Source organism: Odocoileus virginianus, chromosome 5 (assembly GCF_023699985.2).
Source record: "Odocoileus virginianus isolate 20LAN1187 ecotype Illinois chromosome 5, Ovbor_1.2, whole genome shotgun sequence".
NCBI classification, from domain to species: Eukaryota; Metazoa; Chordata; class Mammalia; order Artiodactyla; family Cervidae; genus Odocoileus; species Odocoileus virginianus.
Genome location: NC_069678.1, coordinates 72860596 through 72930656, shown reverse-complemented (window position 1 = coordinate 72930656; position 70061 = coordinate 72860596). Strand labels below are relative to the sequence as shown.

General features: G+C 48.8%; 3 protein-coding genes and 1 pseudogene across 10 annotated transcripts in view; 1 reads left to right on the top strand and 3 right to left on the bottom strand.

Moving 5' to 3' along the window:
* CDCP2 (CUB domain containing protein 2) overlaps window positions 1–12697 on the bottom strand; it is a 20951-nt gene extending 8254 nt beyond the window's left edge. The window contains exons 1-3 of the mRNA XM_020871354.2: window positions 12575–12697; window positions 3329–3676; window positions 518–853 (exon numbers count right to left, since the gene is read on the bottom strand). Coding sequence (XP_020727013.2) covers window positions 518–853; window positions 3329–3676; window positions 12575–12653 — 763 coding nt within the window. The 5' untranslated portion in view covers window positions 12654–12697. The remainder of the gene's footprint in view (window positions 1–517; window positions 854–3328; window positions 3677–12574) is intronic.
* A 13663-nt stretch (window positions 12698–26360) lies between these two features.
* On the bottom strand, window positions 26361–52086 carry CYB5RL (cytochrome b5 reductase like). Of its 8 annotated transcripts, none has more exons than XM_070468123.1 (8): window positions 51998–52085; window positions 51578–51667; window positions 46472–46726; window positions 45404–45552; window positions 40906–40993; window positions 37396–37500; window positions 33043–33246; window positions 26361–28435 (listed from the first exon to the last, which is right to left on the bottom strand). In XM_070468123.1, exons 2-8 carry the CDS (start codon window positions 51620–51622, stop codon window positions 28232–28234), a joined length of 1050 nt encoding a protein of 349 aa, XP_070324224.1. In that variant the 5' UTR covers window positions 51623–51667; window positions 51998–52085; the 3' UTR covers window positions 26361–28231. The 8 variants fall into 8 exon arrangements, with proteins under 8 accessions (XP_070324224.1, XP_070324225.1, XP_070324226.1 ...); XM_070468124.1 differs by lacking the exon at window positions 51578–51667 and adding an exon at window positions 47286–47360 and having other exon boundaries at window positions 51998–52079; XM_070468125.1 differs by lacking the exon at window positions 51578–51667 and adding an exon at window positions 47286–47360 and having other exon boundaries at window positions 52002–52074.
* On the bottom strand, window positions 34526–34879 carry LOC110123487 (cytochrome c pseudogene; annotated as a pseudogene).
* A 92-nt stretch (window positions 52087–52178) lies between the features above and the next one.
* Window positions 52179–69548, top strand: MRPL37 (mitochondrial ribosomal protein L37). Its single transcript, XM_020871395.2, has 7 exons — window positions 52179–52599; window positions 55862–56045; window positions 56133–56248; window positions 61590–61775; window positions 63895–64052; window positions 67324–67527; window positions 69331–69548. The coding sequence occupies exons 1-7, from the start codon at window positions 52254–52256 to the stop codon at window positions 69406–69408; spliced, it is 1272 nt and encodes a 423-aa protein (XP_020727054.2). The 5' UTR covers window positions 52179–52253; the 3' UTR covers window positions 69409–69548.
* The last annotated feature ends 513 nt before the right edge of the window (window positions 69549–70061 follow it).

The window sequence follows — 70061 nt, the reverse complement described above, 5'->3', positions numbered from 1 at the left end:
GTTTAACTCCTTCAAAGCACTGCTCAATTCTCTCCTCCTCCAGGAAGCCATCCATCATTCTTACTATTAGGTATCACAGATCACAGTGAGTATTCACTGTTTTCTTCTCCATCTCCTCCACTAGAGTTTAATTCCCAAGGGTTCATCTATTCATTTATACAAACAATTGAATGTCTTCTATGTAGCAGGTATAGAGATAAATCCATAGGAACTCGCAGTCAGGCAGAGGAGATCAACATGCAAACCTCATACAGAAGTGATAATCGTTAGATCATTGCTATGAAATCACTTCTCTAAGGAGCTGAAGGAAGAAAATAATTCAGAGGGTATCAGGAAGTCTTCACAGAGGAGGTGACATGCTTGTGCCATGGCATCGGCCAGGCAGGAAAGAGTGTGCTAGAACATTTCAGTCAGAGAAAGAGCAGGAAGTGCCAAACCCAGAGGCAGAAAAGTACAACTCCTTCCGTGCCCCGCAGCATGCATAGAGCCCCCCTGGGTTTCGCTGCAGCCCTCCTACCTGAGAAGTAGTAGGCCTTGAAGCCCCGGCCTCCAATGTTGAAGTCAGACTTGAAGACCACCTGCAGCTCGTGGCCCAGTGACACAAGTGTGGGGGGCCTGGCACTGCCGCAGTAGTGGTGCCCCTGGGTGGGGCCGGGCCCCCCAAGAACAGCCACGTAGTCGTACATGCACTGCTCACTGCCTTCCACCTGGAAGTCCGCAAACACCAGCTTGACGGTGGCGGGGCCAGCGGCCCGGATCACCCAGTGGCACTCCACGTTGTTGGGGTAGTTGTTGGGGTACTCGGGGCTGACGAGGACCCCTGACAGGCCGGTCAGGACACCACCACACACATCTGCAAGGGAGCCCACTTGAACTGGCACCCTCCCCGGCACCCCCATCTCCTCCCTTGGGAAATGCCATTCCCACAAGTGTTCAACCAGACCCTTGTCACCACCCACCAAGCACTTGTTAAGTGGCAGGCACAAGTCATCTTTTTAGACCATCACCCTAAGTGTCGGACATGACAATGACTAAACGATGACAACAGCAAAAATAACCCCATGAGGAAAGCAGGGTGGTTTTCCCCATTTTACAGTTCGAAAACTGGAGGCAGAGAGAAGTTAAGTAACTTGCCTGTGTGAGTTTGCATTCACCCAGACAGAGCCCAAGATAACGACCCGAGCCCAAAGAGTGTATCTGGGAGAGACAGGGGGACCACAGGTGGGCACAGAGGGAGAGCGGGTGGGAGAGTGGGGGCATTCACCCACCAGCCCCTCAGAATCCAGGCTGAGGGCTGCTGGTGGTAGAGGTAGTCTGCCACAGCTTTGGTAAAAGCTCTCAGACAAAGAGATGTGGAGACCAGCAGGTGCCATTGACAAGGCCTAAGGGACAGAGCAGGGCCTTGACAGCAGGTCACCCCGCTGGTGTCAGGGAGGGTGCGATGAGACTAACTACTGAGTCTGTACACTTGACATTGTGAGTCTCACTATCCCTCCTACCAAGGACAGTGGTGCACAGAGGCTGAGACACCTCAGACCAGGAATATTATCAAACCTCCCTAACAGATGAGGAAACAGGCTTAGAGGGAGGATCTGAAGAAGTAGAGACAGACTTGAAGTCTGAAGACAACTGTGTTCTCAGCTCTGCCTTCTACTGCTGTGTGACCCTGGACAAGTAACTCAGCCTCTCTGAGCCCCATGAAAATGTTAGAACTCATAAGACTTGTTCAGTCTGACCCACCAGGCTCAGACTCATGCAGTTTGAGAAGTTTCTGGTGAAAGTCCTTTGGAACCTGGTGATGACGCATACTGTGACCAACTGGAGGCCACCAGAAGGAAGGGGCACACTAGGTTGTGTCTCCTGAGGCTGCAGAATCTCATCCCCTGGCAAGGCTGTATGAATGTAGCACTGTGCTGGGCAGCTGAGGACTCAACTTCTTGTCCCAGAGTTTGCCCTTCCCAGGTGTGTGATCATGGGAAGGCACATTCCCTCTCTGGTCTCAGATGCATTGTTTGTGAAAAGAAAGGACAGGTTTTGACAGTCTGTGAGATCCCTTCCAACCTCAATACCCTTAACTTTCAAACTGTTAGCAGGGGCTTTCAAACTTAGCAGGGACTTTCAAACTGTGTTCCAGGCCGTCACGGTGGCCCTGGGACATCAATCTGCAGACATCTGGTGTAAATGTCATTCTTACACTGTATTCAAACTTTTTTTAAACTCAGTGAAAGATAGAATCCACGGTCACATATCTCAATTGTAAAGATATAACTAATTAGAGACCATTAATATTTACTGATGTTTTCAATGATTGGCTTAAAATAAATACATGTTAAAAATAAGAACTTATAAACTAAATGCTTACAACAAAATGCTGCCTTTACCTTTTTTATGTATCAGGGATTAACATAAGGCTCCACCTGATGTAAGGGTACTCCTGCTTTTTTAAGATATTGGAAAACATTGCACACGGTACTATAACTTTGATATCTTCATCCTCCCTTCTTCCAAGGACAAAACCAAAGGCCTTCCTCAGGTCAGTTCAAGCAATGGGTGCCACAGAGGCTCCCGGTGCATAGCATCCCCCAATCAGGGCCAGGGTGTGGGCGGGGGCGTGTGTGTGTGTGTGTGTGCGCGCGTGTGCCCAAGCTGATAGGCTTCAGTCCCCACTGGCTTTGGAGGCATAGATTTGTAGAATGCTGAAACACGAGAACTGCAGACATACCTAATGGTAGTGGTGGAACTTTAGATCCCTAGATTTTTAGATTATTAAGATATCAAAGTTATAGTACCATGTGCAATGTTTTCCAATATTTTAAAAAAGCCTGAGGGCAGGTGCCAAGCCTGGCTGGGGGAGGAGGGGTTAGGGACCGTGATGTAAGGGGTGAGCTCAGGAAAGGCTTTGGGAGGGAGAGAATCAGCAGCTCCACACAGACCCTGTGCCCCTTCCACTGCTGAGGACGGGAGGGGTGGGGGGAACTCATGTGCCCGTGACATGATAAGATGCCACAGAGGGGTGAGGAGCAGAGGCAGCACTGTGTCCCCTCCGGTGTCCCAAGGCCACTCAGGGGTGAGAAAAGGACAAGGATAGGCGCGCACGAGAGGCCTCGTTCCTGAGCACAGTGAGACCCTCCCGGGGCCCCCAGGATGACGGAGGGAGAGGAGGGGAGTTGCCACACAGCCACCAGACTACCAACAGAGGCCGCCTTTGCCCCGTGAGCTCCGAGAGCTGGGGCAGCCAGGGTAACAGGGCGGCCTACATGCTAAGATGCCGAGACCCGGCCCGTCTCCCCTGCCCCCGCCGCCCTCCCCACCGCCGAGCCCCCCTTGCCTTTCTGGTAGCCTGCGGAGAAGCCGCGGCTGGCCACGTGCTTGTCTGAGTGGAAGACCACAGACATGACGTGCCAGGAGGAGGTGAAGGGTGGCGGGGGCACCCTGCCGCAGAACCTCCCCAGCAGGTTGCCCGGGTCCCCGGAGGCGCCGTTGTAGATCTCCAGGAAGTCGAAGCCGCACGTGTCGTGGTACTCCAGGTCAAAGGCGTGGAAGGTGAGCAGCACGGAGGAGCCCTCGGCCACCACGATCAGCCAGCTGCACTCCGTGTTGTAAGGGTAGAGCCTGGGGAAGTTGGGGCTGGAGAAGTTTCCGGAAGGTGCTGAGAGCACACCCCCACATTTGACACCTGTGGCAAGAGGGAAGAATGACTTAGAGTCAGTGCTGGGGTCTTGGATCATGGCCCAGCTTCAAAGCAGGGTCTTTGGGATGGAATGAGAGAGCAAGAGGCCATGGCCCTAAATCAATTCATTTATTCGTGTATTTGTTCATTCATTTACTTATTCTTCAAATACTACCAAACATTCTTTTATGCACTCAATAAATATTGTTTGAGTGTGGGGCATTGTTCTAGGTGCTGGGATTACAGTAGGAACAAATAGACAAAAATTCTGGTAGGGAAGATAGACAGTAAACATAATAAGGAAAACATGGAGCATATTAACTAGTGATTAAGTGCTCTGGAGAAAAATAAAGCAGGGGAAGGAGATAGGAAGTGTCAGGTAGGCCTGTAATTTTATAGGTAGCAGGATTGAAACTGTACCCCCTGCAGTGGAAGCGTGGAGTCTTAACCACTGGACTGCCAGGGAAGTCCCATGGACCTGTGATTTTAAATAAAATATACTAGGCACTAAAGATGTGCACTGGGGGAGGAATTCAAAAATTAAAAGTAATATTACCCACCCCCATCCTGAGTGAAAATGTGCAATCTATTACAAAGTTTAAAGTACATTCTTATTTGTTTATATTTTGAAAAAGAAAACAATGGAAGGAAACTAATAAAAATGGTTCTCTATCACAGGAAGAAGTAAGCAGAGGGGAGGAAACAGGTGTGACTGTTAGACATCTTTAAATGCAACTTATTTTATAATTTTGACTTTTTAATCATGAATGATTTTAATATAATTTTTAAAATATCAAAAAATTAAGTAACCCCAATGCCATAGAAAGTGAAAGAGGAGAGAAAAATTTGCCTTAAAACTCAACATATGATGTTTCAGGAGAACAGCATTGAAACATCTATATTATCTAGGGTGAAACGGATAACCAGCTCAGGTTGGGTACATGAGACAAGTGCTCGGGCCTGGTGCACTGGGAAGACCCAGAGGGATCGGGTGGAGAGGGAGGTGGGAGGGGGGACTGGGATGGGGAGTACATGTAAATCCATGGCTAATTCATATCAATGTATAACAAAAACTACTGTAATGATGTAAAGTAATTAGCCTCCAACTAATAAAAATTAAAAAAAAAAAAAAACTCAACATATGGAGCCTATTATACAGAGTGAAGTAAGTCAGAAAGAAAAACACCAATACAGTATATTAATGCATATATATGGAATTTAGAAAGATGGTAACAATGACCCTATATGTGAGAGAGCAAAAGAGACACAGATGCAAAGAACAGACTTTTGGACTCTGTGGGAGAAGGCAGGAGTGGGATGATTTGAGAGAGTAGCGTTGAAACATGCCTATTACCATATGTGAACTAGATCGCCAGTCCAGGTTCCGTGCGTGAGACAGGTGCTCAGGGCCGGGGCACTGGGATGATCCTGATGGAGGGGAAGGGGAGGGAGGTGCAGGGAGGCTCAGGATGGGGGCACATGTGCACCCGTGGCTGATTCATGTCAGCGTATGGCAAAACCACCACAATGTTGTAAAGTGATTAGCCTCCAATTAAAATAAATAAATTAATTTAAAAACAACAAAACTCAACATAAAGAAAACTTAGATCATCGCATCTGGTCCCATCACTTCATGGCAAATAGATTGAGAAACAGTGGGAACAGTGAGAAACTTTATTTTTGTGGACTCCCAAATCACTGCAGATGGTGACTACAGCCACGAAATTAAAAGACACTTGCTCCTTGGAAGAAAAGCTCTGACCAACCTAGAGAGCATATTAAAAAGCAGAGACATTACTTTGGTTTTTCTAGTAGTCACGTATGGATGTGAGAGTTGGACTATAAAGAAAGCTGAGTGCTGAAGAATTGATGCTTTTGAACTGTAGTGTTGGAGAAGTCTCTTGACTTGCAGTCAAGTCCAAGTCTCCTTGGACTGCAAGGAGATTCAACCAGTCAATCCTAAAAGAAATCAGTCCTGAATATTCATTGGAAGGACTGATGCTGAAGCTGAAGCTCCAATACTTTGGCCACCTGATGTGAAGAACAGACTCATTGGAAAAGACCCTGATCCTGGGAAAGATTGAAGTCAGGAGAAGGGGACGACAGAGGATGAGATAGTTGGATGGCACCGACACGATGGACATGAATTTGAGTAGGCTCCAGGAGTCGGTGATGAACAGGGAAGCCTGGCGTGCTGCAGTCCATGGGATCTCAAAGAGTCGGACACGACTGAGTGACTGAATTGAACTGATAATCGGAATAAAGGAAGTGTGCCAATGTCAACAGAAACTAAGACTTGCAGTATAAGAGGAGAGAGATACAAATTAAAACTAAAAAACTAAGTAGAACTCTTGAGGTCCTTCATTTGAATTGAGAACATCAGTGTGAACTTAAGATTTATTTTTATTTCTAAAAATATTAATTTATTACCTTTGTTCACTATAAAGCCTAAAGGCAATAATATTGCAGTAGTATTTTGTACCCCTTCGACTTAAATTAAGATTAGTATGTCCAACTAAATTTGGTTAAGATTGTTATGTCCAACTAAGATGAACCAGGACTCCTTAGAGAAATAGTCAGGGGCAGAAAACATACAATATACACTTGGGACGTCTTGTCAAGCTATAAAGTAAAGAAGCTATCAAAACTGCTGGGATTGTGTCAAAAGCCACAGAAACCCACTAAAAGGGGCTCCCACTGGCTAAAGGAGCTTCAAAAAAGATTTATTGCAGTGCATTGAAACCCATCAAATATATAAAAATTTATGAATTCATAATGAACTCTAAAAAAATTAAAAGAATTAAAATGGAACTTATTGATTTCTTTTAGAGATTTCTGGGGCATGAACTCATTTCCTTCTTGCTACATAGAGAAAGAATTAAGCATTTAATTTGCCTTTCCTGTTATAAACTATATGCATTTCAGGATAACTAAATAGTTGATGAAGAAAGTCTAATTTAAAGAAGACTTCAGAAAGAATAACAACTTTAGGGACTTCCTTGGTGGTCCAGGGGTAAAGACTCCACGCTCCTAGTGCAGTGGGCCTGGATTTGATCCCTGGTCAAGTAACTAGATCCCACATGCTGCAACTGGGTTCACACGCTGCAACTCAAGATCGCTCATGCTACAACAAAGATCAAAGATCCCACATGCCACAACTAAGATCCAGCATAGCCAAATAAATAAAATTTTTTAAAAAGAACAATAACATTAGAAAACCTAAGTTTGCAAACCTTAATGAAATAATCATCATCTATTCTAATCATGGAGTAAAAAGGTAAATGAGGAGAGGTAAAACCTAGTTAAGTAGGTAAATATTCTCTGTAAAATTATTTCAACTTTGCTAATGTTTGAAAATTTTTATAATTAAAAAATACCAGGCTTCTCTGGTGGCACAGTGGTAAAGAATCCACCTGCCAAAGCAGGAGATGCTGGTTCGATCCCTGGTCTGGGAAGATCCCACATGCTGCAGAGTGGCTAAACCTATGGGCCACAACTATTGAGCCTGTGCTCCAGACCTGGGGAACTGCAACTATTGAGCCCATGTGCCGCAGCTAATGAAGCCCACATGCATAGAGCCTGTGCTCTGCAACGAGAGAAGCCACTGCAATGAGAGGCCCTTCACTGCAACTAGAGAGGAGTCCGTGCTTGCTGCAACTTAGAGAAAAGCCCACATAACAACAAAGACCCAACACAGCCAAAAACAAATAAATTTTAAAAATTATTTTAAAAAATAATTTAAAAAATACCTGAAAAGTTACATGTATAAGAAATTTTATAGTGGATGGATGAGGCTAAGTGAACCCACTGGCCAATCTTAACATCAAAGTGGAACACTGGATAATAGGTGACCTGATGAAACACCTATAATATCTTCTTATAGAGAAAAAAAAAGGAACTTGAAGCTAATGAAATCTCTGGATCTGTCTACAATTTAGAGGAATGTGGAAGCTAAAGAAACAGTCTAAATGACCCCATGAGGACACATTCAGCCCAGTCCAGAATGTGGGAAATTCTAATGACCCAGGTGCTTCAAAGTAGATAAGGTGGCAGAGGGAGACACCACTAATATATTTTTTTAAAAGGCTCAACTAGAAGAAAATACAGAGGGTAAGTTCCTTGACTTTGGTTTCAGCAATAATTTTTTGGATTTGACAACAAAAGCAAAAATAAACAGGTGGGACTACATTGAACTAAAAGCTCCACACAACCGGTTACAATAGCCAGGACATGGAAGCAACCTAGATGTCGATCGGCAGATGAATGGATAAGAAAGGCGTGGTACATACACACAATGGAATATTACTTAGCTATTAAAAAGAATGCATTTGAATCAGTTCTAATGAGGTCGATGAAACTGGAGCCCATTATACAGAGTGAAGTAAGTCAGAAAGGAAAACACCAATACAGTGACCCTATATGAGAGACAGTAAAAGAGACACAAATGTAAAGAACAGGCTTTTGGACTTTGTGGTAGAAGGTGAGGGTGGGATGATTTGAGAGAATAGCATTGAAACATGTGTATTATCATATGTGAAATAGATCACCAGTCCAGGTTTGATACATGAAACTAGTGCTCAGGGCTGGTGCACAGAGATGACCCAGAGGGATGGGATGGGGAGGGAGGTGGGAGGGAAGGTCAGGATGGGGAACACATGTACATCCGTGGATGATTCATGTGAATATATGGCAAAAACCACCACAATATTGTAAAGTAATTAGCCTCCAATTAAAATAAGGTAAAAAAAACAAAAATAAAATAAAAATAAAAGCTCCATACAACAGAGGAAACTGTTAATAAAATGGAAAAAAACAGCCTATGGAATGAGAGAAAATATTTGCAAATCATACATCTGACTAGGGGTAAATATCCAAAATATATAAATAATTCATACAACTGAAGACCAAAAAGAAAACAAAGTGCTTTAAAATGAGTAGAGGAACTGCATAGGAATTTTCCCAAAGAAGTCATACAGATGACCAACAGGTGCATGAAAAGGTGCTCAACATCACTGATCATCAAGAAAATGCAAGTCAAAACCACATTGAGATACCACCTCCCATCTGTTAGGATGGTTATTAAATAAAAGACAAGAAACAACAAGTGTTGGCAAGGATGTGTGGGAAAAAAGGAATCTTTGTGCACTGTTGGTGGGAATGTAAACTGGTGCATCCTCTATGACAAACAATATGGAGGCTTCTTAAAAAACAAAAATAGAACTCTATATGATCCACGAATTCCACTTTGGGTATATTTCAAAGGAAATGAAAATAGTATATCCGAGAGTTATCTGCATTCTCATGTTCATTGCAGAATTATTCACAATAGTCAAGATACGGAAACAACTTAAATGGCCACCAACAGATGAATGGAGACACATATGACATGGAATGTTACTCAGCCTTGAAAAAAGCATTCATCCTGATATTTGCAGCAACATAGACATTGAGGGCATTATGCTAAGTGAAATAAGCCAGACAGAGAAAGAGAAATAACTGTACAGTATCACTTATATGTGAAATCTAAAATGTCAGACTCATGGAAACAACGGAAAAATGGTTGTCAGAGAAGTCAGTTAAAAAGAGAGAGAGAGACACACAAGAGTCAAATACCAACCAAAAGCAATGTGTGAACCTTGTTCAGATTCTAATCTGAACAAACCAACTGCAATAGGATTCTTTTGTTTTTGCAATAATTGGGGAAAACGGAACATGAACTGAGTATTAGATAAAATTAAGAAATTGTTATATAATACTATTGGGAATATCTATCTATTGAATATATATCTGTTAGATATACTCTGAAATATTTATGGGTAAAATAGTATGATATTTGAGATGGTCTTTAAATTTCTTTGACCCTCCCCTGCCCCTCTCCCTGCCAAAATGGAGATGAGGGTAGGACGGAAGAGCCAGAGGGCTTCCCTGGTGGCTCAGATGGTAAAGCATCTGCCTGCAATGCAGGAGACTTGGGTTTGACCCTTGGGTTGGGAAGATCCCCTGAAGAATGGAGTGGCAACCCTCTCCGATATTCTTGCCTGGAGAATTCCATGGACAGAGGAGCCTGGCGGGCTACAGTCCATGGGGTCACAAAGAGTTGGACACGACTGAATGACTAACACTTTCATTTTCTTTAGAAGAACCAAGAGAGGCAGAATGTTGACAATTGTTGAAGGTGGTTGATGGAGACATCAGGATTTATTATACTATTTTCTCCACTTGGTGTTTGAAAATTTTCATAGTTAAAAGTTGGGAAAAAATTACCAATACATTCTTAGTCACCTTGTCAGTGAAGCTTCCCTCAACCACCCTATTTACAATTGAAACCCTCTCCCCATGCCTCTACCCTTCTCTCCCTTTTCTGCTATGTTTTCTCCATGGCACCCACCACCACTTAATGTACTATTTACTTCCTTAATTTCTTCAGTTCACTGTCAGTCTGTCTCCACAAAACTGTAAGCTCCATAAAAGCAGGGATTTTTGTCTACTTTGTTCTCTGCTGTATCTCAGGCGTCCTGACATAAAGCAGGTGCTCAGTATATATTTGCTGAAAGAATGAATGAATGAATGATCTTGTATCATCATCATAAGATCCCCATCAAATAGGCAGCGTAGGTGTTACTGACTCCATTTAACAGATAAGAAAACTAAGGCCCAGAAAGGGAAGTTACCACTGTAGCTGACATCCTGTTTTGGTCCACGCAGCACCCATTTCTCTATCTCTTGCAAAAACAAGCCCCTGATTTTAGACACTACTCCCTTCCCTTGCCTCCATATGGTAACCCTCCTGCATCTTTCCCTGACCCAGGGAGGACACATGAGCCTAGCTGGGAAATCCTGAGGCCTCCATCACTGCCTCAGTGACTGGCCTGGGGGGTGGGCCTGTGCTACCAGAATCCTGCTGCAGAATGCCCAGATGAGAACCTTTTCTTCCCTGGTCCCTAGGCCGGGAGTTAGAGCCCTGAGTGGGACCATGCTCAGGGCCCATTGAGAAAGCTTGTCAGCAGATGGCAATAACCACGTGACAAGCAGAACCAGCCTGGAACCCAAGTGGCCCAGCTCAGCTACACTCCTGCCTCCCTGGTGACAGAGCCAGTGCATTTCTCTTCTTGCTTAAACTCATCCAGGTTGGGTTTCTGTCCCTTGCAACCGAAGTCATCTTGAAGATGCTTCACCAAAATTCCTGTAAGAGAGGCACATTTGTCAATCATGTGTACTGTACACACCAGTACTGATTCAGAATGGGTCCCTCCCAGGGTGCTCACAGCCAAGGGGTGAGATGGGGGGAGTTAGGCAAATGAGACAAAGCCATGCGGTATGAATGTGCTGGGGCCACAGAGGGGACTCTGGGGTCCAGAGGGAGGGAGGCCAGTCTTGCTGAAGCCAGCCCTGTAAGAGGAGGGACACAGGAGAAGGGGATGTTTGGCTAGGAGGAACAAAGGCTTCATGAGTTGGGGAAGATTTGGAGGGAGGAAATGGCAACTAAAGGCTCAGACTCACAGTCACTTAGCGTCCCTGAACCTCAGTCGGGCATCTGTGAAATGGGGATAATGACCTTGCTGGGTAGCTGTGAGCACAGATAAGAGAGAGCTGTGCAAGGGCTACAAGACACATACCCAGTTCACAACAGGTCACCCTTTCTGGCCCTGCGGCAGGCCAGGGCAGGAGTGGAGTCTGATCCATGCCTTTATGTCAAGAGGACAGAGGGACATCCTGGCCAGTGCCTGTCATTGTCCATCCCCCAGACCTGCCCACTGAATGGGAAAGGCCATGAGATGGTTGGAGCAAAACTCTTGTGGCCCAGGAGGCCCCAGAGGCCAGCACAGGTAGAAGCTTTGTCCTTTAGGCACCCTGACCCCCAGGGCCACCCCAAGGCCACTGAAGTCCCAGTGGCTAGAAATGGGAACAGTTAGCTTCTCTGACAACCCCGGCATGGAGTAAGACACTTGGGTGTCCGGCCCATCTCTGCCACCAAGTAAGTTTCCTTCCTGAGACCCCCTTGAGTCTGCAGGAAGACAAGGCACAGAGAGCCGCTTGCTGAGCCCCACTACACAAGAGCTCCTTGAAGATAGGTGAGATAGCCAGAGATACTGCTCTGGCTTCCCAGACAGAAGACTGGAGCCCCACAGAGGACCCGGGACCAGGGTGCCAGCAAAGGGTTCTAAAAGTTCCAGGGAGGGGCATCTGAAGCTGATGAAGGGATGTGGAAGTCTTCCTGGAGGAGCTGGTGTTTGAGCTGAGCTTAATGGATAAGCTGGGTGTATTCAGGTGGAAAAATAGAAAAGGGATCTTCCAGGCACAGGGCACAGGGGATGAAAGCCCTGAGGGTCAAGCATCTCCTGGAGGGGATGTGATCCTTTGCCAGAGCATGAGATGCCCAAGGGATGCTGGGAACCAAGGCTGGATGTTATAGAGATTGGAGCTGAACCTGGGCAAGGGGGGTTGGCTTTATAGAGAACTTTGATGTCACTTGGCTGGTGATGGGGAAGTATAGCAGGCTCTCAGGAGGAAAATAAGGACCCCTTCCAACAACAAATCTTTAACCGTTCTCTGAGCCATTCCCCTCACCCTTGGTAAGCATGCAGTCTTGGACAGGCTACTTAACTGCTCTCTTTCTCAGTTTCCTCATCTGTAAAATGGGATACTGATAGCACTTTGAAGTTTGTTGTGAAAATTAAATGCATCTATCTATGCCTGATGCAGGGAAAGTACCCAGCACATAGTAGGCACTCAACAAATACTGTCTTTCACCATTTCAGAAGCTGTACAACTCAATTCAGCCAACTCTCCCCACAAAGGCCTTCTACTTTCTGGCCTCTCACATAGAAACCTCCTGAGACCCCACTGCTACCTTCCACCCTTCTGCCTCCCTCCCAGGTCCTGCCTGTCCCCAGCAGCTCTTACCTTTCATGGCTTGGGCTCTGAGGTCTGGGCCCAGCATCACCACTGCCAGCAGCAGACAGAATCCCAGCTCCACCAGCATCTCCTCATCAGGTCCCCGCAGGTCTGCAGAGCTCAGGGCAGGCCAGGACTTGAGGGTCTGAAGCAGGGGAAAGAGAGGTGAGGCTGAAAAGCCCTCCAAGTTAATGGTGGCGTGAATAATTCATCGGGCCCTCGAATTAGTAAGCTGATGCCCTGAGCTTCCTTCACTCCACCTTAAAGTGACGGATCCAGTGTCACCAGGTTGACACTTCTGAGATCTGCACTGGCCACACTGGATGGGGAAAGGGCTGGGAGAGAATTTGGTGGTGGAGAAACAGCACGGGTTTGAGGGCTAGGCAGATCTGGGATCATCCTGGGTCAGCCTCCAACTTGCCTGGTGACCTTGAACAAAGTCATCCAACCCCTCTAGGTCTTGATCTGACTGCTCTATCTGGTGGGGCCACTCAGCCCTGCCTATAGGGCTATTGTAGAAATGAAATGTGGTAACACATGCTAAAAAACACAATCGGCACTTGCTACAGGTTTTCCCATCGCCTACCCGTGTGGGAGGGGACAAGTATCCCTGAGACATGCACAGATGAGTTCAGAGGAAGAGCGAAGGGAAGAATGTAGCAGGAATAACAGAATGGGAAAACACTACAGGACAACTTCTAATGACACCTGGGGTAAAGACCCTGCCTGCAATGCAGGAGACAAGAGGTGGGGGATCGATCCTTGGGTCAGGACGATCCCCTGAAGGAGGGCATGGCAACCCACTGCAGTATTCCTGCCTGGAGAATCCCATGGACAGAGAAGCCTGGAGGGCTACGGTTCATAGGGTCACACAGAGTTGGACATGATTGAAGTGACAGCATGCATGTAGTACGCACAATGCAATCATGGATTGCATGGCCAAGACTATTAAGTGGTCACCTTGTTATTGATCCACAGACCTGGCTCAAACATCACCATGTGCCAGGCCCTGTGCTAGGATCTGGGCTGCAGCAATGCCTTCAGGGGTTCCATGTCCAACAGGAAGCAGGATATTTCAATTTACTCTAGGAGACTCTTTGGTTCAGCCAGGCCCCAGGCTCATTCCCTAAGCTCCTTCTCTGTGCAGAGCCTGTGCCAAGCCCGGGGCATCTGAGGTAAACATGGCCCATGCCTGCCTCCCAGTGAGGAGCCTGGGCTCTGCCTAGACAGATGAGGTCTGAATCCCCACTCTACCCCTCACTGCTGGGCTGTGGGGTCCCTCTGAAGCTGGGCCTCCTGGACCACGAAGGGGAGCTTATAGTGCCTACAGTGAGAGGATTAGATGAGACGATAGTCAGTGCCTGGCTCAGGGCATAAGAGCAAGGAGGATTTTGCTGACCTCTGAGGAGCTCAGACGTCCATCTGCCAGACCACGTGTTGCCTCAGAACCATCCTTTTGTCAGGAGGTCCCCAGGGGGCCCTTTGCTGCCAGCATGGGAGGGAGGCTGCCTGGAAGGTATTCAGCCAAGAGCATTAGGAATGGTCAGGCCTGAGGGATTGGCTTATGTGTGGGCCCTAACTGACAGGAAAATAAAGGTGCCGTGTCCTGGACAGTCTGAGGGGAATGGAGCTTTTATTAAACACCTATTGCATGTGTAAGAGGGTTTCCCCAGTGGCTCAGTGGTAAAGAATCCGCCTGTAATGAAGGAGATGCAGGAGATGCGGGTTTGATCCCTGGGTCAGGAAGATTGCCCTGGAGAAAGGAATAGCAACCCACTCCAGTATTCTTGCCTGGGAAATCCCATGGATGGAGGAGCCTGGTGGTAAACACCCCATGGGGTCTCAAAGAGTTGGACAGGACTAAAGTGACTGAGCACACGTGCGTGCACACACACACACACAGCATGTCTGAGAGAGGGCGCTAACCCAGACGTAAGAATGGCATCTCCCTGCCAGGTGTTGTGAGGGTGGGTGGATGGGGGCCCATGGGGGACGGGGAGGGTGCCAGCACTCACGGAGCTGGGAACGCATGCTTTCCCTTATGTCTGTGTCAGTGCCAAAGGCTGCACAGCTCCCAGGACACACCCGCGCCTTTCTAACACTCCCCTCCTTGCAGTCACCTCTGAGTGGGGCCTCCCCTGCCTGGCTGCCCCTCCCTCCAATCAGCAGCCTGGCCTCTGAGCTCTCCCAGCCCCCAGGGGAGGAGATGGGGAAAGCACACAGGCTGCCCACTGCCACCCTGCCGAGGTCACTGGGGAGTGCTACACCTCCAACGGGACTGTCAGCCTGGGCACCCGGGGCCTTGCAGGGAAGGCCTTCCTTCCTCCTTCCCTTCCTCACTGGGAAGATTCCCACGGCAGAACCCTGAGGACCCACCTCAGACTTCCAGGGGGTGTCTTGGCGTGGAGAGGACCCTCCTTTCTGCCGCCAGCTCTGCAGCCCCCTGGAGCTAGTGGACATGGGGCTGTCCTGAGGGTCGCTGTGAGTATGTCCGGTGGGGGGTGCTGCCAAGCTGTTCCGGTCACTGTGCACACGTGTCCATCTCTGGATGCACCCGTGTCGCCATCTGGTCAGACTGTTTCCTCGGGTTCACGCCTTAGCGCCTGGGCATTGGGCACCATGTATGTTGGTCTCCCCGTGGGTGACTGTCCATTGCTGAGTGTGAAAATACCCTTTGTGACGACACCCAGCGCTGTGCACTCAGACCTGTTCCTTTGCACACACCTCTGTGTACACTTGAACCGCACACACCCATGTAGGCACGCGTCCCTCGCTATGACTGTGCTTATCCACCTGGACCTGCATATACCAACTCTCTGGATGGATACACATTTCCGAGGGAATGTCCCTCACTGGATGCATACACGTGTCTTGAGTGCAAATGTCACAGCTGTGGGTGTGTGTGACACTTTCAAGGGACACACACCTCTTCACAGGTATATACTTTATAAGTGCACGGCTATTTCCGTGGGTACACAGCTACCTGTGAGTGCATAGGTCAGTGTGTTAGTGTAAACCTGTGCCTCTGGGTGTGCACCCAGCTCTGAGCATATTTGCTCCCATGGGTCTGGTGTGCCTGTCTATGTCTGGGGCTCCTCTCTAAGCTTGTTTTGTTTTCAAGCCTGAGTCTGCCCCTCTACCCCAGGTACAAGGACGGTGCCCACGGGCTAGTAAGAGTGCTGCCTCATGCCTCCCTTTCCCAGAGGTCTGGGCTGACAAAAGAGGGTGCGGCAGAGGGCAGGGAGGCTGTGCCAGCCCTGGGATTCCTTCTGGGCCCTGGGGAGCCTCATCTCTCTTTTGACCAGGACCCTGAGGACTCAGGGGAGCTTCCCAGGAGTCTGGGGGCCCCGGGGCAGGGGTCGGGAGGTAAGGACATTCGGGGAGCACCCACACTTTTGCTCCTGATGTCATACCCTAATGTCAGACTTCCTCTGCTGGGTCTGACTGAAAGCCACAGGTCAGCACAGTGTGAGTGAGTGTGTAAGATGCCAGAGGGGAATGAGGAAGGGGCTGGAATGAAGACAGAGAACTCAGGAGGAAGGTGCAAAGCTGAAAGCAGGGCGGCACGAGGAAGCAGGCCCCTGCAGAGCTGGGGCTGGCGGGGAGCTGGAGTGGGGTCCCGGGATAGCAGAAGGGGACCCCTGGGGACTTGCTGGCTTCCCACACCGCTGGGAGCCACACGCCAGCCCAGGGCTGGGACTTGGCCGAGAGGAGGAAGACAGCCCCGCCTCCTCTCCCTGTGTCTCTGTTTTCTGTCAGTCTTGCTGCCCTGTCCTCGTTCCCAAAGACTGAGTGCAAGGGCCACAGCCTGGGAACGACATCGCAGAAGACCAGACGCATCAGAGATGAGGTTTCTGGAGAGACTCCGGACAAGGGTGTGACCTTCTCAGCCTCTGACTCCAGAGCTTTTGGGAGGAAAGTGGGGAGGGGGCCTAGATCCTAGGCCCCTTTGCAGGGCCTACCCAGCTCTGGGCTCTTCCTGCCGGGGAGGGATACTGACCCACATTGTAGGCAGGAAGCCAGGGCCCAGCCCAGAAGGGGCCTGCCTGGAGCTGGGACTATGCAGTGTGGGCACCCCCAGTCCTGGAACACCCTTCGGTCTGGGGGATCAGGAAGAGAATGCCCCCCACTGTGGGAGTTGCTCACCCTCAGTGGGGCTGGATCACTGCTATTAGGCTCGGTTTAGTGGAAAGAGTGACAGGTTTGGGTTTGAAACTCCCTGGGTCTGGACCCATGTTTCACATCTGACAGCCTGTGTAACTTTGGGCAAGTCACTCACTTCCCCACCCCCACCACCGAGCCTCAGTTTACCCATGTGCCAAGGGGGTTCTAATCCTGCCCGACCTCCCTGGGCTGCTGTGAAGACCACACGTAAGATGCAAGAGGACTTTGTAAACTGTGAAGGGCTGTGCACAGCACGGGCAGCATGTTTCTGGGTGGATGAGTGATAACTGGAGCCACCAGGCCTTGAGCTGGGCACTGGGCTGAGCTCTTTACATGGGTCTACTCTGTTTTATTCATGTAAATTCATTTATTTCAACAGAGTTAAAAATCTTTGTAACAACCTCACAAAGTAAGGATGACCAGCTCCTTTTTATCACTTAGTAATCAGGGCTCAGAGAGAATTGCTTGTATTTGTTCACTTATTCAACAAGCATTTATTGAGCACCTACTAGGTGCCAGGCCAAGGCACCCTACTTTGTGCGCTTCATCCCACTAAATTCTCACAGTTCAGTGAGGAGGTGTTAGTGTCCCCATTTCTAAACACCCATTAGTGGGGCAGTAGTGCTGTTTACTGTCTGTCTTCCCACCAGCACACGGTCACTGGGAGTGGCAGAGATCTGTGTTCTGTCACGGCTGTATTTCAGCCCATTGCACAGATTAAGTGCTTGGTAAACATCAGTTGAAGGGCTTCCCTGTGGCTCAGTCAGTAAAGAATGCAGGAAATGCGGGTTTGATCCCTGGGTCGGGAAGAGCCCCTAGAGAAGAACATGGCAACCCACTACAGTATTCTTGCCTGGGAAACCCATGGACAGAGGAGCCTGGTGGGCTACAGTCCATAAAGTCACCAAGAGTCAGACACGACAGAAGTGACTGAGCTCATGTGCACATAAATGTAAGCTGAGACAAGGAAAGCAAGCGCTGCTAGTTCACACACGGGGAAACTACAGTTCAGAGAAGAGAGATTTGCCCAAGATGACTCAGCCAAGAAGTGGTAGTGCTGAGACTTGAGTTTACATTTGATTAGTTCAAAAGCCTGTTCTTACCGTGACACTGATTATACCCACATGGAAGGCCACTTTTAGGGAGGAAGAAGAGGTCTGAGCTCAATGCAGACTGGGGACACAGGGCGTAGATGCCTGGAATGGCAGAGCTGGGGGCCAAAGCTACTCTTGCCTTCTTTACTGGGAGCCCTGGTCCCTCCTGCCTCCCACTGCCCACCTGTGTTTCAGGTCACTGGCCATCCTAGTCAGGGGAGCAGCTTCCCTGACTTCAGGGAACTTCCTCATCAGGTCCTCCATCAAGAAAGGTGGCCAGCCAAGCTTCAGAAAGTCCAGGTGCAGGAGTTGCCAGGCTCAGCTTCCAAGGCCTCCTGGCTGTTCACAGGCTAGCTCAGGAGCTCAAGGTAAGAGGGAAGGGCTCCAACTGGAGGAGGGGGTGGGAGCAGGGTCTTGGGCCATAAGAGCTGGGGAGGGGACTTCAAAGAGAAGTTCAACCCCCTCATACCCATTTTCTAGCTGTGGAAACTGAAGCCCGAAAGACAGAAAGACAAGATAGAGCCTAGCACTTACTGAGCGTCCACTCTGTACCAGGCAGTGTGCCAAGTTCTTTCACATTTGTTATCATGGCATCTGCTCCCCAACCCCCTACCCCAAAGACTGTGGACACCCCCAAAGTCAGGGTCCTCAAGGACCCAGCCTGCACACAGGTGGGTGTCCAGGAATGTTTGCTGAACACATGAATGAAGGAGTTAATTAGTGAAGTAGGAAGCAATATGCCATTGAGGAAATTGAGGGTCAGAAAGGAGAGAATTGACAACAGCCTCAAATGCAGCTGAAAAATGATCTCTGGGTGCCAGGGACCTTGCTGAGCACATGGGGTAGGGATGTGGCAGGTGCCAGGTGGCAGGAGACTGGGGAGTGATGGGAGATGAGGAAGGTTAAGGAGAGGCTGAAAGCATGAGTCAGAGAGACAGAGACAGAGACTGAGAGACTGAGGGAGAGGGTATTCTCTGGACTAACAGGGAGGTAAGGCAGGCTATGGTTTTATTAACATGGGTGTGGTGGTAGGGGGCGAGGGACTTGGACAGGCTTCAGGTCTGGTTGGGTGGAGCCAGTAGGGACGTTCTGGAGACTTTTCTGGAACCACTTGTCTGGAGGTTCCCTGCAGGTGGTCACTGAGCAAGGCATGAAGATTCACCTCTTAGTAGAGACCCCTCCTGCCCTCAGAGGAGAAAAGAAAGTAATGCTTAGAGACCTGACTGTGGGCCAACCCGAGTGCTGGGCCCTGAGGCAATTCCTTTACTCCTCAAAGCAGCCCCGGGAGAAAACGATATCCCATCTTCACTTTACAGAAGAGCAGTGGCTAGCCCAAGGTCGTGTGGCATCCACCAGCTCATCCAACAAATGCCGCTTCAACACTCCCCGTCTGGATGCTGTGCTGGTGGGGTGGCGGGGGCAGGCACACTACAGAGGCTGCCCTCAGGCCACATCACTTTCTCTGCCAGCTGTTCTACCCTGAGAGCATCCAGCCCTTCGCCTATAAAACAGGGAAGCTACAGCTCTCAAGATTGTGAGAATAAAGTGAGATGGCCCAGTGGAACTGTTGACTGCCACTTCTGTCATCACGGCCCAGCTGGAGGGACACACACTGGGCTTCCTGCATCTCCCTGCCCGAGGGCTTCTCTGGCTCCACACCTGGGAGGCCACAAGCGCTGGGAGCTGGTGCCCTGGGAACAAGCCTCAGCCCCAGAGAGACACTAGGGGCTGGTAGATAAGCAGCCCAGTTCCCTCGCCCCCAGGAGTGCATAGTGCTGAGTGATGGTGGGACCCCCGAGGATGGGCCCCCGCTGTGCAGGCGGAAGCCTGCCGGTTAACACATATGTGCTGGCTCTCCTCGCCCTCCCTCGACATGCTTCCCTGAGTCCCCCCCCATGTAAACTTCTTGCACCCACATCCTCATTCAGAGTCTGCTTTGGGGCAAATGCAGCCCAAAACAGATGACTAAAACTTGGCGCTCAGGAGAACTTCAGCAAGCGTTGCTTACCTCCAGGCTCATTCTCACTGTTCCAGAATCGGACGTCTTCGAGAACACAGTCATGGCTCCAGTCGAACCACCGCTGGCCTGTCAGCATCATCCAGGAGCAGGTGTGGGCCAGGGGCCTGGGGATGCGGGGAGCATCCTGGGGAGGGGAGTCGGGGCCATGGGCGTCAGGGCACCTATCACAGGCTGAGCCCCTTGGAAGCACAGGACTACAGAGTTGTAAGTCATGTCCCTGGTGCACACCATCTATCTGGAGTGAGTCAAACCAGGGTTTGATCCCTGGGTTGGGAAGATCCTCTGGAGAAGGGAATGGCAATCCACTTCAGCATTCTTGCCCGGAGAACCCCATGGACAGAGGAGCCTGGTGGGTTACAGTTCGTGGGGTCACAAAGAGTCGGACAGGACTGAGGGACTAACACGCACACACTACGCGAACCCCATGCTCTTCTGGGAGGCGCTGGTGCACGCCACCTATTTGGAGTGAGTCAAACAGATGAGAGGTCCGGGACTTGTGTGGGGCCCTGATCTCGAGCCTTGCAGGGAAGACTCAGCCCCAGCCCATCGGTCAGTGACCTGGGAAAGCAGACCCACCCACACAAGGCAGGGCGCACTTCCACAGCTCTTGGTTAAAAGAAAATGAACACGGTGCCTCTACATGGGCCCTCCTCAGGCCACCCAGACCACCCACACGGCTGATTCCTTTGCCTCTGGCTGGAATTATGTTAGCCATGTGCAGCTCCCGGAGGGCTGTACAGATCAGAAGCTCTGAGGGGCAGCTATGTCTTTGATTAATAAAAAATGGGAAATAAATTAATAATGACTTAATACATGCAATTTGGGATCCAAATCTTCCAAAGCATGGGGAAAATAATAAAAAGGGGAGTCCTGAGACTGAAAAGTTTGAGAACAAGTGCTGTTGTCCAGAGGCCAGCATGAGCCAGGCGCTGCTGGGGAGGGCCTCTGGGAAGAGGAACCAGGGACTGGTTCTCACACCTGCGCTGGGTCACGAGCTGTGCTTGGGCATCACATGTGTTTCCCTCATCTTCACACAGCCCTGGCAAGCCACGGTACCATGCCCACTTTACAGGTGACTAAACTGAGGCCCAGAGAGGACAAGTTACTTGCCCTGGATACTTGCAGAATCAATAAGAGATCTGAACCTTGGTCTGCCTCACTTAAAAAGGAAATCAAAATACAGTATAAAAAGGGTGGGGGTGGGGAAAGAGTCCAAAACTGTGATGCCTCGAAAGTCACTCTAGTTTGAGTTTATGAGGAAAGGAGGGACAAGCGGAGGGGCATGTAAGTGGGTGCTGGGCACTGTTTACATGATTTACTGTTGTATCTAGACCAGGGCTTCCCTTGTGGCTCAGCTGGTAAAGAATCCACTGGCAATGTAGGAGACCTGGGTTTGATTCCTGGGTTGGGAAGATCCCCTGGAGAAGGGAAAGGCTACCCACTCCAGTATTCTGGCCTGCGAATTCCAAGGACTGTATAGTCCATGGGGTCACAAAGAGTTGGACACAACTAAGCGACTTTCACGTTCACGTCACTTTCCCTGGGTCAAGAATATTCCTTTGAGAAGGAAATGGCAACCCACTCCAGAATTCTTACCTGGCAAATCCCATGGGCAGAGGAGCCTGGCGGACTATAGTCCATGGGGTCGCAAAAGAGTCAGACCCGACTGAGTGACTGAAAAACAAATAGACCAGGGCACAGGGTAGGTGCTCACAATGGTTTTAAACGAAAGAATGAGCAGCTTGAAGGCATAGAAGGGCACAGTGTACCCTGAAGTAGGAGAGAAGCAGGGAATGTTTTTAAGCCTCGAGTTTCTGAAGCACTTTGACCAGGCATACTTCATCTTATTTTTCAAAAGTTCTCTAATTATGGAAATATTTCAAACACAGAAAAAGGTAGAACATTAATAAAGCAGAAAATGGTGAACCCATCACCTAGATTTACCAGATGATCACTTTGCTGTAATCAATTCAAGTATTTTTCTAGTGAAGTGAAATGGATAAAAGTCCCCATTTCATCCCACCTCCTTCTTTTCTTTCTGTCAAGGGGTCACCACTATCCTTGAAATTGGTGAATCTCCTTCCTGAGCACTTGGCATTATTTCATGCTTTAATTAAAAAAAAAAAAGTTATTTGGCTGCACTGGGTCCAGGCTGCCACGCACAGGATCTTTGATCTCCGCTGTAGCATGGGAGATCTTTTTAGTTGTGCATGCAGGATCTTTAGTTGTGGCATGTGGGATCTAGTTCCCTGATCAGGGATTGAACCCGGGCCCCCTGCATTGGGAGTTCAGAGCCTTAGCCACTGGACCACAAAGGAAGTCCCTATTTTGTGTTTTTAAACTTTTCAAATATGGGTATCTTATTCTACCCTTCCTTTTATAATTTGCTTTTCACTCCATTATGTTTTTAGAATTTAGTCTATGTTGATGCTTTCGAACTGTGGTGTTGGAAAAGACTCTTGAGAGTCCCTTGGACTGCAAAGAGATCCAACCAGTCCATCCTAAAGGAGATCAGTCCTGGGTGTTCACTGGAAGGACTGATGTTGAAGCTGAAACTCCAAAACTTTGGCGACCTCATGCAAAGAGTTTACTCATTGGAAAAGACCCTGATGCTGGAAAGGATTGGGGGAAGGAGGAGAAGGGGACGACAGAGGATGAGATGTCTGGATGGCATCACCGACTCGATGGACATGAGTTTGGGTGGACTCCAGGAGTTGGTGATGGACAAGGAGGGCTGGCGTGCTGCAATTCACGGGGCCACAAAGAGTCAGACATGACTGAGCGACTGAAATGAAGTAAACTGAACTGATACACATAAATCTAGTTCCCTCACTTTAGCTGCTGTATGGTTTTCCACTGTATGCATCTACAAAGAACACTTCATTTCTCCATTTTCTTACTGATGAACATATTTTCATCCTTTGTGGTTTCAAACAGTACAGCAGTGGATATCTTTATACACATCTCCTGTGCACCCATGTCACATACAACCTGTATAACAATTGCAGCACACACCCCTGCATGACTTTGGAGAATTGTTTAATGTTTCTTAAGCTGAGTTTCCTCATCAGTATCCTGGGGTAACAAAATAGCATATATTTGGTGATGGCTGCATGCTTCAATGTAGGTGAAAAGCATTTTGCAACCTGTACAGGACTCCACACACTAGCAAGGTAATGCTCAAAATACTTCAAGATAGGCTTCAACAGTACGTGAACCAAGAACTTCCAGATGTACAAGCTGGATTTAGAAAAGGCAGAGGAACCAGAGATTAAATTGCCAATATCTGCTGGATCAAAGAAAAAGTAAGGGAATTCCAGAAAAATATCTACTTCTGCTTCATTGACTACATGAAAGCCTTTGACTGTGTGGATCACAACAAACTGTGGAAAATCCTTAAAGAGAAGGGAATACCCGACCACCTTACCTGCCTCTTCAGAAATCTATATTCAGGTCAAAGAAACAACAAATAGAACCAGACATGGAACAACAGGATGGCTCCAAATCGGGAAAGGAGTACAGGCCGTATATTGTCACCCTTCTTATTTAACTTGTATGCAGAGAACATCATGTGAAATCCTGGGCTGGATGAAGCACAAGCTGGAATCAAGATTGCCAGGAGAAATATCAACAATCTCAGATATGCAGATGATACAACTCTAATGGCAGAAAGCGAAGAACTAAAGAGCCTCTGGATGAGGGTGAAGAGGAGCATGAAAAAGCTGGCTTAAAAATAAACATTCAAAAAACTAAGATCATGGCATCTGGTCCCATCACTTTATGGCAAATAGATGGAAAAAAAGTGGAAACAGTGACAAATTTTATTTTCTTGGGCTCCAAAATCACTGCAGATGGTGACTGCAGACACAAAATTAAGGCACTCCTTGGAACAAAAGCTATGACAAAACTAGACAGCATACTAAAAAGCAGAGATGTCATGGTGCCAACAAAGGTCTGTATAGTCAAAGCCATGGTTTTTCCGGTAGTCATGTATGCATGTAAGAACTGGACCACAAAGAAGGCTGAGCATCAAAGAACTGACGCTTTTGAATTGTGGTGCTGGAGAAGGCTCTTGAGAGTCACTTGCACTTCAAGGATATCAAACCAGCTCATCCTATAGGAAATCAACCCTGAATATTCACTGGAAGGACTGATGCTGAAGCTGAAGCTCCAATCCTTTGGCCATCTGATGTGAAGAGCCAACTCATTGGAAAAGACCTTGATGCTGGGAAAGATCAAGGGCAGGAGGAGAAGGGGGCAACAGAGGATGAGATGGTTGGATGGCATCACCAACTCAATGGACATGAGTTTGAGCAAACTCCAGGAGAGAGTGAAGGACAGAGAAGCCTGGAATGCTGTAATCCATGGAATCACCAAGAGTCGGACATGACTTAGTTACTGAACAACAGCAAAGGACTCCATGAGTGTTAGCTGTTTATTATTTGCATGTTTGATATCCAGGATGTACTGAGCACCCTTCCATCTGGGGACACAGCGAACAGGGATGGCTCCCAATGTGCTCACACACAGAAGAGACAGTTTGATGAGTGCAACAAGAGAAGAACACACAAGACTCTGCTTAGTAATCTAGCCCTGGGTGCAGAGGCAGGTAAGGCTTCAGAGAGGCAGTGACACTAAACTCAGCCCTCTAAAGACAGGGGGGCAAAGTGAATGGAAGATGGGAGGACGGAACGGGCAGAAGGAGCAGTAGATGTGAAGGGACAGAAGGACGTAAGGGAACATGCTTAGAACATAAGAGTTGGGGGTGGGGGAGTGGCAGCAAGATAAAATAAGCCTAGACAGGTAAGTAAACAAGTAAGTGAAAGTTGTTCAACTGTGTCTGACTCTAAATTCTCCAGGCTAGAATACTGCAGTGGGTAGTCTTTCCCTTCTCCAGGGGATCTTCCCAACCCAGGGATCGAACCCAAGTCTCCCAAATTGCAGGCGGATTCTTGACCAGCTGAGCCACAAGGGCAACCTAAGAATACTGAAGTGGGTAGCCTATCCCTTCTCCAGCAGACCTTCACAACCCAGGAATCAAACCGAGGTCTCCTGCATTGCAGGTGGATTCTTCACGGAACTATCAGGGAAGCCCGGAGAGGTAAGCAGAGCAGCCCAGATGCCACACCCGGAGTAACAGGGAGCCACTGATGGATTTTAAGCAAAGGAGTGATAGATTCTGTGTGTGAGAAGCAGTCTAGGCAAGCTCTGGAGAGCCGCTGTATACCACTGTATCTCCACTCAACAACGATGTCCCCTACACTTCGGGAGGTCTTCTCTGGTAGTCCAGTGGGTTAAGATACCATGCTTCTAATACAGGGCACATGGGTTTGATCCCTGGTCAGGGAACTAAGATCCCACATGCTGCGCAGTGTGGGCAAAAATTAAAAAAAATTTTAAAAGGGTCTGGCTGCAGTGCAGGAGGGGTACGGGGGAGAGGCAGGAGGCTGAAGACCGAGGATGGGAAGGTTGCAAGGGTGCAGTAAAACACGACGAGGGCAGAACCAAGGCAGCCACTGATTTTGTCACATCACCCTGTGACAGCATTCCCAGGAGAGATGGGAGGAGTGGGCCAGCTGATGGGACCCTCACCGTGATTCAAAGAGGTCCGTGCTCACACACCCCGACGAGTCTTCCTCTTGGGCTCACTTATTATCTTTTGAGGCACAGGACCCAGCCACCAGCTCTCAAGCTTCTGGACGATGTGAGCCCTTCGGTATCATGGTACCAAGGACATGGCTGGGTTCTCACCAGTGTCCCAGGATAAGAAGCCCCACCAGCATCCAGAGCACACAGATCCCATATGGAAGAAGGGGAAGGGGAGGGCGACACATCCTAAGATAAGAAAGGCCGTCAGTTTTCACTGGGTGGTAACATCTACACACCAAATATCTAACATGGGACAAAGACAGACATACAAGAACTGCCCCAGATCCTTCACTCCTTAGGTGGGGACCCCTGACCATCCGTAACAATGGTGAGAGGCCTCCACCCTCAGCGCAGTGGCATGTCTTAGCCTCCCCCAGACCAGCCTAGAGCCAGCCATTCTCCTGGCACTCCGTACTTCCAATTTTAGCATACTCATCTCTTTAAGAATAACAACTTTAATTCCTATCTTCCATGTCATACTGTAAGCTCCATGATGGAGATTCCCAGAACTGCCCTCAGTGGCTCAAAGTCTGGCTCCCAAATGGCCCTCCAAGAGTATCTGTGAGTAGAATCAATAGGACATACCAATTGAGGGAGAGGAAAAGTTGGATGAAGATGCCCTGACTGAGACCCTGAGAAAGGAAAAATGCCTCGCTTAAGCCACAGGAGAGGCGGAATGAGATCACAGTTCCTGTCTGGGACCTCTGCTGCTCAGAGAAGGGCCTTTTCCTTACCCTAGGCTGAAAAGGGGCTTTGCAACAGACCAGGATTCCCTGAAGCTCAGTCTGTGGAAGGCTGGTCTCAAAATGTTCTCTAGTTTAAAAAGCCTGGGAAATCCTGGTTAAAACGAAAAATCTTTCTTCACCACTGGACTTTTCAGAATCTTTATTATGCTCACATGCACATAATTGCTGGCAAAGGCCACAGGCTGTATTCCCCACATCTATTTGACCATGGAATGGTGCCTGTGAAACTTGGTTTGAAACCTTTGGCACCATCTCCCAATGGCCTGTCCTTATTTATTGAACATGGCACAGCACAGTTTTGTTGCAACTTTTTGGGCAGTGCAGGAAAACCCTACTTCACAACTGAAAATGACTCCAAGCCCCAAGACATAAATGAGATAAAAACAGAACTGCTCTGGTTAGAGGGGGTCCTGGGGATCCCACCCAGCTGCCATTCCTTCACACCTCCCATGCCAGGAACTATGCTATCCTACAGAGTCCAGTCTAAAAAAATCACTGGTACAGAATCTGTGGACAGGGCTGACATTATAAATCTGGCTTCTGAGCTGGCCCTGCCATGAACTGTTTTATATAAGGCAGATCACATGGCCTCTCTGGGCACTGGTTTCCACATTGATACAATGAGTCTGGTAGACGGGATACTTCCTGGAGTCCTGAGCTTTAACCTCTTATATGATAAGGACTGGGCTTCCCAGGTGATGCCAGTGGTAAAGAATTCACCTGCCAATGCGGGTGGCATGGATGGGTTCGAGCCCTGGGTCAGGAAGATCCCCTGGAGGAGGGCATGGCAACCCATTCTACTATTCTTGCCCGGAGAATTCTGTGGGTAGAGCAGTCTGGCGGGCAAAGAGTTGGACACAACTGAAGTGACTTAGCATGCACGCACGCATGTGATGAAGACTGTGATTTTATGACTGCAAAATTCTAACTCTACGATTTTACGGTCCTTTGATTCTGAGATTCCACGGCTTAATATTCCAATTCTGGGACTGCCTGTAGCCAGCCGGAGCTGGTGCAGCAGACAGGAGCACAGGCTGCAAAAAAGCAGAATTCATTAACTGCAGTGTGCTGCCCAGGAGCACTGGGTTCCCTGGGGAGGGCATGCCACATGCAGGATGGAGCGGGTGGCGTGTGGAGGGGAGGGGTGAGTGGATCGGAACCAGCAGCAGCTCGTTCAGTGGGCAGAGCAGCGAGAGGGACCCAGGTCTCCCGACTCCTGCTCTATCTTTAGATCTCCATAGCAACCGTCACCAGGGCGCTGAGCTGCAGGCGCGGGCTGAGCTGGCTGCCTGCAGGAGGGAGGGGCATTAGCTTCCTTCCGTAACTCTTTTGCCAGGGAAAGGACTCTGGGCTGGGCTCTTGAGCCAGGAAAGGGAGACTGAGAGGGAAGCCCTTTGCAGCAGGAAAGGCCTGGGGCCAAAAGAAAGGTAGTCTAGGGCCCCACCTTGTTCTGAGACGTGATCAGGTCAAAAAAGCCTCGACCTTCATCGTGTCAGGCTCACAGTACTGGAGGCCCAGACAGCAAGTTCTTCCTTTATCCTCCCCTGCGGTCATTCCCTAAACAGTCAGTGAGCACCTCATCTGAGCTGGCCCTCCTCTGAGCTGGCCCTGAGGCCACAAGATACACAGACTCCAGGGAAAGCAGGCTTTGGCTGAGAATCAGGAAAGCCCCTCCCAGTCCTCCTCCTGCCAATTCCTACTCAGCTGGGACCTGGCTCCCTCCAGGAAGTCCTCCCTGACTGCCCACTGTATACTTTCCTGTTCAGGACTCCTACAGCCCCATCCTTTCTCCTCCCAGCAGAATGCCTGTCGGAGTGACAGTGACCTCGTGGGATGGATGAGAAATGGAGGTCTGCAGAGGCAAAGATATTTGTCCCAGGTCACCTGGAGCATAAACAGTGGTCTCCCATTCATGTCTTCGGATTCCAGTCTGTGATCCTTCCTGCTTCCCAGTGCCGGGCCCCAGGCCTGAGCTTCAGAAGCGAGGCCAGGCCTAGAAGAGGAAGTAGGAGTCCTCGGCCAGGCCTGCGTCCAGCAAGTACCCAGCCATGTCCTTAGTAAACTCAGCTGATCCACAGACCAGGGCGAACGGCTTTCTCCGACAGGAGCCGACCAGCTCTTCAAGCAGGTCCCGGTCCAGGCGGCCAAAGTGGGTCCTGTCCCGGTAGCTCCAGGGAAGCTGCTCCAGGGAGTTCTCCTGGGAGGATGAGAGACAGTGGGGGTGACTCCTGGGTGTCCTCAGAGTTCACACAGTCAGCTCCTCTCTGCCAAATGAGGAACCTGAGCCAGAAGGGATGGGGGGAACCAAGCTTCACCCAGCCCCACTATGAGCCAGGTACTTCCTTCCACGGGGACTCAGGTCCCCCTCACAGAAGCCTGTGAGCCGGTAGGCACAGGTGAGGCACAGGGAAGGGGAGGGATGTTATTGGGACACACGATGAGGTAGGGCAGCACTGGGACCAGAACGTGGGTCCCATCATTTCCACTGCCTCCCAGGGGCTGTTGTCCCGGACACTCTGGGGGGAATGTTTTCTCACCATGACTCTGGGTCTCCCAGCATCTTTCCAAGGTTATTTATCACCATCACGCTCAGAGCATAACTTTTGTGCATTTGAGTTTTCAATTCACCTGTTGAATTAACCAATGTCTACAGAGTGGACTCGATGGACAAGAGTTTGAGCAAGCTCTGGGAGTTGGTGATGGACAGGGAAGCTTGGCGTGCTGCAGTCCATGGGGTCACAAAGAGTCAGACACGACTGAACGGCTAAACTCACTGACTGAGTGGACTGTGCCCAGCCCTGTGCTAGGCAATGGAGACAGGAGAGCTGCTCCAGGCAGACAGGGCTCCTGGCCTCATCTGCCTGTGTATCAGCGACCCCAGGTTGCCTTAACCAAGAGAGGGGCTTATTTCTCTCACATGGGAAGGCTAGAGGTAGTATTCCGGGGGTGTATGAGGCCCCAGGCTCTTTCTCATTCTGCTCCTCTAGCCTTAGCTTGTGGCTTTCATCCCCAGGGTTACAAAAGAAAATCTCCACTACTAGCTGACTTGGAAAAATTTCTTTTAAGGAAACATTTTCTTGAAGTATAACATATGTATATGTATGTCATATATTGTATATGTATTGACAGTTTGGAGAATTTTGACAAAGAGAAGAAGCCATGTAACCAGCGTCTAAAACAAATAAAGCCCCAGCAGAATAGGGCTGTCACCTCTGCAGATGCTATTGAGGTGAACTTCTCATTCCTAAAGCCAAGTTGCAAGACAGGATGGAGAGGGACGTTGGGGTTGGAATGCAAGCTTTGCCACCACTTTCTGGTGAGTGACCATGACCTCTCTGAGCTGCCGTGATGAGTGATGAGCGCAGGGTGATGGAGAAACCCTGAAAGAGGCTCCGTGAGAGCAGGCCTAGAATCCCAGTCGCACTCAGAGCCCATCAGATCCCGAGGGCCTCTGAGGATAGTGCTGTGCTGCTCACGGTGGAGCCTCTCTGATGATCCCCATCTTCTCGTGTGCCCTTTGTGCTCTGACCTGCCCAACGGGCCCCCTCGAGGTCAGGAACAAGGAAGGCCTACTGGCCTTGCCCCTCCTTCCCACTGCCCAATCCCCCCTCCCTCCCTGGCCAGTTCGTTCAGTGCGGCTCACCCTGACTACACCAAGAGATGCGTGGGGTCTGGTTGCTGCTCAAGTCGGGAGGGGACCCTCAACAATGAGGAGGCAGCGGGGTGGGTGAAGGAAAGCCCAGGCCATGACAGCAGAAACATCTACACCAGCCTGGAGGCTCAGGGAAGCTCCCAGGATGGAATTACACCTCTGCAGAGAGATGTGAGGGATGAGTGGGCGTTAGCTTAAGAAGTGGGAAAAAGTGCTCCCGGCGAGGGGAGCAGCACGAGCAAAGCCAGAAAAGCACGGAGCACTTGTGACCACAGGCAGACCAGTGACACCAAAACGCAGCATGCAGTGGGTGGAGGAGGGCCAGGATGGGAGACTGCAGAAGGCTGGCACATAGTCCTGAGAGCCATGGGGAGCCAGGGAAGGGCAGGAAGCAGGGTGGTGATGTGGTCAGAGCTGCCCTTCCAGAGACAGCATGAAGGACAAATACGCAAGAAGTGGCCTGAATAGGGAGACCCTTGACGATGCTCTCACTATGGCCCAGGTAGCAACTGGAATAGAGGGAGCATGGACAGGCAGGAGGCACCTCTCACTCCATCCTCCCCCACCTGCCCTTGCTATTGACAGCCAGCCCACTCGCCTGCCCAACCCCAGGGCACCAGCATCATCAAAACCCTGGCCCAAGGTAGAAGGTGCCCTATCGCTGGTGAACTTTAACTCTGCCCTCAAGCCCAGGATCAAATGCCATCTGCTCTGTGAAGCCCTCTCTGCTTGCTGCCAGCATCCTGAACACCCTCCACAGCACCCATCCCTGTGCTGTTTTATACCAGCAAGAAATAAAGTCATGACCTCTCCACCAACTTGCTGTGTCACTTTGGGCAAGGTTCTTAACCTCTCTGTGCCTCAGTTTCCACATTCATTAAAAGGCCATGATGGCAGTACAAGCCTCCTAAGATTTTGGTGGGGACTATATGAGTATATGCAGAGTATATCATGAGAAACGCTGGGCTGGAAGAAGCACAAGCTGGAATCAAGATTGCCAGGAGAAATATCAATAATCTCAGATATGCAGATGATACCACCTTTATGGCAGAAAGTGAAGAGGAACTAAAAAGCCTCTTGATGAAAGTGAAAGAGGAGAGTGAAGAGGAACTAAAAAGCCTCTTGATGAAAGTGAAAGAGGAGAGTGAAAACGTTGGCTTAAAGCTCAACATTCAGAAAACTAAGATCATGGCATCCGGTCCCATCACTTCATGGCAAATAGATGGGGAAACAGTGGAAATAGTGACTGACCTTATTTTGGGGGGCTCCAAAATCACTGCAGATGGTGATTGCAGCCATGAAATTAAAAGACGCTTACTCCTTGGAAGGAAAGTTATGACCAACCTAGATAGCATATTAAAAAGCAGAGACATTACTTTGCCAACAAAGGTCTGTCTAGTCAAGGCTGTGGTTTTTCCAGTAGTTATGTATGGATGTTAAAGTTGGACTGTGAAGAAAGTGGAGCACTGAAAAATTGAAGCTTTTGAACTGTGGTGTTCAGAAGACTCTTGAGAGTCCCTTTGACTGCAAGGAGATCCAACCAGTCCATCCTAAAGGAGATCAGTCCTGGGTGTTCATTGGAAGGACTGCTGCTGAAGCTGAAACTCCAATACTTTGGCCACCTCATGCGAAGAGTTGACTCATTGGAAAAGACCCTGATGCTGGGAGGGATTGGGGGCAGGAGGAGAAGGGGATGACAGAGAATGAGATGGCTGGATGGCATCACTGACTCAATGGACATGTGTTTGAGTGAACTCTGGGAGTTGGACAGGGAGGCCTGGCGTGCTGTGATTCATGGGGTTGCAAAGAGTTGGACACGACTGAGGGACTGTTCATGGAGTCGCAAAGAGTAGGACACGACTGAGCGACTGAACTGAACTGATATGAGTTAATACACACAGTGCTTAGAACAGTGACAGGCACAGAGAAAATGCTCAATGAAGGGAAGCCCTTGTCAGCCATCTCTGTGACTGTCTCCACATATATAGGTGAGCAGCTGGAGGCCAGGAAGAGGGCATCTTCAGTTTTAAGCAGGACTGGCCCTCCCCTCACCTCTCTCCCCCTGGCTGTCCACTAGCCCTTTGCTTCATCTCTGACCTTGGGGACTGCTGTCACTGTTCACGTTCACCAAGCATGACATCCTGGGTAATCAGGCCACTGAGCATTCCTCCTGATAGACAGGCCTGTAGACTCTGGCTCCTGGGGACCTCAGGATCTCTGGTTTCCTGACAGCCCCCCACCCACAATGTCGAGGATCACAGAAGTCGTTAGGGACCCTCTAAAGCTGCCTTCAGAGGTAACTGATGAGAAGGGTGCTCCAAAGTACAGGGCAATGAGGCTGACCCTGAGCAAGAGAATGGAGGGGAGACACCAGCAGGGGACCCCAACCCAGGGTGTGTGGGAAAGAGAAATGAAGCTATAGACTAGGGGAGGCAGATGAACAGACAGCTGAAGGCCTAGCTTGAGGTAAGGGGCAAGACAGCCCCCAACTCCCGCGCTGTGACCCTGAGGGGAGGTCCCAGAGCGGTGACTTGAATGAATGGAGAGATGGGGAACCAGAGGGGAGAGGGCTCAGGAAGCAAAGCCACTTCTAGTGAGAGTGGCTGGGACTTGCACGGAAAAGGGATGTGGAAAAGACCCTCACACATGCCTTGAACTCGGATCCAGTTTATTCCACCAGCTGTTGACAGTGAGTGCCTCCTGTGTGCCTGGCACTGGGTGGAGCACTGAGAGACTGGTTACCCAGAAACATGTCCCTGCCTCAATCAGCTCTGACAGCCAGAGGACGTCTGTGCTTGGCCCACTGCTTCCATCACCAGGTCCCTTGCCCACACAACAGAGGATGCTGGAGGGTGGACGGCAGGCAGCAAAGCATGCTGGCTGAGAGCTGGTGCTCTGTAAGCAGACAGCCTGGGTCTCAGATCCTGGCTTCACCCCGTCTGGCAGCATGACACAAGCTGGTGCCTTCACCTCTGAGCATCAGCTTCCTCATTTGCATGACGAACATGACAACACAGGCACACCTGTGGGTTCCACCAGTGGCGAGAATGATTATTATGCCACAGGTCAGAGAGCCCACGGCAGGCCCTCGGGAGGAGTGCAAGGGGACAGCAGAGTCTCCATCAGGGACGCAAGTTATCCCCTGGGCTCACCTGGCTGAGGACAAAGAAGGTGCGGACATTCCAGAAACGGGCCTGCTCCTGGAGGAAGGTTTTCATGTAGATGCCCTCAAAGGTCTTGAAGCAGCCGACCAGGGTGATGAAGGTCTCGTCCTCTGCGTTGTCTGTGATGTTCTGGAGGATGGGCACCATGGGAGCCAGGCCAGTACCAGCAGCCAGCATGAGGAGCTCCCCGTACTGGGGAACAAGACGGTACATGACAGGGGTGGGTTGGGAGGGGGTCTTACTCCACCTACCAACTATGGGGCCTTTTCCTGGGCTTGCTTGGACTGGATGGTACTGTCCTTCTGGGGTGTCCTCCCCAGCCATCTGAGGTCCCCTCTCTAACCCCTCCAGGGAACCCTCCGTGCCTGTGAAAGCTACAGCTTGTGAGGCCTACGGAACAGAAATCATGGAATCCGGAGGCTGCAAGGAAAAGCAGTGGTGCAGCCATTCTGCAAATGGCCGGCTGCCTTCTAAAGCATCCCCACGGGACTCTGCTTAGATACTTCTGCTGACAGGCAGCCCTCTAGATCACACCAGTCAATCCTAAAGGAAATTAACTCTGCATACGCATTGGAAGGACTGATGCTGAAGCTCCAATTCTTCGGCCACCTGATGTGAAGAGCCGCCTCATTGGAAAAGACCCTGATGCTGGGAATGATTGAAGGCAGAAGGAGAGGAGGATGACCAAGGATGAGATGGTTGGATGGCATCACTGATTCAATGGACATGAATTTCGGCAAACTCTGGGAGATGGTGAGGCTCAGGGAAGCCTGGCTGCAGTCCATGGGGTCACAAAAAGTCAGACACGACTTGGCGACTGAACAATAAGCCCACTACTTCCCAAGAAGTCTGCTGTATTACAAGCTGACTCCCCTTGCCAGGGAGGGCTTCTCATCTCACAATGACCTGAAACCTGCTCCAACCAAAGCTTTGCCCACCATCCCCATCCTGGCCCTGCCCTCTGGGCTGCTTCCTCTGCCCCAGGGCCACCTTGCAGAGATCTGAGGACCCTGGCTTGGACCCTGGGCCGGTTCTTCTCTAGACTAAATGAGATACTATACCTCAGTGCTTGGCACAGTGCTGGCCCAGAGAGCCAGGCAATAAAAGTGAGCCTCCAAGAGGCCCCTGTCCCATCGACTCCCCCTCTCCAAACCTGTTTCCTGGCTCTAGGTCTCTTTAAGATCAGCGCTGTGCAGGTTAGTGCCTGACCTGCACAGTGAGGTGTTCACCTCTACTCTTGTAGGTCTCTGTGAGTGCAGTCCGAGTTCCCACTAGCTTTAGTGACAGCCACTGCACACCACACTACTGCAAGGAATGCTTCCTGGACTACCACGAGCCATGCAGATCTCAGGGTAAACCCTCAGCCCTAGGATCCGGGCAAGTTCTTTCACCTCTCAGAGCCTTGGTTTCTTCACTGGTTTAAAAAAAAAAATGGACCTCTGCAGAAGAGCACCTATCTCAGAACTGCCATGAGGATTTTTTCTTTTTTTTTTTACTCATTGGTAGCTTTTTTGAGATAAGCTATCAAGTCCTCCCTCTCTCCCTTCTTCTTAATGCCAGCAAAGATCATCTTTGTTCCAGGGATGTACTTCTTGGGATTCTCCAAGTACTCCATCAGCGTCTCCTCTTCCCAGGTGATACCTTTGTTCCTGTTGGCATCTGTGTAAGAGAATCCAGCAGCCTGACCTGTATTTTGTCCAAACAGACCATGGAGGTTTGGCCCAGTCTTGTGCTTGCCTCTCTTTTCCACAGTATGGCACTGGGCACACGTCTGAACAAAAATCTTCTTGCCCTTCTCAACATCACCCATTTTAAATCGTTCTTTCTCTGTGCGTGACTGAGAAGTTCCCACTCACAAGCCAAACACCCTGCTTTCTCTGCCATGAGGATTAAAGAGATGACAAGTGCCTGGTATGGAGCCTGGGACCTAATGCAGTTGGATTCCTGCCCCTCACTGAGCCCTGCTGCTGGCCCATCATCCTGTCCTGTGTTCCGATTCTCCCAGCCTCCAGTCACGGAGTCTGCCGTGAATCACCTCTTTCTCCCATCACTGCTCAGGCGCTCCTCTGGGGAGCCTCCCCTGAGCCACAGGCAGGTCTTCGCATAGCCCTCCGAGCACCCTCCTCACCCTGTGTTGTCATCAATCTATGCGCCTGTCTCCCCATCAGACTGGGGGCGTCTGGAGGACGGGGCTCATCTGACCCATCTCCGGGCCTTCAGGATCCAGCACTGGCCTGGCCCTGGGTGAACCCCTATGAATGTCTGTGGAACAAATGCAAGACAGATGCTAACACGCCAGTCTCAGGGCCAGACGTGAGCCACTTGCCACGAAGATGGCTGCAGAATGGCAAGACTGGCCTGCACCCTGGCACCCTCACAGGAGCAGAGCGAAGCCTCAGCCAGTTTCAGTGGCCAAATGTTGGCACATGAGATGCCATGTCTTTTCCTTCATGGCTGGGCCCTATGCCCTCTCAGATAGCAAGTGAGGGGCTTTCCCATGGGGTCTGCTGATGCCAAGGTCATAAGACTGCTATGTCTGGGAAGATGGCCTGCAGGTATTCTTTATTTCTTCTTTTAGCTTCTTTATATCTGCAGGTTTTGGGGGGCAATGAACACAGATACTACATTTGTAGTAAGGAGAATACCAGTAAAAGCTATTTTTAAGTTACACAAAAAGAATGGACACATAGACATAGCAAACAAACTTTGTGGGGACTTCCCTGGGGGTTCAGTGGTTAAGAGTCTGTACTTCAAATGCAGGGGCACAAGTCTGATTCCCGGTGGGGAAACTGGGATCCACATGCTGCATGGCATGGCCAAAAAGGAAAACAAACTTATGGTTACCAAGGAGGAAAAGAGACGAGGGATGAATTAGGAGTTTGGAATTAACACATGCACACTGCCATATGTAAGCTAGATAACCAACAGAGACCTACGGTATAGCACAAGAAACTATACTTAATATTTTGTAATAACCTGTAAGGGAAAAGAATCTGAAAAAGAATGTGTGTGTGTGTGTGTGTGTGTGCGTGCGCGCGCGTGTGTAACTGAATCACTCTGCTGTATACCTGGAGCTATCGCAACATTGTAAATCAATTACACTTCAATTAAAAGTAAAAGAATAGAGAGGAAGAATGATTCATTCTTTTCCATTTGTTTTGCTTTGTTTTCCTCATTATAAAGGTAATAGGTACTCATTGTGGGTGATTTGGAAAATATAATGAAGAAAATAAAAATCACCCATAATTCCACCACCCAGAGATGCTAACATTTTATTGCTTTTTCTTTTATACTTTTTCTATATAATCTAACTTAAGTTTCCTAGCTTGTTGTGTATTTAGTATTTTACTTAGTATTGGTCACTTGACCTTATAGCATAAGCATCAACATCATTTATAAACATAATTTTTAAATCCAGGATAATAGCCTATCAAGTATCTGTAACCCAGTGTACTTAATTGCTCTGTTGTTGGATGTTCAGCTGTCTGCAATTTCTTGCTATTATAAATAAGCTGCAATGAACATGTGCAAGAGGCAGCATTTTGGATTCTTTCCATAGGACAGACTCCAGAAGTGGAAGCACTGGGTCAAGGATGTGAAGATTCCTAAGACTCCCAGTGGTGGTTTAGTTGCTCAGTTGTGTCCAACTCTTTGCAACCCCATGGGCTGTAGCCCACCAGGCTCCTTTGGCCATGGGATTTCCCAGGAAGGAATACTGGAGTGCTTTGCCATTTCCTTCTCCAGGGGATCTTCCTGATCCAAGGATCTAACCCAGGTCTCCCTCATTGCAGGTGGTCTCTTGTATTGCAGGCAGATTCTTGGCCAACTAAGACACAAGGAAGTCCCAAGTCCCCAGTACATACTGTCAAATTTCTTTCTTATGTGCACCAATTGATGAGAAACTAGTGTTTTTTCCTAGGAATGTCAGGGGAGGACTTGAACATGCCATGAAGATGAGGGGAAGAACCCTTGGCCTGGGAAGCAGGGGACTTCCAAGCAGCAAGTCACAAGATGTACTTAGGGAGTGGTCTCCATAGTCTTGCAAATGGCCCATGAAACTGGAAAGAGATCTGAGAGTCAGCTGGCATAAGGGCCCTACATGCCTAGCTCATAGTATGAATTTTTCCAAGCATTGTTCAGGCACAGATGGTTCTGGAACATGGGCAGTTTTCTTAGTACCTATCCCATCTCCTCCCATGTCCAACCCCAAGTATACTCTTGGCATTAAGTCTGGGCTCAAGAAAAATGCCACAATGAGATTCTATGGCCTGAAACATGAGAACCACAGTCCTGGAGGCTAAGCTGGGAGGGGCCTCCTGAGGACGCAGCGTGGGCACTGACCTGGTTTGGTTTATAGAAGAAGCCTCCGAAGGGTCCTCTCCAGAAAGCTGTGTCTCCTGCTTTCCAGGACTTGACATATTGGGACATCAGCCCAGTCTGGTAGCACTGGAAACAAACCAAGGGAGATCTCATTGGGATGGGCAAGCACTGCCAATACAAACCAAGCTCAGTACTTTACACGCGTCAGCCTCAAGCTCAGTACTTTACACGCATTGTCTCATTTAATCCTTCTAATCATCCACGAAGTTAGCGCTGTCAGTCCCTGTTTTCAGATGAGGCCCAGAACCTTACACAGAAGGCAAATGGTAAGACCAGGATGAAAATCTGTATGACTATTGGCCTTAATTACAGAGGTCTCAAACCAAATAACCAGGGGCCACACAGGTAACCTAACTGAGTGAAGAATCAGGTATGAGACAATTAATGGCACCTAACAGTCTCAGCGTTAGGCAGACAAGAGTGAGTGGTGGGGACTAAGGTAAATTGGTGAGCGAATTCTCTTTCTAAAGGAAGAAGTCACTTTGCAAATTCCAGTACACAGTCCACAGGGCCAGTGATGCCAGATCTTCTGACTTTCTAAGAGGGGCAGGAAATCCATATTTTTAGGAAAATTTTCCCATTTTTGAAATGTTAGCAGTTAATTTAAAATTTTAAAACACTACACAGGCCAAAACCAAATATATTTGCAGGCTAGAGGCAGTCTGTGGGCCACTCATCTGCAGTCTGCATATCCCTATACTGTCTCCTGGCTGGATGAAAAAAATGAAGGTTATGGAGGGGATTCCTCCATGGGAGAAGGGCAGTATGCACTTGCTGGGTGCCTACCCACTCTGTGCTAGGCACTATGCTGGGGCTGCAGGGAAGACAGCTGGGCTTTAAGCTCCATGAAAGCAGCCAATGCCTGAATCACGGAAAGGACGTAAACATCTGAATGAACAAATCAGTAACCCAGATCAGGCCCTCCTAAGTGTAAGGAGCTCACAGTCTAAGGCTCAGACATAGACAAGGTAGAGACTACCTAACGCCTGAGGAGGTGCGGTCACTTCCAGTGGAGTGGGACTGGGCAGAGTTTCCTGGAGAAGGAAGCAGTGGGGCTGGACCTTGAAGACTGGGGAGGATCAGACTCACTGGAGATGGGAGCAGAAGGGCACAGAGAATTCTGGGCGTCAGGTGTGGTATGCTCAGGGGTAGGACAGCCCAGGTCATGTTCTAGGAACAGCAAGTGGACACAACAGAGGAGGGGTCGGGGGGAGCACTGGGAGAGAGGACTGGAAGAGTGTTTGGAGAAATTACAACCAGGCCTGAAGGAGAGACTGGGCTTTGGTCACCAGATTTGCTTTTAAGCACTCGCAGCCACTTCTGGTACCATTGCTGCCTTCCTTGGGCACCAAATGCATAAAGCAAAGAACGTCCTCGGCTGACCTAGAAGAGGTCTGGGGAGGAGGCTACAGTTTTTCTAAGTTGCTGAAAGATACATTTCAGCCCACCCCTTGTTTTGTGGCCCCAGTCCAGGGGAGGCACAGCCCCAGGGGTGGCCTTAAAAGCCCTGTGGCACAGAGAGAACTCAAGAAGAAAGGATGGGTTTTTCTGTGCTTCTGGCACCCACACAGAGCCTGGCACAGGGTAAACCCTCAAAACACATTTGTTAAACAGAACTGACACTGGACTTGTTCTTCCATTTGGGATCATATTACCCAAGGGGCCTTGGGACAATATCATCTCTCTGAGTTTTAGTTTCTTCATCTGCAAAGTGGGGAGAATATGATCTACTCTGCAGGGTGGTTACAAGGTTGAAATGAGGTAATTAAAGAGCTAGACACAGTACCTGGAGCCCAGAAGGTGCCTGAGAAATGGGAGTTCCCCCTTCCCATCTACAAGGGAGCGTAAACCTTAGAAAACCCGCCTGCCTTCCCAATTTGCCAAGACATTTCCAGTTCTTCCCAGCCAGCGGCTTAGGGATAATTAAGCATCTCTCTGAAGAGAGGCTTTCCGGTAAACGAAGGAGAAAATCAGCCTTGCAGCTGGGAACGATCCAGCTGCCCCGAAGTACTGTCTCCAGGCTTATCCTTTCAATAGAAACACACCCAGACAAGCAGCTTGGGGAAGTGGGCCATTTGGAGAGGATTTGTGGAATCTCCCAGACAAACAGTTGCGTGGAGAAGGGATCCCATCCAAGCTTATGTGTGAGGGAATAAATACTTGAGCTCTGAAGGCAGACGGGGAAGGCAGGGGCCATAGACGGTGCTAGGTACTTGGAATCAGGAGGCCAGGGCTTACCCACCACTTGCACTTGTTACTAACTGGGGTCTCAGGCACTCCTGGGGTCTCAGTTTACTTGTCAATGAAAGGGGGATAATTTCTGTCCTACAAGGGAGACAAAGGATGTGAACACCTAAAGATAGGTGTTCCCTAGGATTCTGTTTGGGAAAAGATCTAGAGCTATGTATTAGGCTGACTCATGTGAAACTGCTGGTTCCGTAAGTCAAAAATGTTAGCATTTCAGCAATTTCATGTAGTTCAACCCAATTATTTGTGCACGTAATTCGAACTTCATGACTTCTTATACATTTATTGCCTACTCCTTGGGTCTCTGGAGCATTTTGCATCCAGCCCACTTTGTTCATCTCATCTCTACCAATTGCCCAGCCCACCTTGGCTGCCCCCACATGCACATCTCCTTCCACCACTCAGACTGAGTATAGTTCCCACCAGACCCTGCTTTATTTCACTTCTCCCTGCCTTTGGTTATCCACCCCTGGAACGCCACCTCTAATCTGTACTCCTTCTTCAAGGCCCAACTCAAATGCCCCGGCCCCTGCCAACTCCTTGCGTAAGGTTAATTTCAGTTAGCTTGGTCCCCAAGGAACTTCATGTCCCATCTTTTGCCTGCGCACCCACTCTGTTCCAAGACGAACGACTGGAAGTTCCCCAAGTCATGCCCCCTTGGCTGCTGTATATACGCACTGCTCAGCACTCAGAGCTTCCTTCCCACTCCTGAGCTTAACACGGAGCTCACACACACAGCTTCCTCGAGGAAGCCCAGCCCACTTTCCCTGCAGCCCCAGGTGCCCTGAGCTAGGCTGGGGCTTGCTGCATCTACCACCTTGCAGTGTCCCAGTCTGGCCCCATCTGAGGGTGGGCACTGGGTCTGACTCCCCCTGACTCCCCCCTGACTGCCCATGACTTGGTTCCCCTTTCCCTGGCTCAGTGCTCACGCTCCATCAATAGTAAGAAGGTGAGGAGGAAGAGCTTTACTCTTCTCAGTCCAAGCCTCTTGTTCATAAAAATCTATCGGGAACATGCCCTCTGTTGGTGATGCAGCAGCCTCTTTTCCCTAGGAAAGGAGATGAGAAAGGGCCACCCCCATTGTCCCTGCTCTTCCCTCCAGCCAGCCTCCTCCCATGTGAATCCTGGCTTTTCCCACGTCAAAGGGAAGTACCCAGCCCCGATCAAGTTGGCAAATGGAGGTCCAGTCCTTGGCTCTTAGAGCAACTGTGTGAGTTGACTTACCTTGATTAAAACTTCAAAGTATCCTTCTGCATTGGCAGGGCTGATGGGCGTATAGGCTCTCTGAATTTCTAAGTCATCTACTGTCCCTCTGGGAAAGAGATGCACTTGGTCAGGCAGTCAGCCAGTAATTCAACAAATCCTTAGGGTACCTAACCTGTGCCAGGCTGGTGAAAGTGAAGCTAGGGGCCCAGTCATCCCAGTGGTCCTCACTGAAGGGCAGGCAAGGTGGAGCAGAAGAAAAGAGTACTGGGCTCCCCCACGACTGCGTGCTGGCTGTGAGACCCTGGGCAGGTCATTTAAACCTTCAGTTGCTCCTTCTGTAAAATGAGGACAATCATCCATGCCTCTACTATGTGGTTCCATTGGGATTACAAATGAAAAGGTTCTTCAAAAAACACACTGGTGATGTGAGCTGTTTTAGGACATCACTGGGGTTTTTCCTGACCTCTTCCCAACCATAACATGATCAAGATAAAAACAGCTAAGTTTAACCAGTATTTAACATTTAGCAAATATTACCACATGCCAGGAGCATTGGAATTAGAAAGGATCCTCAAAGGTGCCCTCATCCAAAGCTTGACCTGATGCATGAATCCACTCCAGAATTATCAACAAGGGGGACAGAAGGATAATCATGCTGACATGTTGTATTAAGTGCCTATGATGCACCAAGTATATGACAGGCAGTACCTCATTTATTGCAAACAATAACCAAAATGAGGAAACCAAGGCTTAGAGAAGGATGTCACCTGCCTGAAGTCACACAGCTAGAATCAACTGTAGCTCTGTCTGCTTCAGAGCCAGGTTCCTTACGACTACACCTCAGAGCTTCCCTGGAGTACCCAAGCACCCCTTTCTTGAACCTTACTATGAACATAATTTTCTCCTCCAAGGTATGCAAAGATTAAAAAGGCTCATCCTAATGTATCAAAAGTTGGGCAGAAACATTCAATAAATGCTTATAGAACAAAGCACTAACAAACAGAACATATGGCATGGCTCGGATGCAAAGGGCACTGTGACATTTGCTGTGACAGAGGTAAGTCACAGGCACTCTCATCTGGGGAACCTCAGAAGGCCTCCCTGAGCTGGGTATTAAAGGATGAGCCACCCACTAACACATGAAAATGGGGACAGGAAGTAACGGGAAGAACCGAGGCAAAAGCTTGTGCTGTGCTGTGCTTAGTCACTCAGGCGTATCCAACTCTTTGCCACCCCATGGACTGTAGCCCGCCAGGCTCCTCTGTCCATGGGGATTCTCCAGGCAAGAATACTGGAGTGGGTTGCCATGCCCTCCTCCAGGGGCAAAAGCTTAGAGGTAGTTCAATGTAGGGCAAGCCGGGAACTGGTGAGAGGGGCAAGCATATGGGTGGGCAGCAGAGAAGAACTTGGTAGCCTAGGAAGCTGGGGCTGTGGGCTGGTGTGTTGCTGGGGAGGTGCTGTGGAGCACCAGAAGGGGTCTGAATGAGGAGGGACAGGGGTGTCCTGAGAGTGACAGAGACAGTGGAGAGAGACCAGACCAGAAGCAGGCAGTTCGGGGCATCCCTGACTTATGGATGGAGGGTTTCCTGGGCTCTGACCTGTCCTGTGGCTCCTAAAGTAACAGTGACCTTTAAGGACCGCCAGCCAGGCCACAGGCCAGAATGAGCTGGATACAAACACCAGGGGTCAGTTTGAGGCAAGTGACTAGAGTGTGATGAGTAATAAGCTCTCTCCTGGTTTCCTTCCTGGCTACACCTTCTGTCTCCTTTGCTGGCTCTACCTCCTCTTGCCAACACTATAAATGGTGGAGTTGCAAGGGTTCAGTCCTAACTCCTTCCTTCTTTGCATGTCTCACATGCTCCCAAACGCCATCCAGGTATAACGATATACCTGGATGCTTCCCAGATCTATGCCTGCAGCTCAGATCTCTCTGCTGAGTGTCAGGCCTAGAGAGCTGCCTGCCTGCCAGATGCCTCCACCTGGAGGTCCCAAAGGGTCTTGTCCCTGGGTAGGTGGAGGCGGGGATCGAGGTGGGAGGAGAGGACAAAATTAAGCTGGGAGGAAGAAGGAAGTGCAGAGGAATGAAGGGTGTAATTCAGGAGGCGGGCTGTCTGGGCTTGAATCCTTATTAGCTGTGTGATACTGGGCAAGTCTCTTATTTTCAATGTCAGTCTCCTTTCTATCAGCTGGTGCTAATTGTATGAGGTTAACGCCACAAGCTCTGGAGACACACTGTTTACTTTCGAACCCTGGCTCCAGCATCTGCCAACTGTGTGATCTGGGGGAAGTTATTAAACCTCTCTGACTTCAGTTTCCTCTCTGGTATGATAATGGTGCCTACCACACTGGATTTTGTAAACAATAAATAAGCTCATACGTATGAGCATAAACTGTGTGAAAAAAGTGTTTGTTGTTATTATTTATCATGAAAATACATTATCTAGGTCAATTCCAAGAGCCCTCTAAGTCATGTATCACAGTGTTTACTCTGAAGATGGCAAATGGAAGCTTTAGGAAGGTTAAGCAAGTTGCCCTAGACCACACTGCTAACAAATGGCAGAGCAGGGCTGCAAAGCCTGGGTCCTCTAACTACCTGAGTGTAGCGTAGGATGGGGTCCTTCCACTACCTGAGTGTACCGTAGGATGAGGTGCTCCCTCTACCTGAGTGTACCACAGGATGAGGGGCTCCCACCACCTGAGTGTACCATAGGATGGGGTCCTCCTACGACCTGAGTGTACTGTAGGATAGGGTCCTCCCATCACCTGAGTGTGCTGTAGGATGGGGTCCTCCCATCACCTGAGTGTACTGTAGGATTAAGTGCTCCCACCACCTGAGCATACCATAGAATGAGGTGCTCCCACCACCTGAGTGTACCATAGGATGGGGTCCTCCCATGACCTGAGTGTACTGTAGGATGGGGTCGTCCCATGACCTGAGTGCACCATAGGATGGGGTCCTCTTATCACCTGAGTGTACCACAGGACGAGGTCCTCCCAATACCTAAGTGTATTGTAGGATTAAGTGCTCCCACCACCTGAGCATACCATAGAATGAGATGCTCCCACCACCTGAGTGTACCATAGGATGGGGTCCTCCTACGACCTGAGTGTACTGTAGGATAGGGTCCTCCCATCACTTGAGTGTACCATAGGATGAGGTCCTCCCATCACCTGAGTGTACCGTAGGGTGAGGTCCTCCCACCACCTGAGTGTACCGTAGGATGAGGTCCTCCCATCACCTGAGTGATCGTAGGATGAGGTCCTCCCACCACCTGAGTGACCGTAGGATGAGGTCCTTCCATCACCTGAGTGTACCGTAGGATGAGGTCCTCCCACTACCTGAGTGTACTGTAGGATGAGGTCCTCCCATCACCTGAGTGTACCATAGGATGAGGTCCTCCCACTACCTGAGTGTACCGTAGGATGAGGTCCTCCTACTACCTGAGTGTACTGTAGGATGAGGTCCTCCCATCACCTGAGTGACTGTAGGATGAGGTCCTCCCACCACCTGAGTGACCGTAGGATGAGGTCCTTCCATCACCTGAGTGTACCGTAGGATGAGGTCCTCCCACTACCTGAGTGTACTGTAGGATGAGGTCCTCCCATCACCTGAGTGTACCATAGGATGAGGTCCTCCCACTACCTGAGTGTACTGTAGGATGAGGTCCTCCTACTACCTGAGTGTACTGTAGGATGAGGTCCTCCCATCACCTGAGTGTACCGTAGGATGAGGTCCTCCCATCACCTGAGTGACCGTAGGATGAGGTCCTCCCATCACCTGAGTGTACCATAGGATGAGGTCCTCCCATCACCTGAGTGTACCATAGGATGAGGTCCTCCCACCACCTGAGTGTACCGTAGGATGAGGTCCTCCCACCACCTGAGTGACCGTAGGATGAGGTCCTCCCATCACCTGAGTGACCGTAGGATGAGGTCCTCCCACCACCTGAGTGACCGTAGGATGAGGTCCTCCCACCACCTGAGTGTACTGTAGGATGAGGTCCTCCCACCACCTGAGTGACCGTAGGATGAGGTCCTCCCATCACCTGAGTGACCGTAGGATGAGGTCCTCCCACCACCTGAGTGACCGTAGGATGAGGTCCTCCCACCACCTGAGTGACCGTAGGATGAGTGTCCTAGGTGAGTCCTCACAGCACTGAGGAACCAGGAAGGTCTCCTGGCTCAGCCTGAAGGACCGAAGAGGGGATTCCCACTAACTTGGTACCAGAGAAGAAGTCCTCCACTCTCCGAGAGGGTACTGTGGATGAAGTCTCGATTACCCATTCACCTAGCCTAAGCAGCATTACATCAAGGATCATCTCTCCTGACAGCCTTGAGTTCTTCACCCGTAGGATAAGAGGTCCGTCGACCCCTCTATGACCGTAGGATGAGGTCCTCCCATCACCTGAGTGTACCATAGGATGAGGTCCTCCCATCACCTGAGTGTACCATAGGATGAGGTCCTCCCACCACCTGAGTGACCATAGGATGAGGTCCTCCCACTACCTGAGTGTACCGTAGAATGAGGTGCTGGCCAGGCCGCAAGCCGAGCTGGCTGTTCCCAGGTAGTGCAAACCGGACAAGGTAGGTGTCCTTGGTGAGCCTGTCTACAGCACTGATGAGGAAGGCCAGGAAGGTCTCTGGGCTCAGCTTGGAAGGGCAGCTCTGCAAGAGGAAAAGATTCACCAGCTAGAACTTGGGACTCAAGAGACAGGCAAGCCTCTACAAGCATCCTCCGCACAAGGAGGGGCTATTGTGGTTGACAAGTTTTCTGTATAAAAGTGCAGCCCCACCTTCCTTCCCTTTCAGGCTCTAAGAACACCAGAGCATTTTACATCAAGGTCACTCTGCTCTGAAGCCTTGCACAGTTCCTCTCAGCCCAGGATAAAGCACAAGGTCCTTAGTTGGACACTCTAGTGCCTGTGGATGGGTCCTGAGTCTCATTTTATCTCCCAAGCATCCAGAGTCAGACCTTTTTCTGTTTCCCACAAGAACACCTTGTGGATTCCAACCCGTAAGTCTTTATTTGCTCAAGCTGTGTTCTCCATCCAGAACACTCATTTCCAATGTATGAAAAACCCACCTATCCTTGAAATCAGCTAAAATCCAGTAGGCAGATTTAGAAATTGATGGGACTTTAAAGATGATCTAATCCAATACCCTTATTTTACATGTGGGGTAACTAAGGCCTAAGTGGTAGTGACTTATTTGTACAAAGTTACCACCATGAGCAGGGATTCAAATTTATGTCCTCTAAGTCTCAGCCCATTGCCCTTAATATTCCACCCACCCCCCAGACCTCCTCCAGGAAGTCTTCTCTGACTGCTCAAACTCACAGATTCTGTTCTCCTGAAAATGCACCCACCCAATTCACTCCTGGGTCCTTCCCTCACTATACCACCCCATCCCCCACTCCCCAACTCAAGGCCAGGCTTTGAACCTGAGTCAATCTGCTTCATTAGGCCCACTCTTTTCCCTCTGCTGCAGAGTCAGAGGAAGCTCCCTTGAGCAGGTACACCGTACGGGGCTGAGGTCAGGTGGATGCCGACACCCGGCCCTCGTGTCTGAGGAGCACCCCCCTTACCTGTGTCTCTTCCCTACGCAGCAGGCTCCTGTCCTTGCTGGCTCGGGCAGCCTCCCACCTTGCCAGGTCTCGCTGGTAGAGGTCGAACACACAGGGCGAGCAGCCACTGCCGCAGCACTGGGAGGGCAAAGGCTCCACCGGCCGAAGCTGCAGCCAGGCTTCCTCTTCGTCACCTTCCTCCCCCTGGCCCATCATCAGTGGGGCTTGATCAGATACTCTCCCCAGAGCAGGCCCAGGCCCTGCTCCCTTGCCAGCCTGGAGGAGGGAACACATGTGGTTACACTCTGGGCATCTCTATTCCACTGGTTCTCCCTGAGGCCGGCAGGTGCCAAGCTCCGTGTGAGCATAAGGATGAATCAATCCTGGGGTCTGCTGTCTGCGGGGAGGGAGGCAGACAGGCACAATAATCCCAACAGGCAACCACGGTTTCTTGACTTCTTCCCATGCTCTGAGTGCTGGATCAAGATTACAAAGAAAATCTCACAACATTGTTCATCAGCTATACGCCAACATAAAAGAAAAAGTTAAAAAAAAAAAGATTACATAGAAAATTTCATTGAACTTTTAAAATATTTTAAATGATGAAGTAAAACATTTATGTACAATTTAATAATTGTTATAAAAGAGCCATTTTTTAACCACCACTCACTCAAGTAAAAAGAACCTTGCTGGCATCTCAGAAGTCGCGCATTTGTGTCCTTTTCAATCACATCTCCGCCCCCCATAACCACTATCGGTTTCCTTGCTTTTCTATACTCGTGCCACCTTTGTTGGCAATTCTATCCACAATTTATCAGATTTGCTTAGTTTTTACCTTTATATGAACAGCTTCCCAGGTGGCTCAGTGGTAAAGAATCTGCCTGCCAAGCAGGAGGCTCGGGTTAAATCCCTGCATCGAGAAGAAAAAGAAATGGCAACCCACTCCAGTATTCTTGCCTGGAGAATCCCAGGGACAGAGGAGCCTGGTGGGCTACAGTCCATGGAGTCACAAAAAAGTTGGTCATGACTTAGCGACTAAACAATAACAACAGTATCATATGAATGTATTCTTCTGTGCCTAGTTTCCTTCACTTAGTATTGCTGGTGAGTCATCTACCAAATTGCTGCGTTTTATTTAATCTTTACAACAAGGCCAGTCCTGGAGGTGCCATTTTATGGATGGGCAAACTGGAGTCTGAAGAGGTTTAATAACTTACCCAGGGTCACACACGTGCATGCTAAGTCGCTTCAGTCATGTCCAACTTTGTAACCCTATGGACTGTAGCCCGCCAGGCTCCTCTGTCCATGGGATTCTCCAGGCAAGAATACTGGAGTGGGTTGCCGTGCCCTCCTCCAGGGGATCATCCTGACCCAGGGATCGAACCTGCATCTCTTGCACCCTCTGCATTGGCAGGCAGGTTTTTTACCACTAGTGCCACCTGGGAAGCCCTACCCAGGTCACAAAGTTCCATAAATGATGGCACTGGGACTTAAATTCTGCTCTGTCTGGTCTCCAAACATATTGTTCTTCAATCACAGGAAAACAGGAGAAGGAGGTCATGATGGTCCAGGTGAGAGCTGATCTGGACCAGGACAGCTTCAGAGAAGATGAGAGGAGAGGGGACAATTAGAGAAATCCTGAAGCAGGAATTAACAGAACACAGAGACTGACGGATGTGAGGTGAGCAGGTGAGGGGGAGAGAGGGCTGAAGTGACATCCAGGTGTGTGGCTTGGATCCTTGGGTGGATAGTGGGTCCAAAAGGAGTTGAGTTTTAGAGGAAAGAGGAAGGGAGGGAAATGGTAAGTTCAGTGAGAGGTACACTGAATGCCTGTGGGGCATCCAAGGGCAAAATCTAGTTCCATTTGGATTAAGCAGGTCTAGGAACCTGAGTCTAGAGATGGAGCTCTGGGTAACGGACAACAAGGAAGGGATGGGCTGGTAGAGAGCAGGCTGGGGTCTCTGCGAAGGCCCACTTGGCTTCCTACAGCACTCATAGCACTTGGTCCAGCCCTGGTCATGGCAGGTACTCAATAAATGCTCTTCCAGTAGATGAATCTCCACCGTATAGCATTTCACACTGTTCAGAAATTAACAAGTTTACATGTTTTTCTCTTCTGAGATTGTGAACTGCTTGAGGGCAGAGACCTGTTTTTTTATTCATTTTATGAAGCAGCACAGTGTATATTTAAAAATATGCATGTTATATGAAAGGAAGAAAGGAAAGCAAGGAACTTGCTTTCAGGGCCATTAGGTAAATATTGAAAGATAGACCAGGGAGGAAAATTTAAATGGTTATGATTTATTTTGGGATGTTTCTGTGAGGGCAGTTTGGGATTTATCAAGGTTTTCTGTATTTATATGTGGAACTCTACAGTTCATATAGAAATAGAGCTGTCATCTCACTTGCAAGGAAACTATTCATTTAAAATCCACAGGCAAATCAAAGTAAAGGGGGGAGGGGGTCTCTTCTCTCCCTCTTGTCTGAGAACAGAACTTAGGGGAAATATGATGTTACAGAACATTACTTAAAATGCAATTACGACTAAAACCTCCAGTTTTTGCTATCCTCCCACTCATTTGACACTTACTGGGCAGGGGCTGCTGAATGAGGTGCTGCGACACAGAGGTGAGTGACACTACTCATCTATGTCCTAGAGGAGCTCCTGGCCTGGAGGAGTCAGACAGTAAGCAAATAATAACTGGGAAAAGAATAGAGGTCACTTACTGGGCCAGTCTGTCCAAAGCACTTTGCACCGTCTCACTCTGCTCCCGACAGACATAGGTAAGGAGGCAATGCATTTCTTTATTTCACAATGGAGAAAACTGTGGCCAGGAAGCCAGAAGTGGCAAGGTTAGTGCATATACCTGGTCTCTTAAGACTCCAGGATACTCTTTCTCCCTAGATTTCACGCCTCTGCAGGGCAGAGGAGAGTGTCTTCATCTCCAGTTCCCAGTGGGCTGGGCTGGCACACCAACCTTGTCAAACTGCCATTGAATTTTATGGGCCCCCTGGAGCCTCCCAAGGGCAGTAGCTTCATGGGTGCATAAAATGCTAGAATCAAGGTGTGGGTCAAGTCTGTGGAAAGGCGAGGAGCAAATCACTATGCCTGCCAGAGGACACAGAAGTCCCATTTCTTGGTTACCAATCACTTCCCAGGAGTCCTAACTTTTACGATCTTTCCCACTTTTTCCGCTTCCCATACCCATTTACATTGGAGTTTTCTATGGGCCCAAACGATGTGCTTCCAGTCTCCCCCAACACTATCCCTCAGCACACCTGCCACCAGCTCTGACCACACCTGTCCCCTGCTTCGCAATCTCCAACAATCCCCCACTGCCTACTACACACATCCAACCTTCTTGCCTGGTGCCCAGCATTCTTCCTGGTCAGAACTTGCCCAAATGCTCTTACCACTTACTATCATTGATTTTAGAAGGGCAGTTCCTGTGTATGCCACAAATCTCTCTCTTGTAAAGGAAAGGTTTCTCTTTAGAGGAAAGAAAACCTTCTACTGCTAGTTCAATGATTTCAGGAAGGTTCAGCAGGCTAAGACCCTCTTGAGGGCAAGTGTGGTGTCTTATTCTTTCTGCATTCTACCACCAAGCACAGGCCTGGCAGACAGAAGGCTCAGGCAAGTGGTGAGTGCTCAGTTTACAAACAAGGTCTGGGAGCCAGGCATAGTGCTCGGTGCTGGGATACAGCAGAGGTTAATAAAACATGGGCGCTACCTTCACAGAGCTTCCAGACGAGAATGGTGCCACATCAGTCCAACCCATTCTTCCTGCATGTTATGTACCAGGTTTGTATTAAAAGTGAATGAGATCTAGTTTCCTCTATATGCTGATTTCTTACTCCCAAGAGGTTTGGGAGAAATAAAGTGAGCTAAGCTAACAGAAGGAGCTCTGTTAACTGTAAACTGCTGTACAGTGTGAGAGTTATTTATCTATCTTTGCCTTAAATTTACTTTCTGGATTTTACCAATCCCACTTTCCCTGCTATTTTGGAAGTGATTAGAGAAGTTGGCCATGTCAGTTATGAATTTTAAAGATTAGTTTCGCATCTCCTCTCAGCCTCTACTTCTTGAGTCTAAGAAGCCAGGCCTTGACACATGTTGCCTCTGCCTGGACGACTCTCCACTCCCTCAGACCCTGCTTCAAGGTCACCTCCTCTCAGAGCCACTCCCTGTGCCACCTCCTTCTCCTTTTCTAGCATAGCTGGCTTGGACCGGTTTCGTGGAAGTCAATTTTTCCTCAGACTGGGGTGGGGGAGGGGATGGTTTCAGCAAGATTTGAGCACATTAGATTTATTGTGCCTTTGATTTCTGTTTTGTGGCAATCAGGATATTCTGCCTTTACTTTAGGGTTAGGGTCTATGTTCCTATAAGAATCTAACGCCAGCTGCTGAACTGACAGCAGGCAGGGCTCAGGCAGTGATGCAAGTTGACGGGGAGTGACTATCCTGGGGGTTGAGGACCCCAGCTTTAGCAGGTACCCTATTGGCTTATTCATTACATCATTATGTACTGATTCATTAAATGTATATTTACTATGTGCTCAGCATTGATCTAGAGGCAGACTTCACAATAATGAAGAAACAAAAACTCTTGCATTCATGGACTCCTCGCATTCATGGAGCTCCTTGCAGTCATGGAGCTTATATTCTCCAGTGGGAACATCATTAAGATCAAAATGAAAAATAGGCTATGTTTAGTGTTAAATACTAAAGAGGAAAACAACTAAACAACCGAGGGAAAGGGATATTAAGTGTGTGTGTTGCAACTGCTATTTGGTTTACTTGCTTTCTGTCTGTATCTCCCACTTAAACTGTAAGCTCTACATCGCACATCCGTTTTATTCATCAGTGAAAACCCGCTACTCAACAGTGCCGGACACACAGTAGGTATTTGATAAACACCTACTGAACAAGGAGCAAGGCAGCCCTCTGCCGCTCTGGCCCCGCTCCTAGGAGGCAAAAAGGGACAGACGAGGAAATGAACTCATTTTGGGCACTGGGGAGGAGGCATGCAGTGTGCGAGGTCAGAGCGGCCCCAGCGTGGTGCAAGGGCAACGCTCAGGCTCCACGTCAGAAGTGGTGGAGAGAAAAGAAAACTTACGGGATACCCACCACGTTCTGTGCGCTGCGTGACTGAGCTAGTTTAGGCATTTCCATCCCTATTTTGAAGCTTCCAAGTTGGCGAAGTGGTAAAGAATAACCCTGCCAGTGCAGAAGACAAGAGATGTGGGCTCGATCCCCCGGTCAGGAAGATCCCCAGGCGGAGGGAATGGCAACCCACTCCAGCATTCTTGCCTGGAAAATTCCATGGACAGAGGAACCTGGCCAGCTACAGTCCATGGGGTCGCAAAGAGTTAGACTCGACTGAGCACACAGACACATCCCGATTTTTACACCGAGTGACTTTAAGGCTCAGAAGGAAGTACTCTGCCCAAGCTCCAATTGCTCGTAAGAAATCAAGGTTGTCCTGAGTTGAGGTTTTAAGTCCTGAAGCTCTCCTAGTTCGTTCCAGCTCTCACCACAACCACTCACCTACCCTCCTGCGATTCCCCTCAGGTAAAGATCTTGCAGGTTTCACTCCCACCGGGGAGAGGTGGGCAGGGTTCCACCTGTGAAAAAATGTGGACGGCCTGCGGGGTGGGGCAAGGCAAGAGTTACCTGGCGGTGATTGGTTAAAGGACCTGCCACTCATAAAACGAACCCTGGCGGTCGGCCCCTCGCGTTCCCATCAGGCCTTGCGCGCTGGAAGATGGCGGCGTCCAGGTGGAGGTCTTGAGAGCAGATTGGCATGGCGTTGGCGTCTGGGCCCGCGAGGCGGGCGCTGGCTCGCCCTTGGCGGCTCGGCCTTGAGGGCTGCGGGGTCCCGAGACGCAGGGCGTACGAGTGGGGCGTGCGATCCACGAGAAAGCCGGAGCCTCCTCCCCTGGATAGGGTGTATGAGATTCCTGGACTGGAGCCCATCACCTTCGCGGGGAAGATGCACTTTATGCCCGGGCTGGCACGACCAGTCTTCCCGCCCTGGGATCCCGGCTGGACGCACCCGAAGTTCCGCCGCTTGCCCCCGCTGCAGGAGCACCCGCTATACAAGGATGAGGTCTGCTACATCTTCCACCAGCGTTGCCGCCTCCTCGAGGGTGAGGCCCCAGGACGGCCGGGAGGGGACCTTGTTCCTCTATCCAGCACTAACCCCGACCTTCTGTGGGGTTGGGTAAGACTTTGAAACTGTGGGTCTTGGTTTCTTCGTCTGCGAAATGGGCCCGGTATTGAGTCTTATTTCTGAGAATTGTCAGGATTAAGTGGGATGTAAAGACTAGCATGTGTGAGGGAGTTTTAGTTTTTGTGGCCAAGTGAAGAGACATGGTTTCTAGGCCTAGCCCTGCCTCTCACTCTGTGTGTAATTTGGGGTAAGTGACTGAAGCTTCTTGAGCCTCTGTCTCCTGCGAAATGAGTGGTTTTGACAGTGACCCAACTCTTGCACCTTGGAGATGTAACTTTTAAGATTTAGATGGAGGGGGATTATAGTGCATAGAGATGACAGAAACAGTGCTTAACCTGCAGGTCTATTGCGTCTTTTCACAGGATTGGTAACTGTGACAGAGGGGAGTGATTTGGCAGTGATTTGCTCATAGGTGCGCTGTGGGTATCTAGTAAAGCCAGGGCTACACCCCTGGTTTCCCAGATCAGTGACCTTTGTCAGAGGTCAGAGCTGAGATGTTTTGAGGGAAAAGATCTGGACCTAAAAACCATCTAGTCCCTCCTCACCCTTTCACTCTCACTAAGGACAGGTCAGAATGACTTTAGCCAAAACCATCTGTATGTTTGGGGCAGTACTAGAAATTATGTTCCAGAGTCCCATGGGGGGCGGTCTCTATTGAGTTCTCCTACCCATTGTTTCCCAACTCATTCTTCCTTAGTCCCTAAATCAGGCTGGGGTTAGGACAGGTCCTGAAAATACAGAATGGTCCAGGTAAGTGGGAACAGAATTTTCTGATAAGTAATTAGGGAAGAAAGAGACCAGGCAGGATTTGGGGACTCAGCCAGAGAAAAAATCCTTGGTTTGAGGAGAAATCAACTGGCCAGCCTCTTAAACTGCTCAAACCCAATCCTGAAAGCTGAAAGCTGGTTTTTTCAGCGTTTAAACACTTCTAGTGTCCTCGCAAGGTGCTGTGAAGGACCTCAGAAGACTTGGCACCCTTGCGTGATCCCGGTAACATTACTATGTGGATGAATTGCATTAGATGTATTTTAGAAGTTAAAGTTAACTTGTTTGATGAGGCTGAAAACATATCCTACAGTTTCATCATATGCAGAGAGGTTCTGTAAAGTCTATAATAAAATTCTATAAGATACAGGGCTAGAGAAGCAGATTGGGGTAATGGAGAGATCCTGGGCTTTAATGTAAAGGTTTTCCTCCCAGCCCCATCGCTTACAAGGTTTGAGACTTGAAACAAAGTCCTTCATCTCTCTTGAGTTCCATCCTCCATTTCATGAAATCCCATCCAACTTGTCGATAAAGCTCCTGGTACAGAGTAGATGGTAATGTTCAGTAAATGGCACCTCTGTTACATATTATTCATATACTAGTGAACCATAAATTCTTAATATTTTATCCATTTTCAAGTTCTAGGAACAGTTGCAGTGTTGGGACTAAAACTTGGGTTACCGGACCCCCAGTCCAGGGTTCTTTCTGCTGTACCACACAATCAAGAAGTTAAATTTCTAAATATTTGTGTTTCTGATATATTATGAACCTTACAGTGAAAAGCTTCAATGCCTTTCGTTTGTCACCACAAGAGAAATTGAGGGTGTTTTCCTTCAAAGTGTCCTGGGTTTGCTTTAATCCCATAGTTTTTCAAATGAAGATGTGTTCCTGAGTCAGGTGATGTTTTTTCAACTGGAATGAGTAGCAGTCACCAGAGCTCTGCCAGCTGATGGACATAGTCGTCAAAGAGAATGCAGTGTTAACTCTGAGAGTTAGAGGACTGGTATGTGGACTTCGTGCAGAATTTAGGCCCCTATGTCTGCGCCTCTTCCTCCTTTAGGGAAGTGAGTTTGGGGGAAAGTGAAGCAAGGGAGTTTTGCCTGGCACCGCAGCCCCATCCCCCTGAGAGTAGGATGGTTAAATTAGTTTTTAAAGACTAAGCACTCTGGATCAAATCTTTGTTCTTCCTCTTTTTCCTGAGAAGCATTTTGGGCATCTTATAGAAATTTTATAGTACCGCCAGATTAAATTAAAAATAGGTGAGGGGATGAGCATAGAAACAGTGAGGTGAGTACAAAAAATCCTTTCTGTGAGGTTGTACGTATATAGGGGAGCACCAGAATTGGCTCTCAGCTTGCTAGCAGTCAACAGATGGTACGGAGATGGGGTCCACTGACCAGGCCCGTTGCCTTTTTCTATAAATCATACATACCTGTTTACTTGTTACCTATGGCTGCTTTTGTGCTAGAGTGGCAGAGCTGAGTAGTTGTGACAGAGACTGTATGGCCCAGAAGCTGAAAATATTTACTCTCTGACCCTTTAAGAAAGAATTTGGCCCCTGATATAGAGAAACATTTTGAGTTAACGTAGTTCACCATGTCCAAAAGACAAAATAGTATTCTACCCAGGAAAAGCCAACCCTTCTTGTATGGAGGCCAAAGAGAAGTTCAGAAGGCCTCGGAGGACCCAGTATAATAAATTGAAAAACATCTTCAGAAGGATTCTTTTAACAAATATAGCAGTACAGTTCATATGGCCTCTTCATACAAAATTCTGCTTATAAAATGGCTCATTATATAATCTCAGAGGTAGATGCGAAAAATTATCTGGTGCTCCCAAACTCAGCACTCCTCAAGTTATTCATGATCCAGAAGATATTTCCTTTATTTCTGAAAGCTTCTTTCCCTTGATAAAGCAGCATGTGCTTGATGCTGGGCCTGTATCTATTGAATGAAGTATATTTGGCAGACGTGAGCTTTTCCAATCAGGGCTAGGGTGTGGGTTAATAGAAGGGATCTAGGTTTTGAAAGGTTGGCATCTATTGATCTAGGCCTGTATGCTAGGGTCTGAATCCTCTATACCTACAGACAGGCTACAAACGACCCTTGCCTGCGAGGTTCAGTCTCATGATCTCAGCCATTTTAATAGCTGTTTGAATTCTTCCTGTGGCAAGTACTGTACATCAGTCAACTGTTAACTGTTTTTAAGCAGATGGTCATTCCTGGAGCTGAGTTGAAATATGGTTCTCCTCACTTCTGCTCTTTATTTTTAGTTCTGTCCCCTCAGATGTCAGAACAAATCCCATCTCTGTCTCAAGGCTGCTCTTTCCCCAAAATGCAACTGGGAAGGCATAAGCATCTTTTTCTGAATCATCTTTTTTTAGTGTTTGTTTTTTGTGATTGATGACCCTAAAGGTGTAAAGCAGGCCCTCTGGCTTACCAAGACCAAGTTAATAGAAGGCCTTCCCGAGAAAGTGCTTAGCCTTGCTGACAATCCGAGGAACCACATAGAGAACCAAGATGAACGCGTTCTGAATGCGATCTTTCATGCTCGTCTCTGGCACTCTACTGAAGACATCCCCAAGAGAGAGACCTACTGGTAAGTTTCCCCCAAGTCAGTAAGATTTCCTACTGATGGATCTTGGAGTCAGCTTTACACCTCCAAATATCTCTTCTTTTCTCCAAGCCCAGTCATTGTCGACAGCCTGATCCAGCTGTGTAAATCCCAGATTCTCAAGCATCCTTCTCTGGCCAGGCGGATCTGTGCTCAAAACAACATATTATCTACTACTTGGAAACGAGGTTAGTCCTGTACACCAGAAAGGCCCTATCCTTTCCTTGTCTTTCTACTCTCAGCCCCACCACCAGCTTATATTCCCATTCCTGCTGCCATACCTATTCTCACTCCCATCCTTCATGGTCCAGTTTTGTGGCTCAGACACATCCTCGGTGTCATTAGTTTTTGCCCAGCCTTTTTTTCTTGTAATCATTTCTTTCTAAGACTTAATTCATACCATATCAGTTGAGTGCCTCCAAGTGCCTAAATGTTGACCATAAGTTATAAAACACAGTCTGCACTCTCAGAGCTCATATTCTACTGCAAGAGCCTTCTTACTCTCATGCTTTTTTTCCAAATCCACTTTCTGAAGAGCTGCTAGAGTGATCTTTCTAAAGTACAGGTTCTCTCTGTCCCTTCCCTGGTTCAAATCTTTTATTGCCTCCTAATAGCTTAACAGTTCATGGTGGTATCCAAGGTCTCCTGGGCTTTGACCACCAGCTGGTCTTTCTAGTCTTATCTCTTGCTCTGCCGTCCCCACCTCCATTCCCATGTTTATACTTGGCCACTTGCAGCTTTTTGGCATCAAGCTTTGCGTTTGCAAGTGCTATACGTTCTGCAGGGAATGTTCTTTTCTGTTTTCCTCATTTGACTAATTTCTGCTTGTCTGTATGACTTAGCTCAAGCCCACGTCTCATGCAAATCCACAGATCAGCTATCTGCTCCTTTTGTCCATATGTCTACTTTTGCCATAGCACACATTATACTATATTATGTTTTGTGATTATCTAGTATCTTTTCTATCTGCCCCACCAAACTGTGAACTTCTGATGATAGAGACTGTGTCTTATTTGTCCACAGTAACAGTGCCACACAACAGGTGCCGACTAAAGGGACGGGTGAATCAATACCAAATCCCAGATGTTTTAGGTAGGGATGTTCCGAGAACTCAAGTGTTGTCCTTGGTGGAATCCTAGAGCAGGGAAACCAGCTGTGGAACAGTTTGGGTTTTTAGGACATTGACTTGGTCAGGCTTCACCAGTTTGCCCCTGTGAGTATGGACTTCCTGGCAAAGAGTCAGCTTTGCAGAGGTAATGGCACCACTAAGGAAATTAGTGAACCTCATTAATAGAGGAGTGCTTGTTGGCCCATTATCAAGTATTACCTCTAATTAAACTGCCCCATTTGGAGCTGTCACTGGAGAAGGGATGTGGAGGGAATTGAATTGGAAACCACAGTAGAGTATTCTGTGGGGAGAATCTAAAACCCAAGGTTACGAGAGGTCCAGGCACATTTATCTTCCTTGCAGATGATATGCGAAGAAACAGGAAGTACTTGAGAAAACTGTTCTTGAAGTGTGGGTATGAGGTGTTTTAACAGGTGGATCAGAGTTTATCCATCCACAGATTTAGTATCCCTTTTTGCATAGCCAGTAAAGGAGGGCCCATGTTAATTAAATGACAGTGCTATTGGTCAGACCAGTTTTTAGACATACAGCATCACAGCCTTGGTCCATTCCCATCACATTGTGATTGTAGTATTTGATTTGTATTTCTGAAAACTCAAGGACCTTCAGAGAAAAATCTGCCTCTGTGGAGAGTCCGTAGGAGGCCATTGTCCAGGAGACTTTCTAGATGACATTCATCTTCCTGTGGGCACCTCTGTGAGGGGCATCTGCTCGCATTCACAGCAGCAGGCTTGCTGCTTAGTCAGATGTGCATTCGCTTGCTCATACACCTGTGTCTCCTTGTGGCAAGTATGCTAATCTAACAAGTGAGGCTTTCTGACTGGCTCATTTTTTTAAACTGAGTTACTGAGGTCAGTTGAACCCTTTTCCTGGGCTTAGCAGCCCCTCTGCTTAGCCTGTGGTCTCAGTACTTCTGTCTCCCTCCCTCCTTCCTACTGTATCGTGCTCCAGTTATCTGCACTGACTTCCCCTAAGCTCTGCCATGCAGCAGCAGGCTTCTGTATCATGGAACATGTTACTCCTCCTTCACTAGAAGTTTCCTCCCTTTTCTTTGCCTGGCAAACTCTGACCTAGCAGTTTTCAGCCAAGGGTGGTTTAATCCTCTAGGGGAGATTTGGCTTTGTCTGGAGACATTTTTGTTTGTCCTGACTTGAAGCAGAGCTGGGGCTGGTAGTGAAAGCTCTGTTGGCATCTAGTGAGCAGAGGCCAGGGATGCTGCCAGATACCTACAGTGCATAGGACAGCCTCCCTCATCAAAGAGCTACCTAAAATGTGAACAGCACCAAAGTTGAGAAGCTCTGCTCTTATCCATCTTTCAGAAGCAAGTTTGAAGGCATTACTTCTTTCAGGCAGCTTCCCAGACCTCCCAGGGAGGTCAGTTTCCCCACCTCTGCTGTCTCCCAGTGTTGGAGCACTTACTCCCTCGTCAGCCCTTGAGAGGAACTCTCTGCTCAAGAGAGTCAAACTGGTCCCCAGCATAGAGCAGGTGCTTGGGAAGATCCAAACCCACAGCCCCTGAGCCCACAGAGATCACCAGGCCTCATGGTTCATTGGAAAGAACACAGGGAGAAGAGTGCATTGGTGAGTCCCTCTCTCAAGAAACCCTGGAGTAACACCTTAACCAAAGTTTTCTGGTTTTTTCTTTTCTATTTTTTTAGGATAAAAGCTTTATTTTTAGCAATCTTTTTTTAAAATTTATTTTATAGTGAAGTATAGTTAATTTTAAAAATATTGTTTTTCTGGTGTACAACAAAGTGGTTTAGTTACGTGCATACATATTTTCTTTTCAGACTTTTCCCCCATATATGTTGTTACAGTGGGTCCTTGTTGACTATTTTATATGTATAGCAGTGTGTGTATGTTAATCCCAACTGCCTGACTATCTCTCCCCGCCCCCCCGCCACCCTTCCCCTGTGGTAACCGTTCGTTTGTCTCTAACTCTGTGAGTTTGTTTCCATTTTGTAAATAAGTTCATTTGTTTAGATTCCACATATAAGTGATACCGTATGATACTTGTCTTTCTCTGTCTGACTTCAGTTAGTGTGATAGTCTCTAGGTCTGTTCGTGTTGCTTTTTTATGGGGAGTAATATTCCACTGTAGGGCTTCCTTGGCTCCGTGGTAAAGAATCCGGGTCGATGGACATTTAGGTTGTCTCCTTATCTTGGCTATTGTATATAGTGCTGCAGTGAACCTCAGGGTACATGTGTCTTTTCTTTTTTTTTTCCCACTTATTTTTGTTAGTTGGAGGCTAATTACTTTACAATATTATAGTGGTTTTTGCCATACATTGACATGAATCAGCCATGGATTTACATGTATTCCCCATCCCGATCCCCCCTGCATGTGTCTTTTCGAAGCATGGCTTTCTTTGGATATCTGCCCAGGAGTGGGATTGCTCGATCATATGGTAGCTCTATTTTTAATTTTTTAAGGAACCTGCATACCAGTCTTCACAGAGGCTGTACCAATTTACATTTCCATCAACAACGTAGGCGGGTTCCCTTTTCTCCACACACTCTCCAGCATTTATTGTTTTTAGGCTTTTTGATCATGGCCATTCTGACTGGTGTGAGGTGATACCTCATAGTAGTTTTGATTTCCATTTCTCTAATAATTAGTGATGGTTTGGTCACTAAGTTGTGTCTGACTTTTTTGGGACCCCATGGACTGTATTCTGCCAGGCTCCTCTGTCCATGGGGTTTTCCAGGCAAGAATATTGGAGTAGGTTGCCATTTTCTTCTCCAAGGGATCTTGCTGACCCAGGAATCGAACTCAGGTCTCCTGCATTGCAGGCAGATTCTTTACCTACTGAGTTCTCTTATATTAAGTATCTTTTCATGTGCTTTTTGGCCATCTGTATGTCTTCTTCAGAGAAATGTCTATTTAGATCTTCTGCCCATTTTTTGATTGGGTTGATTGAGGTGCATGAGCTGTTTGTTTATTTTGGAGATTAATCCCTTGTCAGTTGCATTGTTTGCAACTGTTTTCTCCCATTTTTGTGGGTTGTCTTTTATTTTATTTATGGTTTCCTTTGCTGTGCGAAACCTTTTAAGTTTGAATAGGTTCTAGCTTATTTGTTTGTTTTCATTAGGAAGTAGATAGGAAAATGTATCATTGCAATTTATGACAAAGAGTGTTCTATTGGGTTGGCCAAAAGGTTTGTTCAGATTTTTCTGTAATAAACCTGAACAAACCTTTTGACCAATCTAATACCTATATTTTCCTCTGAATTTTATAGTATCTGGTTTTCCCTTCAGGCTTGTGCAATATTCCTGGTGGGAAGGACTGGTGCTTGCCCATTGATGGGTGGAGCTGAGTCTTGTCCCTCTGGTAGGCAGGGCTGTGTCAAGGGGTGTGTTTAGAGGTGGCTGTGGGCTCAGGAAGACTAAGCAGCCGGTCTGCTGATGAGTGGGACTGTGTTCCCGCTCTGTGGTTGTTTGACTGGAGGGGCCCATATGGGCTGTTGGGTGGGGCCAGGACAGCTCACACCAAATTAGTACTCCCCAGTACCTCTCCACTATGGGTTTCCGTGACCCCAGTGTGACCACAGCCGCCCCTGCGCCCCAACCCCCTTCCCCCCCAGGAGACCCTCTAAGGTCAGCAGTAGGATCCTGTGAGCTCAGTGCTTTTCCCCCTGGGTCCTGGTGCTCTTAGAAGACCCTGCATCCACCTTCCAGGAGTGGCATTTCTTTCTATTCCAGCCCTGTTGAGATTCTGCGGTCAAGCCCTGGTGGCCTTGAAACCAAGTGCCCTGGGACTTCCTCCTCCTGATGCCAGACCGCCAGGCGGAGGAACCTTTTGTAGGGCTCAGAACTTGAGAACCTCTGTGATACAATTATTTTCCAGTTTGTGGCTCACTCACTTGGATGGTATGGGATTTGATTATGTCACAAATGTAACACTCCTACCATCTTGTCTTTGTCTTTGTAAGTAGAATATCTTCTTTGGTAGCTTCCAATCATTTTTGATGATAGTTGTTCCACAGTTAGTTGTTCCCATGTTTTTGTGAGAGGAGGTGAGCTCAGGTCCTTCCTCCACCATCTTGTCTTCGTGTCCCCTTCTAGTCTATAGAATGAAGATCACTAGATTGAACTCCAGTCCTGTTAGGTGCTTTTTCTGTGACTTCAGCCTGGCCACTCAGTCTTTTGGATCTGATGTTACTTGTCTACTCCAAGGCGTAGCAGAGGCAGAGAATGGCTTCCAGACATGAAGTGATGAAGGCTCACCTGCTTATATGATAAGCACAAGGATGAATTTCCAAAGTTGTATTTTCTATGATGAGGCAGATCAGATAGTGAAGCTGTAAAAGACTTGAGGAGCATAGCAGGATGAAAGCTTTTGACTTTGCCTAGCTAAGGCTTTAGACCAGATTAGACTAACTGCCTTTCTCCCCGTTTAGAGTCTACTTTGATTCAGGTCCATGGTTCCAGTGGAGCCCAGCTGAATGCTAAGGATCCTCTGCCTCCCATTGCCTCCCAAGAGGAAGTGGAAGCTACTAAGAATCATGTTCTCGAGACTTTCTATCCCATATCTCCCACTATCAGCCTTCAGGAATGCCATATTTATGATGTGAATGACAACACGGGTGAGTATCAAAGCCTTTGACTTTTAGGCAGCATGCAGATGAGGGACAGGCTTTTTCCAAAGAGAAAGGAAACATTGAGTACTTAGTATTAGGATCTCATGTGCATTTTCTCCTCAGAGCCATGTAGCAGCCCTGTGAGATAGGTGTTGTTAACCCTAAGGAAACTAAGACTCTGGGGTAGTTGTGATTGACTCAGAGGCTGACTTTACTTTTGACCCCGAAGAAGTCATTCTGTTGCATCAGTTGTAATGGGTAGCTTGAGGGGCTTTTGACCAGGCATCAAATGTTTCCTTTATTTATAATTCTCTTGAAAGATAGCCCCTCTCTGTGCACCCTATAAACTCTGGCCAACCTTCTGCTAGGATGGAGGAAGCCCACAGTCCTTGAATGGGGCTATTCACCCCACCTCCATCGAACAAAGCACCACCACTTCCCCAGTGAGACACGACAGAAACTAAGGAGTCGGGCTGGGGAGGCCTGCAGTCCCTGCCATTCACCCAGTCATTGTGAACTGCAGTGTCTTCCTCCCCAGCCTCTCTTCCTTTCCACAGCTGTGCCTCAGTCAGTCCCCACTGTCTCTCACCCAGCCCTTTACCCCAGTCTCTTAGTGGGCTAGTGTGACCCGGGCCATTTCCTCTCTCGTCCCTCTAGTTCACAGTTCCAGAGTAGTCTTTCTAGAACGTAGATTTAATCCCATCGCTCTTCATGCCCGTCTCCCCACTGCCTGTTGGATAAAGTTTGAACTCCTTAGCTTATCACACAAGGGCCTTCACATCGCCCTCTGCCCCTCTCTCCAGCCCCATCTTTTCCTCCTCGCCCACAGGCTCCCTTTATTCCCACTGTCCTTTTCTCACCACCATTCTCTGTCTCTTTCTTTTCCCTCTGCCTGCACTCTGACCATTCGCCCCTCTCTCTCTTCAGCTAAGTAACTACTCATCGGTCATAGTTCACCTTCGAACTCACTTCTTCCCAGAAATGCTCTACAACCTCGCAGTCTGGTCAGGGCCCTTTGATCTGTCCTCACCCAGCCCCCTGGCTCCCCTCGTGTCCTGACATGTCCCTCTGAGTGGATGTGATCAGTTTTCCTGTCTGTCTCCCCTCTAGACTTGGTGAGCTCTTCAAAGGCAGTCGCAAGCGCTGTGTCGGCTCTGTCCCTGGTGCCTGTCTTAGAGCTTGGCACAGAGTGAGTGCTGAGTGATGCGTATTCACACATGTGGAGGAATCGAGGCAGACAGGAAAGTCGGGTCTCTCTTAAGTGATGCCCTCCCCTGGGATTTTCAGAGCTCACACTTTCCCAGCCTCTTTATTCCTCCATTTCGTCCACTTTTGCCAATCCTGGTCCTTCTCTGTAGCAGCCTCCAGCCTCCGAGGGTTTGCCCGTGGCCATGCAAGTGAAGAAACGGTGACCCAGCAGGGTTGTGGCTCAGATGAACGAGTGCTGAACTTGGATTCTCAGCACTGTGTTGTGGGGTATGAGACCCCGTTTGTTACTAATAATGAAGTATTTTGCAAGAGATTTGCTTTTTAAAAAGATAATTACTATAGGTTTCAGGTTATCTTTCTAGTATCACTGTCATCTGTATACCTGATTGAATGAGAAATTGAATTGGTTCAATTGAAGAGGTTCAGGGGTTAGAGAGCTAGCCAGCAAGAATCACTTCGAACAGGTGAGCAAACATTTTCTATAAAGAACCAAATGGTATTTTAGGTTTTGTAGGCCACATACAGTCTCTGTCACAGCTATTTAATAGATATATGTAAATGAGTGGGTGTGGTTGTGCTCCGGTAAAAATTTTATTTTCAAAAACAGGCCAGATTAGGGACTTCCCTGGCAGTCCAGGGGTTAGAACCTCACCTTCCGAGGCATGTTCTCTCCCTGCTCAGAGAGCTAAGATCCCATATGCCTTCCAGCCAAAAACCCAAAACCCAGAACAGAAGCAATATTGTAACAAATTCAATGAAGACTTTAAAAACAGTCCACCACCACCACAACAAAATCTTAAAAAAAAAAAAAACCCAAAATATATAGTTTCTGGCACTCAGCTACGGTGGGGTGACTTTCCTGAGGCTTCGGGTGGGCCAACTAACCTGTCCCTCCACATGATGACGTGTTTTGCAGGATTCCAAGAGGGCTATCCTTACCCCTATCCCCACACCTTGTATTTGCTGGAGTCAGCCAACTTACGAGCACACCGCTTTCAGCCACATCAGTTGCAGGCCAAGATGATCCTGTTTGCCTTCGGCAGTGCGCTGGCTCAGGCCCGGCTCCTGTATGGGGTATGTGTGTGGGGAAGACCACCAAGCTGTCTTAACGTTGTGTCGGTTTCCTGCCTTACCCTGCTCAAAGGAAAGGAAGTGTGGAGGGAATTCTTTTGCTTGACTGAAGGAGAGGCACTTCCACTCACCCTACCATCTGCTGGGGCCTACAGTGTGTCTATCTTTACATAAGATGCCTCATCACAATAGCCCACAAGGTTTCATTGTGATCCCCATTTTTCAGATTATACTTCTGAGTCCCAGGAAAGCTAAAAGCAGCTTGTCCAGCATTACACACAGTACATGGTGGAGAAAGGATTGGGACAAGATGGTCTCAACTCCTGAGGCTTCAGTTACATGTCCTCCAGCACTCTGCCTCTAAACTGTACTAACAGAGCCTGAGCACAGGGCTTTATCAGGAAGGCAGGAGATGGCCCAGGCCTGCCTGCCCTCTCAGGACAGGTTCTGAAGACCCAACATACCACTTGGATGGTTGCCCCTGGATTCTAAGAGGAGGTCTCAGGGACCTAGATTTTATAGAATGCAAGCTGAGTGGTTGTCACACAATGCTGTTCCAAGATTGGAGGAAAGCCTGGCTGGGGAGCAAAGGCCTCCAGGCAGGAGATAGCAATATCGAAGTCCCCAAACAGGCCTGGGACACCAGACCCCTGGTTTTGTGTGTGTGTTGGAAGGTGGGAGGGGAAGAATGTTTTTGAGAGCTGCTGTCAGGCTCCCAGGTCTTGATTAGAACCTAAGGCCCTCCTGGAGGAGCAGTGAACTTCAGAATGTTCTTTTTCTCATCCTCCTTGGTCTAGGAACTAGGTGGGGTTGGTACAGTGTGGTTAGCTTGATGAGATAGGGAGTAGAATGGACTTTGTCTGTGTTGAGCATCTGCCACATGCCAAACATTTAACTAGGGCTCCTTATAGCGGTGGTTCTCAAAATATGACCCTGAATTGTTAGCAGCATGAACACCATCTAGGGACTTGTTAGAAATGTGAATTCTCAGATCACCTGACATCCTGCATCAGAAGGTCTGGGGGTGGAGCCTGGAGGTCAGTTTTAACAAGCCCTCCAGGTGATGATGGTACAAACTTGAAAACCACAACACTAAAATTTGAGAACTACTGCATTATTTAATCCTTATAGCAGCCCCCTTGTGGCAGATACTAGTAGCTTCATTTTACAGATGAAGAAACAGGTTCAGAGAGGTTCGGTAACTTCCCCAGGGTTACACAGCTAAGAGATTAGCAGCTGTTGTATCTTTATGTGACATTTTTGTGTCTTTCCAGTCCTTGGGAGGTTATCTTAATTTCTGTTCTCTGACATACTTTTTGAAGGCTCTGGAAGGTTGGGTAACTTGCCTAGGATCCTGCAGCCAAAGAGTAGGGAGGCAGGCATTAGGACCTTTATCTCTGCAGCCTCAGGGGACATGCTGCCTCCTGACTGCGGGGCAGGAGAGGGAGGCAGAGTCCCCTGCCAGGCCCCAGGCCTGAGGCTCCCGGCAGCTCCTGTGCCAGCAGGGCATAGTGGCAGCACTGTCGCTAGTCGCCACCCAGCTGGGTGGGAGAGGAGGCCTCCCTCAGCCCCTCCAGGACAGGTTATTCCTGGGGATGTGAGGTTGAGCAATTATGGGAAGAGCCTCTGTGTAAAAGGTAAAATTGCTGAGAAATTTATGTACTACCTGCAGTTTTATTGATCTGTAGAGGGAGATAAGAGTCAATACAGAATTCTCAGCTAACACTTAGAGGTACTTTTCTTTTTATTTATTTCTCATGCAGCTAAGAACAGGTATTTCTAAGGCCAGCAGTCCCAGTGTGGCCCTCACTGAGGTCTGCCATTAGCTATTCCTAATGTCAGATTCAGCCCTAGAGCAGTGAATGTAGTAGGCAGCATCTTTGAATCAAGGATGCTTTCCTTCACGGGGCCTGCCTATTGAATCCTTTGTCCATTGGGTAGTAGTCATCAGACTGGATTCCTGCAGACTCAGTAGGGTGAACATATGACTTGTCATCGAAACTGGAATACTGGTGAGAGTGACAGAGGTGCTACTATCAGAATGGGACACTAGGTGTAAACTAGAACAGTAAGATTTTAAGAGATTTAACAGCCTGGGTCTTGTCCTGGATAACCTTGAGCTAGTTATACCGCCTCTCTGAATCTGTTTCCTCATCTGTTAAATGTGTATGCCGTGTCATGCCATGCTAAGTTGCTTTAATTGTGTCTGACTCTTTGTGGCCCCAAGGACTGTAGCCTGCCAGGCTTCTCTGTCCATGGAATTTTCCAGGCAAGAATACTAGAGTGGGTTGCTGTGCCCTCCTCCAGGGGATCTTCCCGACCCAGGGATCGAACACGTCCCCTATGGCTCTTGCAGAGCAGCGCGGATTCTTTACTGCTGAGCCACCAGGGAAGAGACCTAAGTGGGTATATACCACTGGATTTATGAGATTAGAGGTGACTGTGTGAGACTGCTGTGATGCCCGGGACATGAGAGGCCTTTAGTAAATGGTTGCTAGTGTGTTACTGTTATCGATGGCACTGATGGAAAGAGATGATTAGCAAATGTGTCAACTGGCGAAAGCCTGGGGCTGACACAGCTGGAGTGGACACCCAGGAATCGGACACACTCAGAGTTGAATTTTGAGAGCTCAAAGCCCAGGTGAGATGCCTGCCTGCAGGCTTAGGACGTTCCAAGAAGCCCGGCCCTGAGGGGTAGAGTCAGGCAGAGAGAGGGTGTGTCTGACTGAGCACCAGCCACTGTGGGTGCTGATGTCACATGTCGTTGTGACCTCAGACAAGTCACTGCCTCAGCTGGTCTGTCTCCTCAACCATCAGATGGAGTGAGAACTGAATGAGATCATGTCTGTCATATGCACTGACCCTCCAGGTCAGCATTTGATAAGCGTCATCATTGTCACCGTCAGGTTATACCATGAGTTTGGGGGGTTTCCCGTCATTAACCTCCCAGCTCATCTTCCCTTACTGTGCAGCTTGCCTGGCAGTCACCTCTCAGTGGCAGGAATTAGTACTTTAGTGTGCTCAAGTTGAAGAGCAGGTACACTGGGGCCACGATTGATCTGAGCCCAGGGAGAGCCAGGCTGGGTATGTGCAAGAAGGCCTAGCCCTGGACAGTGCCCTTAGCTCCACCTTCTATTTTCATCTTTCATTGTAGGAAAACCACTCAGTGGGGTAGGGGGTTATTTAAAAGGCCAGAACTAGAAATTGCCTGGTTTGTGCTGTTCTTATGCCTCGCCATTTCTGATTGCATTTCCTTGTCCTCTTTTCCTCTCAGAACGACCCTAAGGTTTTGGAGCAGCCAGTAGTTGTGCAGAGCGTGGGCACCGATGGGCGTGTCTTCCAGTTCCTGGTGCTGCAACTGAACACCACAGATCTGGCCTCCGAGGAGGGCGTCAAGAATCTAGTCTGGGTGGACTCCGATCAGCTCCTCTATCAGCACTTCTGGTGTCTCCCAGTGATCAAAAAGAAGGTGGTTGTGGTAAGTCCAGCCATCTCTGGCTTGGTGATTGGACCGGGGCCATGGCTCATCGTCCTCAGCGAGAGCCTGGCTTGGGGTTGAAGGAGTGCTTGTGAGTGGAGCCCTGGCTTCAGGAACCTCATGTTCAGGACCTCAGTCTGCCTGGAGGGCTGCTTCAGCCCAGTCCATCATCTAAAACAGCACTTTCCACCCTGGGCCCTGCCCAGCTCTTTGTGCTCCCCTCTACACCCCCACCACGCTCCACTCCTCTCAGTTTTGTCTCCAGTTGCCTGAGCAGCTCAGGATCCTAGTAAGTTGTGTTCTTTTTATAGAGGAGGCTCCTTCCTTCTTGCACCCCACTCCCTCTTCTTCCACTCGCCCTCCCCCATTTCTCTTGCATCTGGTTGTCCCTATTTGTCATTCCAAGTTTAGCCTAAAGCCCAGCATCCCAGTCCCAGCCCTGCTTAAGTTCCACGGGTAGGTCGCCATAGCCTGGGTGCCCCCATCACAGCGCAGTCACACTGCTGTCCTGCGGTTGTCTATTCATGTGTTCTCCTCCTCCGTTAAACTGAGCCCTGAGCTCCTGGAAGGCCGAGTCTGTGAATAACGTGTTCATTCATTTCACTCCACAGACGGAATTCCTCTGTGGACTATCCGTCACTGCTGCACCTCCAGTGCTCAGCTGACTGAGACCAGGCCTGTGTTCTGTGCTCTGGGCAGTGACCATATCTTAACAGATTCATAATATAATATCAGGCAGTGATAAAGCCTGTAAAGAGACAGAACAGGATTTGGGGGTGAGAGAGAACGGCGTGGGTGTACTGCTGGGTCTGTGGCTCACTAGCTGTGTGTCACGCAGGGCCTGAGTAGATTTGCTTAATGGGGTTGATGAGTCTTTGAACATCATCTGTATGTTAGTTGAATAACGAGTTCTATCAATGTTGACATACCCTTGAAATGCCTGCTGGTGTGAGCCCTTCTCTCTGGCCCCAGACCCTGTCCTTTGTCCCTCGCCTGTGTAGCTACAACAGCCACCTCCGTACATCTTTGCTCTTAGTTGTCCTCTGTCTCCTCTTCGTGGCTTCAGGTCCTTTTCTTTGAACCTTTTCCTTCCATGAGCATGACTTACTGCCAGGCCTGTCCTGGTGTGGTCACGTGGCTCCTCCTTACCCATCTCTTCCTCTAGCCACCCCACCTCCACCAGCATGGCCCTGGGCTCCAGCCTCACCCTTTCTTTTTCTTCTTGGCTCTTTCTAGTTGCCCTTTAGTACTCATTCATACATGTTTTCTTCTATGTATGGAAGTCAATGAGTTATTTTACTCTCCCGCTTTCCTAGCATCTTTTTCCTACTTCATGATGAGGCCTGTCACCCTTCATTACCACTATTTGCACCCCTGACTGGAAGCTCCTTGAGGGTGGGAGCCAGATTCAAGTAACTATTGGGTTTCCAGCACTGGGCACAGCTCTCATACAGAGAAGGCTCCTGATAAGTGTGTGTGGGATGAATGAGGAATTCTCATCCCTGGGAGTTAAAAGGAGCAAATGAAACACTTTTCCGTGGGGGTTGAATTGAGCGGGACTAGGGATCAGGGCAGGGTCAGCAGATAAGTTTGCTGAGAGGTGCGGAGACGCCTTCTGTCCTCCTCTCGAGCCCAGCCCCCACCTGGCATCACTTGGCACCAGCTCCCCAGCACTCCTTCTTGATCACAAGAGAAAGAAACAGTTATTATCCAGGCACTTAGGATTTACATAAAACCGACCTTTGTTTTAATTGCTGCCATTAAACCTAGTAGCAAGATCCTAATGGGCTGTTTTCTTTCCAGGAACCTGTTGGGCCGACTGGTTTCCAGCCAGAGACATTCAGGAAGTTTTTAGCTCTGTATTTGCACGGTGCCGTGTGAGCCAAGGACTGTTCTGAGGCTGGAGTCGCCTGCGCCCCGCTCTTCCTGAGAATCCTGGAGCCTGGATGGTGCCTGAAGCTGTAGCGCTCCTCGGGCCGGTGGTCTCTCCGACAATAAAAGAGCCCTTTCGGCGCACTGGAGCCTGTGTTTGTTGTCAGGGTGCTTTCAGGTGGGGCACCCACAGCTACGCACAGGCCCTGCCCCTGAGTCTGCCTCTGTTGCAAGGGCCAGCCCTGGAGCTTCACCTGCCCCAGCTTTGTCTGTGACCCATCTTGTGATTTTACATAAGAATCTTCTCTCTCTGAGTTTCAATTTCATCATCTAAAAACTTGTGGTTAATGTGACCTACATTGTCTTACAGACTATAGATTAAGTGTATGTAATGTTTACTTCCTGTTAGGTGCTCTGGAGTGGTCACTAGGTTCTGTGGGAATTTTTTAAATTGTGGACACATTCCACAATGACTGCAGGAAGTCTGAATAGAATATTCATTGTAGATTTCCCACTAGTATCTTGGTTAATGGACTGAGTACATCCCTGGTTCAGCTGACCTCTGTTCAGATAACATCAAGCCCTTCTCTGGTCCAGGCAGCTCATACACAGCATCTTGTTCAGTCCTCACACAGCCTTTGCAAGGTAAGTGTCATTTCCAC

Bases quoted from the DNA above. Each gene is read 5' to 3' on its own strand.
- CYB5RL (XM_070468123.1), bottom strand. From the start codon at position 51,622: ATGGAAATGCCTAAACTAGCTCAGTCACGCAGCGCACAGAACGTG. The intron at 46,727-51,577 runs GTGGGTATCCCG...TCCCTCCTCCAG, and splicing joins CACGCAGCGCACAGAACGTG to GCTGGCAAGGGAGCAGGGCC. The intron at 40,994-45,403 runs GTACACTCAGGT...TCTCTTTCCCAG, and splicing joins GGCCAGCACCTCATTCTACG to AGGGACAGTAGATGACTTAG.
- MRPL37 (XM_020871395.2), top strand. From the start codon at position 52,254: ATGGCGTTGGCGTCTGGGCCCGCGAGGCGGGCGCTGGCTCGCCCTTGG. The intron at 56,249-61,589 runs GTTAGTCCTGTA...CTCCCCGTTTAG, and splicing joins ATCTACTACTTGGAAACGAG to AGTCTACTTTGATTCAGGTC. The intron at 61,776-63,894 runs GTGAGTATCAAA...CGTGTTTTGCAG, and splicing joins TGATGTGAATGACAACACGG to GATTCCAAGAGGGCTATCCT.